This window comes from Ambystoma mexicanum, chromosome 2q (genome assembly GCF_040938575.1).
Source record: "Ambystoma mexicanum isolate Mex_15411 chromosome 2q, UKY_AmexF1_1, whole genome shotgun sequence".
NCBI lineage: Eukaryota > Metazoa > Chordata > Amphibia > Caudata > Ambystomatidae > Ambystoma > Ambystoma mexicanum.
In genome coordinates this window covers 1,113,492,389-1,113,564,477 of record NC_090924.1, presented here as the reverse complement: position 1 = coordinate 1,113,564,477, position 72,089 = coordinate 1,113,492,389, and the positions used below count along the sequence as shown (strand labels likewise).

At 48.1% G+C, this 72,089-nt stretch overlaps 1 protein-coding gene across 1 annotated transcript; it reads left to right on the top strand.

Moving 5' to 3' along the window:
- The first annotated feature begins 59,400 nt into the window (after nucleotides 1-59,400).
- On the top strand, nucleotides 59,401-60,982 carry LOC138568835 (myb-related transcription factor, partner of profilin-like). Its single transcript, XM_069646607.1, has 2 exons — nucleotides 59,401-59,815; nucleotides 60,495-60,982. Exons 1-2 carry the CDS (start codon nucleotides 59,401-59,403, stop codon nucleotides 60,980-60,982), a joined length of 903 nt encoding a protein of 300 aa, XP_069502708.1.
- Nucleotides 60,983-72,089: the final 11,107 nt, after the last annotated feature.

The window sequence follows — 72,089 nt, the reverse complement described above, 5'->3', positions numbered from 1 at the left end:
TAATTTCCTGTCAGTGGCTCTCCTTGTCGTTTTCTCCTATTTAGGACAGTATCCTCGCTGTTGGTCTTGTTCTCTTGCTCCTTCTGGAGTGGTGCAGATCTCTTTCGTCTCTTATCCCCTTCATCCATTTTAGGAAATTTCGCCACATTGACATGCTTCTTAGGTACCACTAGTGATGGTACATTGACGTGTACCATTGTGCACACACCATTCCACAGGGGAGGCAGTGTATGATATGCCTTTTCTCCGCAGGCCCAATAATGGTCCATTATTACTGATGTTCCCGCACCCCCCTCAGGTAACTCCATCACACTTGCACAATTGGTGTTATATCCTACATCCACCTCTCCTTTATGCTGGTAGCATACTTTGGGCGCAGTCAATGGTAATATTGTTATTGGGTCTTCATCTTCTTCTACCCACGTGAGCATAGGTACGTACTTGATCCACGTCGTCCAACATCGATGATTGTGTGTCTCGATGGTTGAGATAGTTTCTTTTGTTACCATGTTGCTGCCAATTACTCCTATCTCCCAGCTGTTGTCCAGATACATCTTTCCTGTTATCGTCAGTAGCGGCCTTTCCCAGCATCCTTGTTTACCCGGAACTTCAGTGGCGTACCAATCACATGGTAGATACTGCAGTATTACCTTCTTTGTTTCTCCTTTTGCAGGGCCACTTGTTATGTACCTGAATGCTTCGGCATGTAAACTGGTCTTGTGATAACTCAGATAGGTCTTGAGGAAGTTGTTTTCATATGGGTATGAGTCTCGCGTTTTCCATGTCATGTGCACCACTGTTCCTTGAAATCTTCCTTTCGTTTGGAACAGGGCCAAATATATTATGCACTGTGCTGTTTTTTCATCTATTTCTGTGGCAACAAATGTTCGTGAGGCGCTCATGGCGTATGGTATTAATGAGCAAACGTAACAGCTATCCTCAGTTGTCTGCTTACCAATGCGGGTCATGTGCTGGTACCATATGTTGTTTGTGACATGTGCTGAATCTTGTACATAATTATCAATACCTTTATTGTCTGAGTATGTGCTGCGTTTAACTATATTTTTCTTGGGTGCAATGTTACTATTACCACCTGACGTAACACCTGTTGCAGCAGAGGGCGGGGGTATATTAAGTTTGTGCGCAGCAATAAAATCGATAGCATAGCTGTACTGCCAGACAGAGGCAGCCAAGAACCCGGTGATCATAAAAATCCCTATTATTTTTATTACATGTGCTAATTTCACCGGCATTTTGCTCTTACCTTGCTGCAGTCCTGGCAGCTTATTCTTGCGACGTTACAGTTGCCCGCCTAAAAATTCTCAAAAGTGCTTGTTATTAAATGTTAGTTTTAAGCTCTCCCTATCAAGTAGTCATTCAGTGCCCAGGCGAAGAGCTGCTCCCACGCTACTCTAAGTGATGGGTCTCTTAAGACCGGCAAGTATGGGTGGAGGTGGGGCATGTGATATTCTATGGCCAGGAGGAAGGCTGTGTAGTAGACACGTACCCTTCTCCTTTTTAAGTATGTTGGCCTCTTTATTTCGTATACGAACTGGTGTGACAATTCTTCTGGGTAGTTATCGTCTGGCAGCACCATCTACACCTGCACACTGAATTTGTTAATTAGCTTTCTTAACAATACAATATTACGCAGTTCCTGTATGTGCGAGAGAAAAAAGAGAACATTCACGTGTTTACATGTGTATTAGTGCAAGCATGTCCTTCAGTTTTAGTTACAACTGTACTTAGCAGTCAATGGGGGGTTTGTGCTCAAATGGCGGAAGTATTTTTACTCTTTGAGCGAGTGATCATGGGGTGGGCAGTATGGGGATCACTCCCTTCTTCGTTAGTTATTGTCTCCGAGGGAACAATTGGGTCGTTGTCTGTGGTTAAACTTTCTTCCGCTGTAGGGGATGTGGTTGCTGTTCTTCCAATGGATCTGTCGTTGGCGCTGGGGCGGGTCTGCAGTTTGTAGATCTTTACGTCATGTAGGTGGTTCCAGGCACGCTTATCCTTTAGTTTTACTGCTCTTGTTGATACGTCCTCTACCAGATGGGGGCCAGTGAACCTCTTCTGGTTCCACTTCCTATTGAAATTGCGAAGTAGTACGTGGTCACCTTTGGCAAGTTTGCACAAGTTCTCCTTTCCCAATTCTGTATTTTCGTCTTTTTCTTGGTTGCTGGTAGACCCGCCCCGTGTGCGCTCGAGCTGTTGAGACACAAACACGACACTAGTAATCAAAGAAGACACATATTGATACATTTCATCACCTAACACATTCGCTGAACTTTCGTGGTCGGTGAATGCCCTTGACGTTGGTGTTAGGGGAAGGAGCATTTGGCGTCCAGTAACCACTTCGTGTGGGGTGAGGTGGTGGTCGGACCCTGGCCTGTTTCTAAGTTCAAACAATGCTAACGGAAGGCAATACAACCAACTTTTCTTTGTTGTTTGTTGTATTTTAGCAATTGCCTCCTTCAATAAGCCATTCAGGCGTTCGCATACACCATTAGCCTGTGGGTGGTATGCACATGCAAATTTGTGTTTAATGTTCAGCAGGGATGTGATATGCTGGAACATTTCGTTTGCGAAATGGGGCCCGTTGTCTGATCTTAACACCTCGCACACTCCCCACCTGGGGAAGACCTCCCTTACTATGAATTTGGCTGCTCTAAACGCATCAGGATGTGAACAGGGCCCTGCTTCAATCCACCTAGAAAATGGGCATACTACTACAATCATATACCTATTACCTTGACATATGTTGATCATATCAACATAGTCAATGTGAAGGTGCCGAAAAGGTCCTTCTGGCCGGGGTATGATACCTCTTATCACTTTTAAAGTATGACCGGCCGTAAACTGTTGACATGTGAGGCAATTGCTGATAAAATTTGACACATGAGAGGTTAACTCGGGACAAAACCAATCTTCTCTAATTCGTGCTGCAATTATTTCCTTGCCTGTATGGGCAGGGTGATGTAATTGGCTCAGGGCGGTATTTAACAGTGCCAACGGTATTACAACTTTCCCAGTGCCACCCTGGCGCCATAGTGCGTCAGTTGGTGACATTGTGCATCCTCTTTTCACCCATACTTCTTTTTCGGCCATTGGTGCAGCCGCTTGTAGTTCCATAATCTGTGTGGCTGGGAGATGGGTGTACCCTTCTCTTATTAACATCTCCCTAGCTATTCCCCTCCCTCTCCCTCTCTGTGAGTCTGTGGGGTTCCATATCTCACCAAAATATGCAGCATATTTCGCATGTGCGTCTGCTGCTGCATTACCTTTTGATACGTAGTCTTCTCCATTTGTGTGTGCGGTGCATTTTACCAGGGCTAGTTCTTGGGGGTCGTTTATTACTTCAATTAGTTCAGCCAACAAGAGGGCATGTTGTACTGGAGTGCCATCAGCTCTCCTAAACCCTCTTCTTCTCCATTTTGATAGCCCTGAGTGGACAGTTGATGTAACATATGCACTGTCAGAATATATAGTTACCCTTTTATTAAAACTTTCCTTTAATGCCAATATTAGTGCAACGAGTTCCGCGGCTTGAGCAGAGTAATGCTGTGGTAATTGTACACACTTCATAGCCACACACACCGGCGCCTCCATCATTTTTACTACTGCTGCCCCAGTCCTTCGTATCCCATCTCCTTGATCATTAGTTGATGACCCATCAATAAACAAAAGCTCACCTCCCTCTAGTGCGTTTTCTTCAACTTTCCTAGTACATGAGTACATTTCAGTTACTTGGGTGCAGTCGTGGGCGTAATCTCCCTCTTCAATTACTTCTGCTAGGAACCTTGCAGGGTTAACCGTGCTACATCTAACAATTGCTAGTTCAGCTTTAGACAAAATAATCTCATAACCTGATGCCCTCTGTGTTGTTAGTGTGGACTTAGGTTTATTCAATATCGCAAATAATGCATGTTCCACAAATAGTGTAGTTGGACACCCCATTTTTATTGCTGATGCTTTTTCTACTGCAAAAGCAGCTGCAGCGAGACCTTGTTCACAAGAGAAGTGGCCTAACATTATAGGGTCTAAGTGACCGCTGTAAAATGCTACTGGTTTATAGCCCATGCTAGTTTTTTGGGCCAGCACTGCTTTCATCACTGCCGAGTCGCAATGTGAAAATATAAAGAAGCGCCGCTCATAGTCTGGGGATGCCAGTACTGGAGCAGTTGATATCGCGTCCTTTAATTCGTCAAATGCCTCCCTCATTTCCATAGTCCATCCCAACTTTTTCTCCCCTTTATTTGCTTCCTTCAAACCCTCAAGCAGGGGTCCTATGTATGAGCTATAATCAAATACCCATGCTCTACAGTAGTTGCACAGCCCCAGAAATTGCTGCAGTTCTCTCACAGTCTGTGGCACGGGAGTGCTTGAGATGGCCTGTGCTCTTTGTGGTGCAATCCTTCTTCCATGTTGAGATATCAGTTGGCCAATGTAAAGTACCTGTTCCTGACAGTATTGTATCTTTTCCATGTCTACCTTATACCCCTTTTCAGCCAATATTGTCAACATTTTTAAGGAGTCCTCTCTACATTTGCTTTCGTTTGTACTGCAAATTATTAAGTCATCCACATACTGTAACACTGTGCTTTCCACCTCAACGTTACCCAAATCCATCTGTATTACTCTATTGAAAATTGAGGGTGATTCACAATACCCCTGTGGTAATCTGGTATGTTTCCACTTTGTATTTCGGTAAGTAAAGCTTGTCAAATCTTGTGAGTCTGGGTGTAATGGTATAGAGAAAAAAGCATTTTTAAGGTCAATCACTGTAAATCGTGATGCTTCTGCTGGAATGCCACACAATATTGTGGCCGGGTTTGCTGTTACTGGATACTCTGCTTCTACTATGTTGTTCAAGGGTCTGAGGTCCTGTATGAAGCGCCAAGACCCCCCTTTAGCCTTGCGCACCGGGTACACAGCTGTGTTACATGGTGATTCTGAGGGGACCAATATGCCATTGTTTCTAAGGGCCGTTATGGTTTCATATATGCCCTCATCTGCCTCTTTTGACAATGGGTACTGTTTCACTCTTGGTAATATGGCACCTTTTTTCAATTTTATCCTTACACCCCCTATGCTTTTTATGCATCCCACGTCATAAGGGCTAATAGTCCATAATGATTTGGGCACCTTTGACATATCCTCCTTAAAAAATGGGACTGGGGTGCCTGCGGGTGCCTCAAGTGCCATTGCAATTTTCTGTGCTACTTGTTTGTGAGCCACTCTTAGCCATATTTCTACACTCATCATGAACACCATTTCATTTTCTTCCTTTTCTTCTGAGAACAGCTCTTCATCTGACACCTGGGTCAGCCTACACCCTTCTGCTAGTGCTATCACCGCCCTCCAGGCTCTCCCTTCTTTATCTTGGGCGTGCACAGCAACATAATCAGCTGTTGCAATAATGCTCTCAATGTCCACTGCAAACACCTTCCCTTCCAGTTCATTAGCTGGTGTTTCTGGTCGGAATAGATAGGCTGCTGGCCTCCTCCATATTTTCCCTTCTATCCCTGGCATCCATGCAAATGCCATGTCTGTGCCATATTGGAATATCTCGCCATCCAGTGGCTCCGCCCTAATCGCTGTCTGTCCACAGTATGCTTGCAAAATCTGTCGTGCTGCGAGCATGTTAATCCCTGGAGTAGAGCAAATTATGCCATCCTCTGTAAAGGAGATCGTCATATTCAACCTGTTCATTATGTCTCTCCCCAGTATATTTACTGGCGAGGCACTATAATACAAAAGTGGGACTGACAGATCATAATCTCCAATAGATAAGGGAACGTTATCAGTAAATGGAACCAACCCTTTAGCCCCAGAAAATCCTTGGGTGTTCATGGCTTCGCCTGACATCTTAAATTTACCTTCCCTTATGCAAGACCGGGTTGCCCCGGTGTCAACAAGAAATGATAATTTTTTGTCACCTATCGTTACCTCTATGCGTGGCTCCTCCGCACTATTAGGTGTTACTGACAGGATGGGACACACCAAGGCCGTCTGTGGGCTGGCCTATTGGGGGTACAATGATTGGCCATTCCCTGTATAAGGGTTGTGTCCCAACACCGACACCCCACCCAATTGTGTTTGTTCATTTTGGGGTGGTGGTTTTATTAACGCCACTTGTTGTTGTGGCGGCGTCAGTTGCTGTGTTATTTGTTGTTGTGGCAGTGAATAGGTTTGTTGCTGTCGTGTTTGTTGTGGTTGGTCACTCCCTTGTTGTGACATCTGCTGTTGTTGCATGCCCTGCTGTTCTTGTGAGGTCCTAGGTTGTGCTTGTTCATTCCATGCTGGTGTTCCTGGCCTGACCCTACATGTACGTGACATGTGTCCTAATAGTCCGCAGCTCCAACACACGGGTGGTTCCCTGTTTTGCCATGGGAAGCTCCCTGTGTTGTCCTGGTATACGGGTTGCCCTGTGGGGTAGTAATTTCTGAGTCCCCCCCCCTGTTGCTGGGTATTATATCCATATCCTCTTCCCCTCATAACCCCTCCTCTTCCTCTGTTATAACTATAATACCCAGTTCCTTGCATTGGGTACCCTCCTCCCATGTTCGGTGTGTGTAATTGCAGAGGCGGCACTTGCTGTATTACACCTTGTGGGGGCGCTATTTGAGCTGGATCTTGTGCAGCCACTACTTGCGTTGGGCTTTGGGCCATTGGTGTGGGCGTAGTTATTAGTGCCCCTTCCATTGTATATTTAGTAAGTTTTTTCTGTACTAATTTGGCCTCTTCTGTTTTCCTGTCCTCCTCCTTTTGTTTCATCTTTCCTTGCCATGTCCTGCAGTGATGTACTATAGTCAGTTGTATTTCTGGCCATGGTTTTGCTTCCATTCCTACTACTTTCTTTAGTTGTTTCTGAACTCCTTCTGGGAGCCCTTGTACTAGTATATGATAAAATATGGCTGGTGTTTTGTCCCATTGTTCTCTAGTTTCCATGCGCCACTTTTCTTGAATGTCCTGGATATAATCAACAGGATCCTCATTTTCACCCATCTTACGGGAAGTAATGGCTCCTATGTCTGAGGTGTCTGGGTATTGCACTCTCAGTGCCTGCCATAGCGCATGTCTGCAGTTTGCAAATGGTGCCCCATCATGCGATGTGTTTGTTATTGTTACCCCATGGAATCCCGCTCTTTTCCAAATGTCATCCGCTCTATCCCCTAATATTGATATTAACAGGCCCTTCACATCTCCTACTGCTAGTTTCTGTCCTGCGGTGTGTTTTTCCATTTCATATATCCACTTACCCGCACCTCCACTTAGTGATGGGAGCCTACATTTTATATTTTCCTTATCCGTATGTTTCCAAGGTACATACTGTGGTCTAACCCCTCCTCTCTCCAACAGTGGCATTAAATTCTGTCTTTTGTCACCCTTTACGCTCCATGATATTGAGTCTTCACACCCCTCCTCTTCCCCCATTTCTTTTACTACTTCAAATTCTTCCTTACTACCTCTGCCCCTACCTCCCTCTTCTTCCTTTCCCCTTCTTTCATCATTTCCTGTGTTCAATATGGGTATGTTTATTTGTCTGTCTTGCCTGCGACTAGGGAGGTCCCTAAGCCGACATGCATACGGTGTAAGTTCGTTCATGAAGGGCGCGAGCTTTATTCTGTGCAGAGAGCGTGCGGTGGTTGAACATGTAGGTAGTGACGTGGGAGGGCGGCGTGATGGAGATGTGGGTGGCGTGGTTTCATTGGTTTGTGTTTCCCCTATTCTTTTCGTTTCCTCCTTACTTCTCTCCAGCTCCTCCCCTCTTCTACTCATCCAGGGCGAATCTACGTTTGTTCTAGTGAGGTACAGTTTATCTAAGCTTTCCCTTTCACTCTCTCTTCCATCCTTCTCCACTCCTTCTTCCTCCTCACTGCAAAAATCATTTATAAATGACACCCCCCACTCTGCCTTTTTTCCTTTTATTGTTACTGTTTTTAAATCTATTAGGTCTCTTTCTCCCCTTTCGTTGTTACCAACTGTCCCCCCTAGTGCTGATGTCGTTGCTACCTCCCTACTTTTATATACATCTCCCCATCTTTCACTCTCCTTACCCCTCCCTTCTCTTCCTTCTTCCCTTCTCTCCTCCATTTCCCTACTATTTTCCTCTCTTTTCCTTTTTAATTCCTCCATTACTTCGTTGCTCATCTGTTCCAATATCCTTTCATCCTCCCTCTTCCTTTCCCATTTCACCCTTTCTCTTTCTACTATACTCTCTATTACCTTCCCCTCTTCATATTTTTTAGCTGTCTCAGATATTATCCTCCTCCTCCATATTTCCATTTCTTTTTCCTTTTCTTCTTCTTCCTTCTTCTTCTCTCTCAGCACTACTCTTGATACCCTATCTGCTGCTGCTTTTACCCTTTCAGCTTCTCTCTTTTGTTCCTCGCTTCGTTCCCTTAATCTTTCCAATTCGTCCTTACCTTCTTTCCTTTTCCTCACTCTCTCTCTTTCCTCCCTCTCAAGTTGTTTGATCAGTTCATTCTGCTCATCCCTTAGTTTTGCTAATCTTTCCTCCAAAATCTCTTCCTTCTGCCGTAGTAGCTCCTCTCCCCTCATTTCACTCTCTCTGGCACTATCCTCGTTTGTTCTCCTTACCGCCTCCCTTTCTTCTCCAGTTAGTGAGCCTCGTAATTTCAACAATATCTGTGCAGCTACCCACTCATCGTCTCCTATCTCTACAGTCTGCTCTTCTCTAATCCTCCCTTCCCCCATTGGTATCTTCCCATGAGCCACATATGGTGGAGGGCTGTATGCCGGGTTTGAGAATCCTTCAGCCGCCCTTAACTGTCCTTCTATTTCTCCTAATTCTCTTAAAGGGTACAACCCTCCTCCCTCTGTTTTCACTCCCGGTGTTATGGGTATCTCATTGCTCGGTTCCTTTTTTATGTCGTCTGATTTATCAACCTTTTCTCCTCCCTTTCTTTCGTTCCCCGTATTTTTTGTGCTTTCGCTCTCCTTTTCCCCACCCGTTCCTTCTTTCTTAATCTCCTTTTCTTCCGGTGTTTCCCCCATAGTGAACATTCCATTTGGTCCTGGTCGAGACCCCTGGAACATCCTCCATAAGTTAAACACCTCCACGTGGTTTGCCAACTTCTTCCCCTTGTATGTATTGTGCAGATGGTTCAGTAGTGAGTGTTGGGCATATGGATCGAAACTACCATTAGGCGGCCATGGTGTTAACATTTTGTTGTCTGTCCCCTGGGTCCACTCTATGCTGTACTTAATTAACTTCTCCCTGTGTGGTGGCAGTGTGGTGCATATGTGCTGTAGTGGGGTAGTGAGGGTGTTCCCCCACCCTCCCGACCCTCTCCCGTATGACATGGTTGTACTCCCCTTGTTACCCTTCCCCTTACTACCAATTTACAATATACAACCTTGTATTGCTTACCTCGCCCCGCAAGTGTGGGGACTTACGACAATCCTTTGACAAATTATGCAATAGTAATAAATGTGATGTTATATTATATTCCTTCCCCTACGGCCCCCTGCGGCCGAAGCGCACGCAGCCCCCTGCGGCTGCGTACCCCTTACGACGATCTTATACAGTTGTCCTGTTTCTCCGTTCTCCTCCCCCTTTTACACTTGCCGTGGCCGGCGTTCTCCGTGCGCAGCCACGCCCCTTTCCCCTTCTTCTTTCGATCCACTGGTTTATAGTTTATCTCCGTATCAGCTCCTTTATCATGCTTCTCCTCCCCACCACTCTCAACCCAATGTTCCTTGTGCTCGCGATATCCTATTAAATCCCTACTGGTGACGTCACCGATTTCTTCGAGCTACTGGTATATTCGTGTTATGTTCTTTAAATTCAAAATACACTTGTAATCTACCCCGCTAACCCTACAGCTGTCTTCCTGTCTCTCCTGGAACAAGGTAATCTCATCAATACTATAACCGGACTGCGCACGCTGCGTCGCCTCGCGTGTGATACGCCCCTCAACAGGAGGGCTTAACCAGCCAATTATCTTCCGTTTTGGGCAACTACGTAACTAGCCACCGCCCACAGGGAAACGTCATCTACCTATCGAGTTTCTTGCTCGAACAATAGGGAACCTCATCTACTCATTCAATAATAAATATCAAATCGTAGGAAACCACACACCCACCCTCACACGTAGTCGCGATTTAGACCAATCAGTGTCTTACGAGCGGCTGCACGTGATGTTTTCGTGCCCCGCCCCCCTCTTTCGCGTAACGTTAGCCCACTGTTACGAGCGGCTGCACGTGATATTTTCGTGCCCCGCCCCCCTCTTTCGCGTAACGTTAGCCGCCTGCTCTCGCACTCGTTTCGCTACCATTCATTCCATTAGCAACACTCAATTAAACCCTCGCCGCTTTACAATACCTCCCTCCTCCCTCACAATTTCGCATTGCTTGTTGTGCGTGTCATGCTCACCAAGTTCTCTCGATGCAGGGCCGCTCGATTGCGTGCACCCCTCCAAGCGGCTCGCCACCTCCCCTCGTCTGGACCACGTCTGGACACTCGCCGACCGCGGGCGGGATACTTCTCAACCGGCTCCCGAGGGCCAATATCCGGATTGCGCTGTCCGGTCCTCTCGCAGCTCCGCGATGGTCCTGTAGTCCTCAGAAGGGGGCAACGGCAGAGGGGGCCGCGCCGCCGGGCCTCCTCGCAACGGGAGTGCCTGGAAAAATTAAAAATAAAAGTCGATCTTAAACAGATCTCAGCAGTGCCTCCAACTTGTCGGGGGGAAATTCTGCCGGGGTCGGCCGGGCCGTCCGCAGACCTCCGGGCAGGGAGGCCCCAACTCCTCCCGTGTATATCTCGGATCGAGACAGAGTATGAGGCACACACAAGGAGCAAGGCAACTTCTGCTGTTTATTATGCAAACGGCAGGGATGGGTCAAGGAGCGTACGCGTTCGTCCTGACACACACACAATCCTGGGGCTCGCAGGCCCTTTTTACTACATTATGACGCGCTACTTGCGTCACTTCAGAAAGTTAACAAAAAACCTATCGCCACTCTTAATTGGTTGCTCGAGTGGTAGGGTTAGTATAGTACACATATAGAGAATGATATTAGTGGTCAAGGTGTAGTCAGGTGGTATATCTGGGTTGTCCCTATAATTAGATACATAAGAATTGTTACATGAAGACTCCTGAGGATTGGCTAATGTTACTGACGTCTGAGATAAGAGCCCCATGTTCTGATTGGTGCATCCGTGAGCTCCCCAGCCTGGGACCACCGTTGTTCCCAGCTCTCGGTGTACCTGTGTTTGCAACAATGTTTCAATAAGGGTACGTGCAGACAATGTGAGGATTTATTCATAGGTAGAAGGCTGACCGCTCCCACTGTAGCAGATGTCCATTAAGCCTTTCAAGTGTATCGGCCTATGTCTCGTAGCGAGGGACCCAGACGCCTTTCTTTCTCCTGGGCTTTGGCATCTCGTCAGGTTCGGCTTGGTCACGTGAGGCGGGACCGTGTTTGAGGCAGAATTCTGCACAATTAATATTGCTTTTCCACTGTGTGTCTGGTTTAATATGTAGATATGATTCTAACGTTGGTACGCGGAGTGCAAGGTTGCAACATCATACCTTTGATGATTTGTTCTTGGATGTGGGTTTGCAACATTGCGACCTTGGCTGGTTGCTCCACCAGGCTCATTCTGCGGGATCAGCAACCTGACTTTTGCTTTGTTAATGTCCACGGGAACTCTTGCCTGAGGCCTACTTGGGCCTGGTGTATAAGTGATCCATTTCGGGCATGGGTGCTTTAGGTTATAGTGGCGTATATTTCCATGACCAGTATCGTGTTTCTATTATACCTCTCATGGTGGTAACGGGTTTTAAGAGAAGCGTGAGCAAGCGGCGTTATAGATGAATTCATGGTGCATCTTGCGTTTCTGCATTCTGAAAGCCTATGTAAAAATAATAAAGATGCACGTCCGTGAATATGCCTGTCGCCTACGTCAGAGCACTGAGTATGTTCTTCGTGTAGATTGTTGTGGGAATGTTAGGTGTGTGTATTTGTACAGATGTGCTTCCAGTTGTCTAGGTCGTCATGGCATCTCTAACGACGTGTGGTTTTTTAGTCTAGCTGATCCGAACCGCAGGTGTCGACATGGCCAGTGCGGGCTGCTGGGCAAACAGGTGGACACATCCGTATGTTCCTGTACCATGGTACCTGGTCGTCTGGTAACTGGACAAACTCTTCTCGCGGCGGGTGTCTGGGCCGTGACCCTCTAGGCCAAGCGCGAGAGGTGAAGGACGGGAGCCTGGTCTTCCATTCTCCCACTTCAAGGTATTGGATTTTAGGGGGGTATGGTGTACCTCTCCTGTCTTGTCAAAACCTAGGCAAGATGTCAAAGAGTGCAGTCACTTCTTCCATCTTTATATCCATCCGGGAATGGACAAATGATCTGACAAGCTGTAAGAGGTTTAGAGTCATATCTAAGTGACTAACAAGTGTTTCAGGAGTCATATCCAATAGGAAACCACTGGGGCCTCGGTGCTGAATCATCTCCTGGCTGTACCCTTCCTCAGAATTCCTGGGTTCTGTAACTGTGAACTGCTCAGGGCTTTCGCCTTGCATCTCTTCTCTGTGTTGGGAGTATGCCAGGGCTTTCCCTCTGTAATTGCTCCTCTGTTTGCTTCCACAGACCTGCTAGAGTGGGACAGGCCTTCTGTTCTTGGCAAAAGTCAACCTGACCTGGGACTTCAACTGAAGACACCTCCCCCAGTTGTGGCAGGTCCTGCAGACCTGAAACTACCCATCCACCATCTCAGTTTCCTTTTCTATGCCAGTAGGCAACACTGAGATCACAGAGTCTGGTGCTAACTCCATAGTCACTTCAGTGGCTGCTGAGTACTCTCTCTCAAGAATAGGCGCCACAGGGGACTCCAGGTCTAGACTGTGAAGCACCAGCGAGACAAGTCTCTCACACTCTCCAGCTGAGGAAACCTCACAGACTAGGCCCTCAAGTGCTTCCACCTGTGCTACCCACAGAGTTTGAGTTTTTGTTACTGCCTCGACTATGTCTGGGTGAGGGAGGTCATTACCAAACAGATGCCAAGTTGGAATGGAGTCTTGGACAGCAAAATGGTTAACAGAGCGCTACCAGATCCAAGGGACAAGATGTAAGGCCAACAAACCCCCTTACTGGCATGATTTGTCCTGCTGTGTACTTTCCTTCCATCACTCATTGCCTCCTGACAGAAGCGATACTCACAGCAGTATGGCTCAAATAGAATTTTCCCCATTAATGGCACACTGTCCAAAAATATCAGAGTATTTGCAGAAATGGGGACCCATCAAAGGACCCAGTAACGCTCCCTCTCAGAGTTATGTAACCTTCGGCCACTCCCTGGCCTAGTGGACTTCATCTGCTAAGGATGTGTCGGATGGCGAGGAGACGCCAAACAAGGAGAGCACCCATACCCTGGGCAGGGCCTCACCCTGGACCCTAACAGAAAGCAAGATACTCACCACGTATCGTCTCAACAGGGAGACTATTGCCGATCTGCTGACCTGGATCCAGGTTGCCATTGGAAGCAGGATCAACATCAGCACAGCCATTGCACAGATGGTGAAGTTGTTGTCAGTCCTGCACTTCCTTGTGACAGGCACGTTCCTGCATACTGTGGGCACGCTGCATAGCATCTGGCAGCCAGCCTTTCCCAATGTGCATGGTCAGGTGCTGGAAGCACTCCTGTGCCATGTGGGATGGTTCATCTCACGCCCCACCACCCCGGCACAGGAGAATGCTACGAAGGCTAGATTCTATGTCGTGCACAAATGCCCAATGTGCTGGCTGCCCTGGGTTGCACCCATGTGGAGTTGGTGACACCCCAGGCATCACAGAGGGCATACCACAACCGCAAGCAGTATCACTCATTAAGGTCCAGGTCACCTGACCCCACCCTCACCATCACGCACTGCTGATCCTGCTTGTCAGAATCTACCCATGACGCCATGGTCCTGCAGAATGGCACGCTGCCAGGGTCCATGTAGAGGCACAGAGGCCAACGGACCTGAATATTGGGAGAGTACAAGTTTCATAACACCAAACTTGCTGTACAATTGGCATGATATGAGGGGAGGGGGGAAACACAAGGACATTGCATGACCTGTCAAAGCCCTGTCCATGCATGATCAGCCCACACAGACCACAAATAACAGACTGCAACCCATAGGACAACAACATGATGCATGATACCGCAGAAAATGCCCATCATATATCCCATCAGGCCAGCCACACACACAGGACTACAGGTATCACAATGCAACATCACATATCCATAAACATACTTGGGCACCAAACTGTGGGGCTAGCCCACCTAGGGGTGCACAAGGCATGTGCAGCCTCCCCCCCCAGAGTCAGCAAAAGAGTAAAAAGACAAAAGCAACATTACAAAGGACCAAGATGACCGTCCATTCAATGTAAAATGACACACATGAAAAGTAGATGCAGTAACAACTCCCTGCTCCTCTGAACATTCTGGAAACACTAGGTGAAGGGGCCCACAGACAGCAAATGAGCTCCAGGGGAAGTCTGGCATGTTAATGTACCGAGACCACTGACATACATGGCATGACATGTTGCTAAAATGCAACTAAGGGACCTGACACTGGCAGATGACATGGCATGTACAGAGGCTACCATGGACGTCTACCCATCATAGACTCCAACAGACGACCTGCACATCACACTCAGAAACACTACAGGCACCCGTTAGGGAACATGCATGGGAGCAATGCACAGGCTCAAACCACCCAGCATGGGTGTCTGCCCTGTCAAGCACAGACCCTGACACAAGTGTTGGCTGTGAGCAGGTTGTACCATATCAGACATAACACACCCCGATTGGTTAACTACACATGTAAGGACTGGAATGTGAGTACATGTCGAGTGAATAGACACATGAAATGCATGTAGAAACTGTCTATCAACATGCTGTTGTTACAGGCAATACATCAGCAGACCACTGTGATTGACACCAATGCCCTTTGCCCTTGCAGGTGGTGCTAGATACCCCCAACTGACAAGGATGATGACGCCACTCAAAAATCCCCAGATGCCACAGAAGGTTGCGTACAACCGAGCACACATGCGCAGCAGGGTGTTTGTTGAGCGCACCTTTGGCCTCCTAGAGGTATGCTTCGGCTGCCTGAACTACTCTGGAGGTGCGCTTATGTACATATCAGAAAAGGTGGGACAGATAGTACTCGCATGTGCTATGTTACACAATATATGTAAATAGCGCACCATTCCCCTGCCCATGGATGAGGACGTGCCACCTCCAGAGGATGACTCAGTGCCTGCGGGTTCTGTGGGGGCATGCACTGAGTGGGTGGAGGCCAGAGAGGGGTGCCTGGCAAGCCAGGAACTGATTGAATTTTGAATTTATATATACCGCGCCACACGCCTGAAAGCCTCAGGGTGCACAAAAAACAAACAAGACAAACTAGGAGATAGGTAGAGGAAGGGAGGATCCAATTCTAAGATTCTAAAGAGGAGTGGCATCATACAGTTGTAGTCAAGGAGTTGCATCAGTCAGGAGGAAGGTTAAAGAGGTAGGTCTTCAGCCTTTTTTTGAACTCGATTGTCGTTTTTGTGGCTCTGAGGACATTTGGAAGTGCATTCCTACTGGACCTAAAACATCAAAGCTGCGGCCGCTGGCTTTGATCAGCCTAAACCTAGGCTGTACCAGTCTGAGTTGATTCTCGGATCTGAGGATGCGAGGGGGGGCGTATTGCTGTGGCGATAAGTGAGGTATTTTAGAGCTGTGTTAAGTACACACTTAGGAGTCAATGGGCCTCATTCCGAGGTTGGAGGTAGCCATGGTGCTATTTGCGCCATGGCTGCTCCAAAACGGGGTCCGGTTTGGTTGAATGGGGACTTACTGGGGCATTCTGACCTGTGCAGACCCGGTAAGTCCCCATTCAACCAACCATTCCCCATTACCCATAGGGCTCAATGGGAATGCGTAAGGAGCTAATTACAGGCCCGTTATTAGCGCCCTGGTCCCTTAGCTGGACCCGCAAAGAACATGTGGTCAGACCACACGTCCTTTGCGGCTCCCACTAAGGGACCTCGGAATTGGGCAGTAAGAGTTTAACGGCACCCGTCTCTTTACGGGTGCCGTTAACCCTTACCGCCCAACTCGGAATGAGGCCCAATGTAAGAAGCTTGTGTGTAACTCTGTGCTTCACAGAGAGCCAGTGAAGTTCCCGCCTGCGAGCAGTTATATGAGCAAATTTAGATAGACCTGTGATAGCAGGAACAGCTCCATTCTGAGTTATCTGAAGGGAGGATAGACTGAGATGAGAGCATTTGCTGAGGAGACTGTTGCAGTAATCCAGGCGGGAATTGACAAGAGCAGAGGCTAGGATGGCTGCATTATCGTTTGACATGAAAGGCAGGATCTTAGAAAGTAGTTTGTTGACAATGCCACAAGAACCACGAATCTGGGCGAGGTGCTGATTCATTGTTAGCTCGGTGTCCAGGGTGACGCCGAGAATCTTCACCTTTGTAGCTACGGGGATGACAGCATTTGAGATAGTGAAGCTGTCATATTCCTGCGATAGAGTTTTAAGTTTGGGGCTGGAGGCCACAATCAGAAGTTCAGTCATTTTTGTATTGAGAGCCAGTGAATTAGTAGCCATCCAATCATGTATTGCAGAATAAATAATGTTCGGATTGGTTAAGTCCTAGGCGTACAGGCACGTGATGACGGCCTGGGTGTTATCAGCAAAGTTGGTATACTGGACTCAAAAAGGGGGATGATATAGATATTGAACAGGGATTACGAGATACAGGACACCTAAGGGACGCCACAACTGATGGAGTGAACCTAGAACTTGCCTCCCGTGTGGACACTCTGGCATTAAGGGGTCAAGAAAGGAGACGATCCAATGAGAAGCCAGGCAGTAATACCCACTATGGATATTAGTCTGACAACCTATATGGTGTGGTCCACAAGATCAAACGCAGAAGATAGATCCAGAAGCATTAAGAGAGCTGGTTGGCCATGATCAACGATGTTCAATTGATTTGCTTTAAGATCTAGCATGGCAGTCTCAGTACCATAACTGGCTCTGAAACATGACTGGTGATTGCTGAGGATGTTATTCTGTTCAATAAATCGCTGAAATTGTAAGTAAGCAAATCTATCTAGAATTTTGAGCAGAAACGGGACGTTTATTATTTATTTTTTATTTTTAAATGTCTTTATTGGCATTTATAATAGGTACAACAGCAGTGTGGCAGTGGGTGCCAACTGCGGCACAGAATACATTTGTCCATATAAGCCAGTCATTTAATGAACAATAAACAACTTCAACATGAAGCATTTAACAATAACAGTAATTGTCTCCAAGTGGTCGATAAATAGTTCATTTTGAGAGGGTCAAAACGAGAAGGGAAAGGAAGGAGTCCAAAAGGAGGGGGGACCAGGTATATTCAGGCGGTGGTCCATTCAGGTGTTTTGTGATGAATAGGTCGGTAAGCATATGGGTGAATCATTCAAGGGGGTTTGTCGTCATTGGAGGGGTGGAACAGAGCCCTTCTGAGGGCCTTCCAAGCATCAATGGCCTGACTCGCATCCTCAGGGGACCTGGCAATGCCTTCCTCCCAGGCCGAAGTCTCCGCCCCGACCCAGCATTCCAGTTTGTTGCGCCATGCATGGAAGCGTGGGCCATCTGGTCGCTTACACGCCATGCCAATGGTCCTTTTGGTGAGGGTGCACGCCAGGTCCATGAGCTTTACTGTGTGCTTGATTTTAGCTAATCTGGGGTAAGTCCCTAGAAGGCACTCTCCGGGGTCCACTCATACCTGGTCATGCCAGCTCTCCTACAGGTTCGCTCAACTTCGGCCTAGAGTTGTCGGGCCTTGACGCACTCCCAGAACATGTGCATTAGGTATGCTTTGTCTCTGTTGCACCATGGACAGTTATGCTGGGGTTGCTCGTAGATCTTCGCTATTCTGTGCGGTGTTAGGTACGACCGATACAGTACGTTGAGCTGGATCAATCTGAATCTGGAATTCCTAGAAACCTCTTTAGGGAATGCCAGTGCTCTCTCCCATTCTCCACCGATCATTTCTCGCCCCAGGTCTCTGTCCCATTTGAGTTTTAGTTCAAGGCTGCAGGGATTAGTCCTTTCTATGAGGTGACAGTATATTTGAGACACTGGTCTCCACCCCTCTCCCAGACTGTACAGGAGTGTTACGAAGGGGTTGGACTCGGGCTCTTCAGGCCAAGTATCCCATTTGGTTTGCGCTAGTTTCCGGATCTTTAGGTACCAAAGAATTGGCCATTGGGTATGTCATCTTCAGATTGTAAGGAGGAGATGTCTTGGAAGGAGTCTTCGTGATATAAGTCCCCCCAGGTGTACACTCCCAATATCTAATCGTCGCTAGTTCGACACTGTTCTAGCACAATTCGGAAAGGAGCGGAATGTCCGGGGTATATGCGTGCTTCAGGTGGAGAAGCGATTTTGCTCTGAGCCATATTTGTTTTCCTAGGGCGGCCAAAAAGGGGGTCCCGCCAGTGAGGTGTTGGGGAGCCCAAATGAGTTCATTCAGCCGGATTGGAGCGATTGAGTACTGCAGTAGTGTCGTTTCAGGAGTGACGTCATCAGCCAGCCATTTGGCTACAAAGCTGAGCTGGGCTGCCAAATAATAATTCTCCAGGTCAGGGAGTTGAATGCCACCCTGTCTGTACAGAAGGGTTAACGTGGATAGTGCCAATTTGTGTCTGCCTTTCCCCCATAAGAAGTCTTTAAGTATCGCCTCTAGTAGTCAGAAAAAGGGAGCTTCAATATAGTAGAACACATTTTGAAATCCATAGAGAAATCTGGGGAGAACAATCATTTTGATGATGGACGCCCTTCCCATCATGGACAGGGGGAGTCGGGACCAGAACCCTATCGACTTGCGTAGAGGGGGCAGCGCTGACGCTGTGTTATTTTCATGCATGAGTTCAGACATGTGGTAAATGTTGACTCCAAGGTAGCGGAATGTGGTGAGGCGCCAATTCACCTCCAATAAAGGCAGGTGTTCCGTGTGTTTACTTTTGAGGCCTCCCAATGGGAAGAGGCAGGATTTACTTCTGCTAAATTGTATGCCCGATACTTTGGCGAAGTTGCCAAGGACCTCCAGCATGGTCGGGACGTTCACGTGCGGGTCTATTATATAGAGGAGGACATTGTCCGTGTACAGAGATACTATATGATCTGTCCCGTCAAGCCATATGCCATATGCCAGCATCAAAAAATTGTTTTCTGAAATAGATGGCAATAGGGTTGAGCCCAAGTATGTAGACCATGGGGGAGAGTGGGGAACCCTGCCTAGTGCCCCGACGGGACGTTTATTATAGGACGATAGTTTTCCACCGCTAATGGGTCAAGACTGTCTTTCTTCAAGAGAAGGGTGATCCAGGCCTCCTTGAGAAAGAGTGGGACGGACCCCTCAGCAAATGAGAGGTTAATTAGCTTGGTTACCCATGGGCAAAGCACGTCAATACAACCAATAAAGAGACTAGAGGGACATACGTCCCCCCGGCATGAGGTTGATTTCATGCTGGTTACAATCTGGAGAATAGTGGTCTCACTGCAGGGGGTAAATGCAAAGGATGGAGTTTTAAGAGCTAAAGGGGGTTTAGGTTCAGCGGATACAGATGTGGAATCTTTTGTAAGATTGAGTGAATTCCTGGAAAGCTGAATGGAATTTTGATGGGAAGTGACCTTATCGGTGTAGGCATTATGAATAGTTTGGCACCAATCATTGTTCTTCACTGGGCTGGGGGTGGTGCAGGGCTTGCCCTTGAATTCATTCAGGATGGCAAATAATTATTTTGAACTGGATTAAGCTTGTAGAGTCCTGGCATTGTAAACAGAGTATATGGCTTGTATAATAGCTTCTTTAAATTGTTTGACCAGAAGTTAACAGGCGGCAGAGTGGAGGGAGGGGGTTATTACGCCAGCACCATTCAGTGACCGTTTCTGGTATCTAAGGTGGAGAATGTTGTCATTGGACCAGCATTTATTCAATATTTCACTTTTCACACACTGACGTTCATGGGTCCTAGGGAGCTGATAGTTCCTTCCAAGGTAGCAGTGAGATGACAGGCTAATTTGTCAGCCGTCTCGAAGCTGAACAGTGAGCCAAGCTAACATCTGAGTAGAGATGATGGTTTTGCAGGGGTTACATGCCTCCAATTCCTGGTATGGATAACCAGTCTAGTCTTGCTGTGGGCCCTGGAATGTTGACACAGACGGGTATCGGACCAGATACAAGGAGAAATAATAAGATTAGATACTGTAAGATGATGTGAGAGAACCCAGTCAAGGGTATGCCCTGCAGTGTGAGTGGGACCTAACACCAATTGCGAAAACCCTATGGGCCCAAGAGCACCCAGTAAAGAGACAGTGTCGGATGGCGAGTCGGCCCACTAGTTAAAGTCACCCAGCAACAGGACCGGGGTGTTGGTCTTGGTGATTTTGTTCAAGGCGCTTATTAGCTGTTCTTCAAAAAATGGGAGGGGGAGGGGGCGCTGTCACGCAACAAGATGGCCACCTAAGAGTGAAGCTCCTCTCTGGCGTATTATCCTTCTAAAATTAGATCCTGTATCTGCCTTCATCCACGCAACTGGACCAGCGGATTCGACCATTGTACCTATCCTGCACCCACCGGGAGAAACAACGGGCGAAATCGGACCCGGAGTGCCCAGATACCGACGAGGTGGCAGGCGGGGGGCCTTGGGCCGCTCCTTAGCCCCGGAGTAACCTACACGAGTGCCGCGGCTCTGGGTGGAGCGTGGGCCCTGCAGTGGGCAGGTCCAGCCCCTCGGGCGGAACGGACTCCCTGTACCGGGACTGCCTCGAATGCCACCCGATAGGAAATAACATTCTCTCATTGAGGACGGTGTCCTTTCTGGTAGAAGAAGTGCCTTGAGACCTGAGCTGCATGCGCCCTGCCCCGTCTTTCCGCTTGAATCACCCGCATTTTCCTACATGGCCCTGGGCGGTCCTGGTCGTACGGAACCCCCAGTGATCTCGAACACCGGCATAAAGAAGGGGTGGAACGAAACGGAAAGTATACAAGCCGTCCCAGACGCAAATCCAGTGGCCGGCATGTGAGCACGACCGCGCAGGGCAGGTGGTACGGGCAACCGAGGGAATCGGAGAGGAACACTGTGAACAACCCTGCTTGCTATCTGCGCGTTGGCCCCCAAAGGGAAGCTCCTGTTGAATCAAACACAGTCCGCCTCACAGCGATCGTCCCACGCACAGTGCCTTCCTCGGCCCTGTGGCCCCGTGGCCGACAGCACCCACTATCATATCGCGGCTCCGTGATCAACTACTACAGCAGGCCCACTCACAGTCCGAGGCGAACCACCCCCCACTGGTCATCTACGATCCTCAGGACAACGGATATTAATATTTGGACACCCGTGTGATGCCTGGAAAAAACGCACTCAAGGGCAGGAAGACCGGGCCGATGGATTCTTTCACAAACTCTCAAGCAACCGCAGAGGCCTCAGGCCCTTCGACAACATCTGACCTCCCTGCCACGCAAGACTCCAAGTTTGACCATCTTTTGACGACGGTTCAGAACGGATTCCTGGCGATAAATGTCAAGCTGGACGATATTGTCTCCACGATAGGCTCCCTTAAAGCCAGGGTAGATAAGGAAAGTGCCAGAATCACTGATGCCGAAAACAGAATAAGCGCAAATGAGGACTCGACCCATCAAAACACTCGAGACATAGCTGGCTTGAAAAGCTAAATGAATAAACTCTGTGATAAGTGTGATGATTTGGAGTCGAGGTCGAGATGGAACAATATACGCATTGTCGGCTTAGCAGAATCCTTTTGCAAAGGCCCGATGGAGACCCACATCGAAGCCCTTTTGAGGTCCCTCTTAGGTGCTGAGTCCTTCTCTTCACAATTCTTGGTCGAACGAGGACATCGCACCCTGGCTCCACCGCCCAAACCGGGGGCCCCCTGCCCGCACGATAGTGGCAAAGCTCCTAAATTACACAGACAGAGATGCGGTTCTGAGGCTGGCAAGGGAAAAGGGCCCTTTGAGACACAGCAACGACAACATACACATATATCCGGATTTCTCTGCGGGAGTCCAAACCCAGCGACGTTCCCACGAATCCATCAAACTACAGCTGCGGGTGAAACAGGTTCCATATGCGCTGTTGTTTGCAGCAAAGCTACGGATACAACATGGCGGACATGCGCACTTCTTTGACTCTCCGGCAGCTGCGCTGGCCTATGTGGAATCTGCTATTCCTCTACCTCCTGGTAGGAACGAACCTGATCAAAATCTCCTTCAGCAGCCGGTATAGTAATCTACACGGCATACTGTCCGACCGCAGCTATGAACCACCTTCTACCTACAATGAATCGTCTATTCTCGTTTCACTGAAGACAGGCAAGATTGTTCTTTTATTTGTGCTTCTTATTACTCTCCAACATTCAAGGACAGTCGGATGAGACGCGCTCGGCTACGAAGGCGGTGTTGCAGCACTCGCCCCCCTCCACGAGTGAAACCACAGGGTTTTAAATGGGATTCATCATCAAGTTGGGCCAGATGGTGTGGGTGGGGGTGGGAACCGGGAAATTGTGTCTGTTTAACTGGCCAGAGGTATGGCCGAAAGCCCCAGTTGGGCAAGTTGCGAAACAATTTACTGTTGTGTTTAATGTTAAAAATTTAGTCACAAGTCATGCGCTGATTCCTCCAGATCGTCATCCTGCTCTCCCAAGATTGCCTTTACACCTATTGACATGGCACACAAACCCCACACTTCCGGCGGGTTGTCGCTTAAGCTGCTAACTTGGAACATCCGGGGTCTGAACAATAGAGCAAAATCCAGCAAGGTGGGGGCATACATCAACAGGCACCGTCCGCATGTGGTAATGCTTCAGGAGACCCATGCTCTCTGAGAGACTAATGAGAAGATCCTGAAACAATGGGGTAACAACAGGTATTACACTGAATACACGTCACAGAGCAGGGGTGTCCTTACATTAATACATCCATCGCTGGGGTTTGTCCCCGAAAAAAGTAAATCCGACCCGTTGGGTAGATATGTGGTGGTATGGGGCCCAGTGGCTGGGGAAAGATGGGTGCTGGTCAACTCCTATGGTCCAAATACAGACGACCCCGACTTTTATGCCCATCTCCTCACCGAAATCGACACGACAACTGACACATGGGTTCTGTGGGATGGAGACTTTAATACTATCCTAGATGTGCTATTGGACAGGTCCTCCACTCGACAAAGGTCACTCACCAGATCCGCTAATACCATCCATCAGGCCCTACAAGACAGGGCGCTGACCGATGCCTGGAGAGGGGTACACCCCACAGACCATCAATACACTTTCTATTCGTCAGCCCATGACTCTGAATCCAGGATTGACTACTGGTTCATATCCGTTCTCCTGCTGAGCTCTGTGGTGGGCTGTGAAATCCTCCCCCATACGTTTTCTGATAACTCCCCAGTCACGCTTGAGATATCGCTCCAGAATATTAAACGTCCGTCCCTGCACTGGAGAATGCCTCCAAACATCCTGAAGGACCCCAACGTGGTTGAATCATTGCAAACTGAGATGGAGGAGTTCTTTCAGCTGAACATGGGGTCAGTGGGGGAATGGGCTACGGTGTGGGACACGTTTACTGTCTGGGTGAGGGGTAATCTTATGTCAAAAACCACAGGCCTCCTAAAAAGTGTCAGATCCAACCTTAATAAGACCGAAACACACCTGAAAACTCTTGAAAACAACTATAGTGTAACACATGACAAGAACATGCTGGCTGACATCAATGCACACCTCCTTAGATTTAATGAGCTAGCAATCCAAGAACTACAACACATGTCCACTCCGACCAGGGCCCGTAGATACGGTGAAGGAAATAGAGCAGGACACCACTTGGCACGCATATTACGAAACGAACACAATCATGCCCCCATCGCAAGCATACTGACAGACAAGGGTGATCCCGTGCACACAGAGGAAGAAATCAATGCCGAATTTGCTAAATATTACACTAACCTATACGCAAACCATGATACACAGAGTCCTGTAGATATTGCAACATACTTGAACGAGATAGATCTCCCTACCCTCTCACCCAAGGACAATGTTGTCCTTGAACAAGAAATAACCAAGGAGGAAATCGCTGAGGCAATTAAAGCACTGGCATCTGGAAAAACCCCAGGCCCTGATGGCCTAAGCTCGGACCTCTATAAAACATACACAACAATACTATCCCCTATTCTAACTCACGTATGGGAGGAAGCCTTGAGCTCCGGCTCCCTCCCAGATTCCATAACTGACGCAGTCATAACGGTCCTATTGAAGCCTAGACGTCCGGCCCATGACCGCTCGTCCTATCGTCCACTCTCCCTAATAAATACAGACGCCAAGATATATGCGAAATTGCTCGCAAACAGACTTCTCCCTAAAATGACTTCCCTAATACACCCTGATCAATGTGGCTTCATCCCGACGAGATCCACCACCCTGAACCTGCGTAGACTGTTCGGAATTATGGCCCAGATCAAGCCTGATGCGCAGGCAGTGGCCGTCTCGTTGGACGCCGAGAAGGCATTCGACTCCGTCTCATGGGCATACATGTTCGAGGTCCTCAAAAAATGTGGCTTTGGCCCGTACTTCACACACTGCGTCAGGCTGCTCTACACCTCTCCCAAGGCTAGGGTCCTAACAAACCGCACCCTCTCTACCCACTTTACCTTGCATCGGGGCACCAGACAGGGTTGTCCCTTCTCCCCCATCCTGTTCGCACTCACTATTGAACCAATGGCGGCTGCAAGCAGAAGAGAACAAGAATTGAGGGGCATCAAGTTGGCCGGCAGCTACCAATCTATCTCATTATATGCGGACTATGCTCTATTGTATATACGTAAACCGGAAAACAACTTAGAACCCATATTGGCAGTAATACAGGACTTCACTCTTCATTCAGGGTACAAAATCAACACAGCCAAATCTGAAATCTTCCCATTGACACAGTCCACCCCCTGCCCTTCACGCACACACGGTCTACGATGGTCCCCGGATTACATCATATATCTGGGGATCCTTGTATCTAGAGACAAACAGTCACTATATATAGATAATTACGAATCCACTTTACAGACGATCCACATCAAACTTCAGATCTGGACCAGGTTGCCTATATCACTGGCTGGCCGGATAGCATTGCTCAAAATGGTGATCCTCCCCAAACTCCTATATATCTTTAATAACGTCCCGATATGGCCAGGCAGACCCTTTTTTGAAAACCTGCGGTCCCTGTCAACCACCTTCATTTGGAACGGTGGGGCTAACAGGCTCAAATGGGAAAAACTGGTATAACCCTACGACACGGGGGGCTTTGCTGTGCCCGATTATGAGCTGTACTATCTTGTGTCTCAGGCTCATTATGCCAAATACTGGCAGAACCTTACAACAGAAGCACCTCATGTCCCCATTGAACAGCACTCGGTCCGCCCAACGGACTTGCGATCTATTATCTTTGCGACATCTTACAAAGACGATTGTAAATTTGACCCAGTAGGTTGCATGATCGCAGCCTGGGCTGCAATTGGCAAGCGCCTCCACATTGATATTCCCTATGACTCCCAAGCTCCATTGTGGAACTTTCCGGGCATAGCCCCCTCGTATGACCCTGGTATACAGAAAGCCTGGATCCCGACCTATGACATTACAATGAAGGTTATGTTCCCCAATGGAAGCTTTGTCACCCCGAAGACTTCGCTAACACAGTGGGGAGGGGCCAACTTGTCACGTTACAATATCATCGTATGAAAGCGGAGTTCAAGAAACGCTGGCCATCATTCCCAGCTGAGCCGCCTGAGCACCCTTGCTACCAGGCACTTCACTCACAGCCTCATATAGGCATCTGCATACTGTACAACATAGTCCAAACACATACGAAGTCCTCCAACAATATAAAGTCCTCCTGGGAAGAGGACATGGGTACAACAATAGAGGAAGGAACACGCGGTCTGAATGACACCTGGCCTAGTAGGATCGTTGTCTGTCTTCCCCTTGTTCCCCCCTCCCTGCCTCGTCGCGCCTTGAAACACTTGTGTATAGGCACGTTACAAATGCCAAATCATATCATATCATATCATAACATGGTCCAGATACTGCCTCCTCACAAAGAAGGTCTCCCTCAACGCGGGGCTCAGACTCATACAATTCAAAATGCTCAATAAACTTCACTATACCCCTGTTAAGATGGCTAAAATCAAGGTGTCCACAAACACGAACTGTCCCAAATGCAATAACCCTCAAGCTGACTCATACCATATGTACTGGGCCTGCCCTGAAATAATTGGATTCTGGAAGACAGTAGCAAATATACTGGAAGACATTACGCAAATTCCCGCACAACTTACCCCCAAAAAATATCTGTTTGGCGACATCGGAAAATTCTCACAAAAAACTAGGAGGCTATTCAACGTCGCATGTATGGTGGCTAAAAAATGTATTTTGCAAAAATGGTCCCCACGCCCCCTGTGCAGAACAATTCTTAAAATCACTGGCATATGTGCACCAATGTGAAGAAACGTACATAGGTCTGGTCCCCTCTCCTTGCAGACCTAAAGACATTTGGTCAGCGTTCAGGACTTACCTTCGCAGCACCCCACCTAACTCGGAAGAGGACGATACCGACTGAAATATGTGCCTTAACCCCGGCAACATACGTTTACTATCATAAATTGTGATGTTGTTTTATATAAGTATATGTATGGGAGAAAAGAAAGAGTATAACATGCATATCCATTACCACGGAGTGGTTCATGCGTGTGTATTGTGAATTGCAACCGAAAAATAAAGTTTAAAAAAAAAAAAAAGAAATGGGAGGGCCCTGAGTGGCCTATATATAATCATGATGGAAATTGACATATTGGGCCTCAATACACGGTTGGCGGTGGACCAAGGTGCTATTAGCACCTTGGTCCATGCCGGTAAAACACCGGCACCGCCTTGGAGGAAAGGGGAATTGCCGCCCTATTCCAAGGTTGGTGGGGCGGTAATTCCCCCTTCCCCCATTGCCCTTCCCCATTCCCATTTTTGCCCCATAGGGCATAATGGGAATGGGGAAGGTGCTAATTACGGTACCGCAAATTGCAGTACCGTAATTAGCAACCTGGTCCCTTTGCGGGTTGGTTTTTAACGCCTGCTAAAAAGCAGACGTTAAAGTACCAACCCACAAAGGGACCTCGTAGTAAGGCGGTAAGGGTTAACGGTCACCGGTACCATTACCGGTGACCGTTAACCCTTACCGCCTTCCGTGTAATGAGGCCCATTGTCTGAAATTTTTCATTTAACTATAAGACTTTCATAGTCATCCGGATTCTCATGGGAACCAGGTGACAGTGTAGCAGATTTTTAAAATGTAAAGGTACCCCACCCCCCGACAGTCAGCCGAAGGATTTGCTAGTTTTTGGGAATGGCAAGATAAGCTTCAGAGGGGATAGCTTCATTGAGCCAAGACTCACTGATTGCCAGGAGGTCAGGGCTTGTGGTCATGAGAAGATCCTCGATCTCTACTCCATGTGACCGAAGGCAGCAAGTGTTAAGGAGAGCAAGGTGAAGCAGGGAACCAGCAGCAGAAGTGGGTTCAGAGTGAGGCCCTGTGAGAGCAGGATGAGCAGGATTCTTAGCAATGCTGGTAGTGTCGATTATACAGGCCTCATGATGCATTGGGCACAGCGTATAAGAGCGATCAGTGAAACCGATTGTCATCAGGCTCGGGCCTTTTGCACACATGTGAGGTGTAGCAGGAAGATCAGGCATACAGTCTGGGTTTAAAGTTTTTTTTTGTCAGAACCCTGAACAGTAAGGTCATTATGAGAAGGATGGTACCCGGAGTGCTCAGACAATGAAGCTGCAAGTATGCGCACAAAAAGGAATGTCCTAGCATTGATTCAAGTTGAACACATTTTTGATGTGTAGAGGTGAATTGACCTTCCCTAATACAGTATCACGCCTCCCCAACATTCCACCCCAAAACCCTGTCCAAGACTACTCCCCAACACCACTCCCCAAAAAGCCTCCCCAGGTACACCCTCAATACACTCTTGCAGTTCCCAACAGTAATTTCCTGACCCTCTTTAGCATGGGGGCCTTCTCCTTCTCTCTGGCAGTGAGGTGGCACTGTGAGCGGGGTCAGATTCTCTGCAAAAGATGGTGCCATGGCCCATATATCTAAACAGGCCCGGCAGTTGAAGCAGGTCCTGGGTGGGGTTTCCAGGGCCATGTCCATGTTTAAATCCAAACGAATTCGGTGTATATATGGAACTGGTTGCCCGCCAATTGGGGGACATGATCTCCCTGCAGGCAGTATTGTATTGGCTCAGGTTATGGGGTAATGATAAAGCGTCACTTACCCATGAATTGATCATCTTTCTGATAGAAAAGGACCCGGGAGACAAGATCCCACGGCTGTCTAAAATCAAGAAACATTTGAGTGTGATCAATGCCACACAGTTGTACCCTTCCAGCAGTATACTCTCTCAGGGGGGGACACACAGATGTACTACATGTCTTTATGAATCTGTGAGAATGGACAGAGAAAGTATAGAAATAGGAAGCCAAAGAACCATGGGCTGATGACAATAATGATCTTCCTGTTTCCAAATTTTCTTCCGATAAGTTAAGGATTCCAATCGGGCGTCACACACTAGACCAGGACACTTAGTCTTAGCCTGGGATGTGGAGCTCAATAGGAATGCTTTTTCTTTAATTTCAATGAATTCAAATTGAGCCGGTACCCAACCCGTCTCACACCCCCTTTTACAAATATCCCGGGTCACAATGGACCATGAACAAGGGCGGTTGGTGAAAATACAATATTTATTTATTTTTAAAGTTCACAAAAATCACACAAATGTTAATATTGGGCAGCAATCACCAATGGGGCAATAATGACAATGGGAATGGAAGCAATGCACTTGGTTAACCTTCTTGTAGAACATATCCAAAGCACAAGTGAATAGGAGCCGATCACGTTACGGGGGTCACCAAATGTAAAGGCTCACTCCCCGACTTATGCATGCATATTCATAAAATATAATGCACCCCAGTGGGGAATGAGATTAGGAGGACAGGTTGCAAGATTAGGTAAGTTTATATAAAGTTGGCATCCAGAGAACTCTGCTGCCTCGAGAGCGCTCTGGCAAACATTACAGTTACAAACAATTATAAAGGAAAACAACATCATAGGTGACGCAACTAACATAGGGTGCTACAACAGTGCAGGATTGGCTGGAAGGCGAAGACACATATATCAGTGTAGGCGCTGCTTCTTCTGGATTGGTTACCCAGATGGCGGGAGGGTGAGCGTCACGAGGTCCAGCTGCAAGTGTCCAGGAGGGGTGAGGGTTAGGTCATGGCGAGACAGAGTTGACACTAACTAAGCAGGCATGAGAAACTACCATTCTATATATAATAAACAACAACCATTAGTATATATTTGAATAAATCTAGAAAACCTATAAATTGCATACATGTGGTTACAACATCTTCCATTGGGACTTTTATGGGGTCCAAGGCGTAGAGGGCTTGTCCTCTGTGATAACCTGGGAAATTGGGTGGTTCTTAGTACATCAAGGCACGTGAGGAGCGTAATGACATATGTTAATTTTAGGGCACAATATACTGTGACAGAGGTCTGTGGTTATTGGGAGCACTTTGGGGTGGGCTGCACAGCAGGGTCTTACTTCTGGTATATTAAGAGAATACCTTAGGAGGGCACAGGGTTACATTGGCAGTAATTTTCCAACCACGGGGGCAAGGGAGCAGGGGCGGTTTGTGGAGATGGATGAGCTACAAGGCATGGTTTGAGCCAGTTCATACACAGGACACTGATCGCAGAGGAAGAGTGAGATATATATTATGTTATTTGTTTTAATTATCCCCAGCGCATCCATGAGAAAGGGAGTTGTGAAGCTTTCATACAGGGAGGAAAAGGTGGGGGCCATGAGCGTGCGGTGCGCGGTGCTGCAGAGGGAGAGAAACCTTTTCGTTTTATCGAAGTGAGGCCTAGTCCAAAGATGGAGTCCAGGGCACACAAAATGGAAGCCGAGTGTATCACGCAATAGCCCCACTTATGCTAATGTTAGCATACAGGCAATGGAGGCGTCCCTTGCTAATGCGCGAGCAAGTGGGTTATTCTGTGCTGAATGTGTGAGGGGGCCCAAACGACCCTTCACACCCACAAATTCCCCCCTTTCATTACATCTAAAGTAACAAACTAATCCTTTTTATTATTTTCACTTTGATAATACTCTGCTTCCTGCACTGCCTCGTCCCATGTGGGATTCCCTTTTATTGGCATCCAAGCTCTGCAAACACTTTGTAAGCTTTGACCTCTCCTGGCGTATTCATCAGGTGTGCAGGTCATATATACTCCTCCATCCCCATCCAGGTCCACCCACACCTCTCTCTACCATTGTAATTCATATGGCTCTTTGATGGTTGTATGGTATAAGTTATGCACCCTGTCCCCACGCTGATGATATACTGCTGTTAGGTGATACTTAGGGGGATTTGACTCTCCGGTTTGTATTTGAGCATCTTTTACATTCACTGCCATTGTCGGTTTACCCATTGTTATCATCATCATAGCAGAGCTAGGCATTGATTTTGCACAACATCGAAGGCCCATCTGACACACACACAGAAAAATAGCAGCACAAAATCGATGAGTGAGTTCATCATCACTCTGTGCCAAGACGGTATCCAATTGAAGATGTCATCGAACCAGTTGCTTGGCTCTATTCCGCCTTCCTTCCACATTCCCTCCCCCAAACTATGCACAGCCGAGATGACGTGGGAGAGGGTCCCATTGTCTGCGTCTTCAGAAGGTACAAATGTGCAACAGGCACTCCCTATTTTTTGGCAAACACTGCCGTCCATTGCTGTGAGGAGGTCCAGGGCCTACTGGTTCTGCATTGTCATTAGGCGCTGGGCGCGAAGTTCCACTTTTATAATGTTGAACCCTTCTTCAGTGTCGTTGGCCAGTTGGATCAGCTCCCAGCACACGATCTGCAGCCATTTGGCGTTTGTCTGTGCTTGAAGTCCTGGCATCAGGAGGGAAGCAAAGAATGTTTCAACAGAGTTGAAGAGCTTGTATTTATTTGGAATTTCAGCCAGGAGGTCTGATGACTTGCTGGAGATATAGTTGGATGACCGTCGTTTGCGAGACACCCTGTCTTGTAGTTCATTTTCAGATAGAATGTCGTATGTAGAAGGCTCTGTTGTTGCTGACTGGGGTACTGCCGATATGGCAGCCAAATTTTTCCCCCCTTTGATATTGCTTTCTGGAATCACCATTAGCGCTGAATGCAGTGTGGCCAGAGCACAGGTACCCCTCCATGATGGTGGGAGATGCAGATATGCTTATTTGCCTACCCAATACATGTTCATGAGTGCTGCTGTGCCCTTTTTCATGTCTGGAATGATAATCGGTTTGTTGCATTTTCTGTTCCAGCCCATTTACACCTTTCCCTCACCATGGAAACAAAGTTTATGTTCAATTTCTTTCTGCATTTTGATGGGTTTCTCGAGAGCTGTGACCCATGTGAGCTTTGCAATCGTAGTTAACGCTGCCGCTAACTGCAACAAGGTCACGCGCACGTGACCCGCCATGCCGTAAATACCGGCATGGCGCAAAGCTGCGCGGATCACGACCCAAGCGGACATGCACCTAACGCCATCACTAAGCCCGTTAAGTACCTTACCGCCATGGTGCTAATAACGCCATCGCGAACCAACCGTAAATGGCCATGTGCAGTGAATCCAGCTGCCACAGGTGCACAGAATCAGCACAGGTGGAGGCAATACAGACTCAGGAAGTACAAAAAGAGCACACCGCACCCCTTCCCACACCCAGTCACACTCCACAATGATACCAATAGGACTAGCAATGTTGGAACTGGAGGACCTGATAGCAATGCAAGTGCTACAACAACAACAACAACAGGCTGCACAGGGGAGACGCAGGAGGAGAAGGAGGGCAAGGCAGGGCCAGCAAGCCCCACCAGCACAGCCAGTGGCACCACGCAGGCAGCCCACAATCACACGCATCAGAGCCAGTCCATTCAACCTCACTGCTGAGCAGATCCACACCCTGTACCATTTGGACCGGGACACCATCACCGCCATCGTAGATATGACACACAACAACATCGTCAGCATGATAGAAACACCAACCGCCATCCCACCCCTACTGAAGGTAGTGTCTGTACTCCACTTCCTGGCCACAGGCACCTAACAGCACACAGTGGGGCACTTGCATGGCATTTCACAACCATTATTCTCATACACTGATCCAAGTGCTCGATGCCCTCCTCAAGCACACAGACGACCACATCTCATTACCACGGACTGCCCAGGAGATTGCAAACACCAAAGTGGGTTTCCATGCACTAGCCGGCATACCTGGTTGCATTGGTGCCATCGACTGCACCCATGGGGAATTGGTGGTCCCACATGCCATGGAGGCACCGTACCACAACCGTAAAGTATTTCACTCAATCAATGTGCAAATGGTCTGTGATTCCAACAGGATCTTCACACATTGTTGAACCCGATTCCCCGGAGCAACCCATGATTCAATGGTCCTGAGGAACTCCACAATACCACGCTACATGGAGCGACATGCAGGCCCAAGATCCTGGCTACTCGGTGAGTCTAATGTCATGACCATGGAATTGCGAAGTGGGTAGGCGAACGTCGTACCAATGCATACTCCACCTGGCTGTGAGTAGCAAAGACAACGGAGCCAGATCATACCCTAATGCATCACAAACCTCAGCTGATACCAGTCAACCTAAGGCCTGATGTATGCAGCCCTACCATGTGAATGAAGGTGTGTCCCAACCATAACACAACCATCTGCAAGTGCATTGAAACAATTCAGACCACAATGACTTCAACAAAATGCACCTACATGCACGTCACCAAACACCATCAACTGAAAGGCCTGTCCCCCATAACTGCGCACAAAGGAGGCACATGACCCCCCTGCATACATTGGTTGATGGCATGCACAACAGTCCATAAGAGCCATGAGCATATTCCTGTCGCATAGTGTGAATCAATTAGTGCATTTCAAAGTGGTCCGAAGTAACAGTTGGATGCAAGCCATGGTGGCACGTCAAGTTTTGAGTTTGACGTCATGACTGACACATACATTCTCGCCCACATACAGGTGATGCAGGCTATCCCCTGAAGAGGTGGCTACTTACACCAGTCCTGTGAACCCACAGAACCAGCAGGAGGAGGACTTTAACCGTGCACATACACGTACCCGTGTGGTGATTGAGCAGGCATTTGGCCTATTGAAGGCACGGTTTCGCTGCCTCAGTAGGTCTGGTGGGGCACTCCTGTTCCGCCATGAGAAGGTGGCAAAGATCGTCATGGCATGTGTCTTGCCACACAATATGTGCGTCAGACGAAATGTGGCCCTGCCCCCTGACGCTGAACTGCAACCACCTGACGATGAGGATGAGCAGGGTGTGGATGGGGCAGCACCTCATGGAGGCAGCGATGCACAGGAGAGGCGGCTGGTGTGTGTAACATGGAGACGGCACTTGGGGCACTGTGTGTGTCTGGGACATGCACACTGTGGACTGTACACCAATGAAGCACACATACGAAATGAGCAATGTCCACACATTTGATTAGTGCAAAAGGAAAAAGTGTATTATGAATGTGAATAGGTTTGACACACCCAATCCCCCTTCCCACCTCCCCCTGAACTCCCCAACACACCCAATCCCCCCTCCCCCCTCCCTGTTGAACTTCCCAACACACCCAATCCCCCCACCCCCCTGAACTCCCCAACACACCCAGTCCCCACTCCCCCCACCCCCCTGAACTCCCTGCAAAGGTGTGACGGTGCCCGTGATGAAGTGGGTAATGTTCCATTCATCCACTGGGCGGCCACTATTGGCAGCCCCCTCTCCCGGCCCCTGGGCCCCCCTGCCTGTATTCCGCAGGTTCCTGGCTGACCTGCGGACAGGGCTGCTTGTGGCAGAACTGGCAGCGGAGGAGGTACTGGGCTGCTCGGTACGCCGCGTGTCCCTTATTGTCTGTACAAGCTCACCAAGCACATTCCGCAACGCGGCTAGTTCCGCACATATGTCTTTGCTTGCGGATTGGATGGCTGCCTTGACAGTCTCAGCACATCTTTCCATGTCGGCACTGGCACCTCCACAATCAGCCACATGCTGCGTGAGTAGTGAGGACAGTTGTTGTTGCCTCGTCATTATTTGGTCCAGCGACTGTTGGAAATTTGGGGCATTGGATGTTGCAATTGCCGGGGTAATTGGGCTACTCCCCTCCTCCCCTCCTCCCACTGGGCTGGGAGTGGCTGGCCATGACTCTTCAGGGGATAGCCCCTGTGTGCGTCTCCGTGCAGGCTACTTAGGGACAGGTGGGGGGAATGAAGGTGGGCAGTGGGGGGACCTTCTGTGTCATCCTCCTCATTCCCCACATCGCTGTCGGAGCAGGCTGCGATGGCAGCAGTCTCCCCAATTGTACTGCTCCCCGCAGACACATTCCCCTCAGTGGGCAGCAGTTGTTGTGTGTCTTCTGTGGGTGGTGCCATGCTGCTTGCCTCGGGTTCATTGCTGCCCTGGGCTGTTTTGCGACAGGCAATTTTGGCTGCTGTGGTTTGTCTTTGGGTCCAGCAGAGGTGGAGGGTTGGTGTGCTCTTGCCTTTGGCCTGGCCTTCTTGGCAGGTGTGGTGCCACTCTCGTCCCTGCCGGTGTCCGATTGGGAGCCTGTGGTGGAGCAGAGGAGGGAAAGTGTTATTGATGGGTCAGCGGACATTGAGCAGGCATTGTGATGACTGCCATGAATTTGATGGATAGATGGTGCACTTTGTAGGCTGTGACATACAGGTTGTCTCCCTTTTGGGTGGGTGGAACATGCAGGAATGTGGGTGCCTGCTGTGGAGTGTGCATGCTGCATGTGTGCAGGGTGTAGGTCTTCTGCTGATGTGTTGCGTTAACCCTATAGGGCAACATTGTGATGCACATGTAAGTGGAATTCAGGGGGTTTCGTATGGCTAAATTAGAGGCACCTACCTGTGTCTCCTGATGTCGGGGCTCCTCTCTCCATTCCACCGACCCCCTCGATGCTCTCCATGCCGATCGTCGAGGCACATATCTCCTCCCATGGCTGCATCTTAATTGGGGAGTCTGCTCCTCCGCCAGTTGCCATGCCCATGTTGCGGTTGGCCGACAGTATGCTCCTTACTCAGAGCCGGAGGTCATCCCACCTTTTGCGGCACTGTTTTGAGGTGCGTGGGGTGGTTCCTACAGCGCTGACCCATTGTGCTACGAGTTCCCATATGGCCTTTTTGCGGCTATGGCTGGTCTTGTCATTTCTGCGGAGAAGACGATGTCCGCCTTTTCCTGTAGCGTTTCAGCCAACATTGTTAGTTCCTCCCTGATGAAGCAGTCCTGCCGCTGCCGATCGCAGGCTTTTTTAACAACTTTTGGCATTGTGGGGATGCGTGGATGTGGCTGTAGCTTTCTGCAAGGTCTCGGGGTCAGATGTGCAGTGGTAGTGGAGGATTACAATGGATTGTGTTTTTAAAGATGGCCGCCGTGCTCTTTCCCGTTCCGCCGCGATGACGCTACTTCCGGTTCTGCTTACTAATTATGGTGACCGCTAATTACGGTCAGTGCTAAGAGCGGTGGCCGGGATGGCGGTAGTGCACCTTACGCGGCATGCGATGCCGTTAGGTGCCGTTTTGGGGGCATTAACGCCATGGCGCTGCTTACATTACCGCCATGGCGCAATGCTCGTGCCCGATGGATCGTAATGTCCCGCTTTTTACGTCTTCGACCCAGCACGGAAACGTTAATTACGCCATGGCGGTAATGTACGTTACTTAGCGCCAGGGTCGTAATGAGGGCCATTGTTTCATCATTTCCTGAGTCCATTATATTGGGATTCTGCTCTTTTGTGCTTCTTTTAATTCTTGCAACAATGGACGTGCACATCCTGCATAGTCCAAAATCCATGCACATCAATAGTTACATATGCCGAGGAACTTCTGCATGTCCTTCACTGTTTTTGGCATCATTGCATGGCTTATTGCTGCCACTCTGTCAGGTATTATTCTTTTCCCATCTTTTGAAAAACTGTCCCAGGTACAACACTTACGCTAGGCAGTATTGAAGCTAGCCCTTGCCCACTTTGTATCCTTTTGTGCCCAGTAAATTTAGTGATGAAATCGAGTCCTCTCTGGACTGGTCTTCACTTTTACCACAGATGAGGAGGTCATCCACATATTGAATTATGGTGCTCTCTACATCCACATTACCAAGGTCTTGGTGCAAAATTCTTTTGAAGGTGCTGGGCTCTCACAGTACACCTGTGGCAATCTACAATGTTCATATCTGTTGCCCCCCAATGTAAATGCTGTGAGATACTGACAACTTGGTTCAAGTGGCACTGAGAAGAAGGCGTTCTACAAATCCACTACCATGAAACAAGTGGCTTCTTTAGGTATGCTACACAAAATCGATGCAGGATTAGGCACTAATGGGAACTCTTTCTGTATGACGTCATTAAGTGGGCATAGGTCCTGTATCATCCTCCAAGCCCCAACCCTTACTTTTTTAATTGGGTAAATTGCTGTGTTACAAGGTGAATTGGATGGCACTATTATACCTTGTTGTAATTATGCGGTTATAGTTTCCTTTATTCCCGCCTCTGCTTCTCTTGTCAATGGTACTGTTTTACTCTAGGTGGAATTGCACCAGGTTTCAATTTTATTTTTATGGGCGTGACCTCTTGCAATAGCCCTACATCATGTGGGCCGGTAGTCCATAATTCTGGCAGTACCTTTTCCATATCTTCATCAAATATAGTGGGTGGTGCACTAACGCTAGCCATGAGAGGGTTATGTATTTCTCTATGCTGGATCATTATGTCACAAGGTACACTTATTTCCATTATAATCCCCATCAGTATCATTGCCAGTAAACAATTCCTCATCAGTCAAATCACGCAATGCTATGTTTGGGTCTATGCACAGCACTGTTCTCCACTCACATCCATGCCTGTCCAGTCCTATTACTGCAATACGTTTGCTTGAAACTTGCACTGCTTCCAAATCAATGGACCTAATTGTCCCTGGCAGAACATCTGAGTATACAATGGGGCGGAACACAAAGTCAGATGGCACTCTCCATTCTTTCTGTGTTATCTCAGGCACTACTTTGGCAAGTACCCATATCCCATAAATGAACATATCAATATCAATGAGTATCCCTCGTACTGCAATCGCATTGGTCATAGTGGTGATCATTAACATGGCCCTTACTGGACATACCCCTGGGGTGGAGCATACTATCCCCCATTCTATAAAGAAGATGGTCATATTCAATTTGCTCAGGAGGTCCCTTCCCAACAAATGTATTGGTGAGACTTCATGGTACAGTAGGGGTGCTCGCACAGTCTTCCCTCCCACTGTTATGTCCAAGTCTTTTGTGTAAGGAACTTTTAGAATAGCCCCGAGAACCCCTGCATTTCCAATTTTTTTCCTGAGAGCAGGAACTGGCCTTCCATGAGGCACAATTTTTCAGCTCCCGTGTCCACCATAAAGATGAACTGTTTGTTGCCTATCTCTACCCCCACCAGTGGTTCCTCTTCTGCACGTAGGGTAGTTGATAGGACTTGACACGCAAGTGCTTTCTGTGGGCTGTCCTTATCTGCGTATGTTTCTGTTCCTGGGACAGAAAAGACATTTTCCCCAACACAGCTATGCAGCCGAAAGGTGCCGGCGCCCCATTTACAGCTGTTGCAAAAATGTTAGTGTTTGCGTTTCCTATTGTGTTCTTGCATGCTACCTGTTGTTGCATCCCTTGCTGTTGGGGTTGCTGTCTGCGTGGCATTTGCTGTACCCTCTGCTCTTACTCATTATAGCATTGTTCGTTCTGCCCACTCCCACCCATTGGTAACCCGTAAGGACTGCCTGGATGTGGGTGACCACACTGCTGTTCTTCCCCATGAGAGGCTGCCCTTGGTAATATGCCATTGGTCGCATTCTGCATTCTCTAGAAAAATGGCCCCACTTCCCGCAATTCCAACATGACCCTTGCGGACCTACCCTCATTCCTTGCCCTCCAAATCCTCTATTTCCCATTCCCCCAAATCCTCCTCTCTGTCCCCGGTACCCACCTTGTCCTCTTGCAGGTCTACCCTGCCATTGGGGCCCTTCGTATTGCTCCTCTCCTGCCCATTGCTCTTGTCCTCTTGCAGATCACGCTGTCGCCATCCTTGCTGGTGTATTTCCTGACCCCTTCTCTCCTTCCCCCTGCCTGTGAGTGGGTAGTGCTGAATTCATTGCAGCAACCTTCACTAATTTATTTTGAAACAATTTTGCTTCATCTGCCAACCTTCTCTGTGCTATCTCTTTTTCCCTTTCATTGATCCTCCTACAAAGGTGTACAATTATGCTCTGAATCTTTGGCCAACCTTTGGCATCTATCCCACCTATTTTATCAAAGGTCTTCTGTACCTTCCTTCAGTCGCAGTTCATTGTTATTCCCGGGAAACCGGCCATCACCCACACTCCGTCAGCTTCATCACTGACGGCAGACACTAATACAATTTTTACATCCCCCATGGCCAATGGTACCCCTGTTGTGTTCTTTTCGAATACATGTATCCACTTCCCCGCGCCACCCGAAAGTGGAGGGAGGAGTTTCAACAGGTTATTTCTGTCCATCTGTGCCCAGGGTATGTAGTGTGGTCTCCCTGCTCCCTTATGTATCAAAGGCATCTGTAATTTGACCTTACTTCCATTTTTCTTACCGTTCCCTTCTTTGTTTTACTTACCAACATATTTCCTACTCTTTGCCTCAACCTCCCTTGCCACCTTGAGAGCCCTTCCCCATCTTCTGGGTCCATTGATAATGGGAGCAGAAATCCTGCCGCTGGCACCCCCTCTTCGTACTCATACAGATCACTCCATACCTCATCTATTTCCTCCTCTGACTCTCTTTCTCCCTGTCCCTCTCCTCCTTTGTCCTCCGCGGCTTCTGCTCGTACTATTCTTATTGGCTTGTCATTTAAATGGAAGAAAAATTCTCCTGATTGCCACTCATGTTCCGGTCCTTTTGGCACACTCCCCTGTTACGGCGTAGATGGTGTAGACCCCACCCCCCCGCTACACTGGGTGGTGCCTCTCTTCCTCCCAGCAGCATCTGTCCCCTGTTGTCTTTCTAAATCCACAGTAAGCCATGCTAGGTTGACCGGAGGGGCGCTACTGAGCCCATATAGTCCTCTAGGATCTTACGGTGGTGGTGCCGTGGCAGCTGATGCTGTTGGGGCGCTTGGTGCAGGCACATACCTGGGCTCAAAGTAACCTACTGCAGGCCTTGTCAGTAATGGGTAGATCTTAGTGAGATCATTTTCCCCTGTTTTCACTGAACATTCTTCCGCCGTTATTCCCTCTCCCTCCGTCGGGACTGCTTGCCCTTCTGAGGGCCTTTCCTTATTTGTGTCAGGGCTTGGGGCTGTTTCCTCAAACATTTTCCACAAATCTAGTACTTTGCGTCTGTTTTTGTAGTTGCTTACCTCAATACTTTGCTAGAAAATTGGTTGCTACAAGATCTAAGACTCTTTTCTCAACAGACCCTCCCTCTGGCCATATTTGGGATGAACTCTCTCCTTTTATTTCTGTAAGCCACTGCTCGTGATATTTCTATATTTTTTCACTGTACAAGGAGAGGTGCTGACAGATATGTGCTAATGGTGTGTCTCCCCCCCATAATGTCTTTCCACACTTCTTTTTATGTCTCGCTCTTGTACTAGGGGTAGTGCACAATGGCCCTCATTACGAGTCAGGCGGTGGACCATGGTGCTATTAGCACCATGGTCCATGCCGGATTCCGCCATGGTGGATGGCGGAATTACCGCCCCATTCCAAGGTGGGTGGGGCGGTAATTCCCCATTCACCATTCGCCCTTCCCCATTCCCATTTTTGCCCCATAGATTACGTATCTTACGGCACCGTAAATTACGGTGCCGTAATTAACACCAAGGTCGCTTAGCGCCTTGGACTTTAACGCCTGCAAAAAGCAGGCGTTAAAGTGTGAATCAGGCGTTAAGGGTTAACGGCGCTGACAGCGCCGTTAAACCCTTAACGCCTAACTTGTAATGAGGGCCAATGTAATCAAAAAACCCTTTCCAATGTTATTATCAGTATCTGTTAACCCACATCACATTAAACATCAACAACCTTATTTACTTACACCTTGATTTCAGCAATCACATAACGCATTTCTCAGCAATATTCATTCTATGACATCATAATATGCACATATTTTATCGACAGGCAAAGAAACAAGTGACTTCAACAACAAAAAACATGTAACATGTACTACTTTCTAATATTAATTACCCTGTTATTATACCTCTATTCTATTTTTCTCTTATTGCTATTTCTTTTCATTCACTCCCCACCTTTGAGCCCCCTTAGGCTGCCTCTTTGAAGAATTCTGCTCACACAGAACCAGAATATTCTAAATTACTACTCTGAGCCTACTAAATATATAAGACTCCTACATTTTATTCTCTTTATCTCCATTTGTTCCCTGCACTGGTCATGACAATGTTATCCGGCGCCGCCTTCTACCCCCCTTTGGAGCTAGGATCCCGTATTCCCTTTTATCTTTTTGTCCACAACAATCTAATGGACATATAAAGGATAGATAGGAAAAGCCTATCAGTTTCACTCGCACAGTCCCTAAACTCAACTTCTGATTCCCACTATTCCATTTCCCTTATCTTTTACACTATTATCTCTCAATTTTTTCCCCTCCCTGGGGAATCTCACAACTAGTACTCAGGGGCTGCACCCCAACCAAGCTGTGACCCACCTCGGCGAGCAGTTAGTTGGGTATTTGCAAAGATGACGGGGATCTTTTTTGTGCGCACACTGGTCAACTGTGGAGGTGATGGTTTTGCACGGAACGGGGCGCCTCTCTCGGAGCACCTTTCTCGATCACGTTGCGGGGGTCACCAAATGTAAAGGCTCACTCCTCGACTTACACATGCATATTCCTAAAATATAATACACCCCAGTGGGGAATGAGACTAGGAGGACAGGTTGCAAGATTAGGTAATTTTATATAAAGTTAGCATCCAGAGAACTGTGCTGCCTCGGGAGCGCTCTGGCAAACATTACAGTTACAAACAATTATAAAGGAAAAAAGCGTCATAGGTGACGCAACTAACATAGGGTGCTACAACAGTCCAGGTTTGGCTGGAAGGCGAAGACACATATATCGGTGAAGGCGTTGCTTCTTCTGGATTGGTTACCCAGATGGTGGGAGGGTAAGCGTCACAAGGTCCAGCTGCATGTGTTCGGGAGAGGTGAGGGTTAGGTCATGGCGAGATAGAGTTGACACTAACTAAGCTGGCATGAGAAACTACCATTCTATATATGATAAACAACCATTAGTATACCTTTGAATAAATCTAGAAAACCTATAAATAGCATACATGTGGTTACAACATCTTCCATTGGGACTTTTATGGGGTCCAAGGTGTAGAGGGCTTGTTCTCTGTGATAACCTGGGCGATTGGGTGGTTCTTAGTACATCAAGGCAAGTGGGGAGCGTAATGACATATGTTATTTTTAGGGCACAATATACTGTGACAGAGGTCTGGGGTTATTGGGGGAACCTTGGGGTGGGCTGCACAGCAGGGTCATACTTCTGGTACATGAGGAGACTACCTTAGGAGGGCACAGGGTTACATTGGCAGTAATTTTCCAACAGCAGGGGCAAGGGAGCAGGGGCAGGTTTGTGGATATGGATTAGCTACAAGGCATTGTTCGAACCGGTTTACACACAGGACAGTGATCACAAGAGTGAGATGATACATTATGTTATTTGTTTCAATTATCACCGGCGCATCCGTGAGAAAGGGAGTTGTGAAGCTTTCAGACAGGGAGGAAAAGGTGGGAGCCATGAGCACGCTGTGCGCAGCTCTACAGAGGGGAGGGAAGCCTTTTCGTATTATCAAAGTGAGGCCTAGTCCAAAGATGGATTTGAGGGCACACAAAATGGAAGCTAAGTGTATCCTGCAATAGCCCCACTTATGCTAATGTTAGCATATGCGCAATTTAGGCGTCCCTTGCTAATGCACAAGCAAGTGGGTTATTCTTTGCTGAATGTGTTAGGGGGGCTCAAACGACCCATCACTCCCACACAGGTGATAATAACAAAGGAAATGGAAGCAATGCACTTGGTTAACCTTCTAGTAGAACATATACAAAGCACAAGTGAATAGGAGCACTTTTTGAATTAGGATAGATAGCACCCAAGGTAAGGTTTCCCCCTGCAATGTTCCCTCAAACCACAAATAATCGAATTCTGGATAGAAAGAAGCAGCAGATAGTCAGGTATTTTAAAACCTTTTGCAAAGGCCTAAAATGACACTCGGATTTTGTAAAATAATTAATTATATGTGTGTTTAAAGAATGGTATACATATGTTTTATCATATGTTTTATCACAGTATTAGGGGTTTTATCTCACTATCAACCATCAGGCAAAGTATCACAAAAGCATACAGTTCACAACACAGATTAAAATTGAAAACTCAGTGCAGCCGAATTCACACATGGAAAAATTGCATTTTTTCTAGTTTGCAGTTTCAAATGCAAAAACATTTTTTTTCAAAAAGCGCTTGAAAAACCCTGAATCGGAATGCAGTTTTTGGTCATGGGAATAGATGCACAGCACAGGGACAATCTAGAAGTGAAAGGAGGGCTATAGCTGGTGAATTGAGAGAAATTTGGAAGGTAGAAAAAGGTTTGTTTTTAGGAAAATAGAGCAGTGAAAAAGAAAAAATCGGTTTTAAAATGAAAGGCAAATTTTACTACTAAATTATTTAGACTATCTTGTTAAAGAGGGATACAGTAAGATCCAAGGTTGATTTGTGACGTCAACCTTGTCACCCCAGTGTTCAACTTTAGGTTGAAATTAGTTTGATTACTAAAAACATGACTAAGGGCTTAGGATCTACCAAGACAGAATTAATAGAGCGATGGCGCTAGCACTTAGAAAGTCAAGGACAGGGTGCCCAGAGAATGCTATCAGTTTTAACAAGTTACCGGGGTATAGATAGGATTGCTTAGAGAGTGGAATAAAGACAAGGGTCAAGATGGGAGACTATGTATTTCTCTAGGATAGGGAGATACTCACATTCCACGCTTGAGTTTTGGGATTTTGGAACAGTCAGGGCTCTGATCACAAAAGATTCTGGTCACCGGATAGCAGACTCTCCTGGCAAAAGACAGCTGGGCAAAGGTCTGGTCACTGGATGGAAAGTGCAGCTGGATGCAGGTAGTGGACAATCAGTTAGTGGACAGCAAGCCGGTCTGCTCACCGGATTCTTCCCAAAAGGAGTACCACAGCTTCTCCCTTTGGTTATTGGGATTTTGGTGGGTTTTTCTGAATATAGGCCTTGCTGGGGACAGGATCAGCAATGTTTGGCCTTGCAGTGGAATCTGGAATCAGCTATGCTTTGGCCTTGCAGTGGAATCTGGAATCAGCTATGCTTTGGCTTTGCAGCGGGATCTGGAATCAGGCAGGATGAATGTAGAAGATCAGGAAAACAGGCGCAGGAAATTCAGGAAAGAGTTTGTCTAGAGTCCTGTCAGCCACCCTTTATATAAAGCATGGTGACATCACAGAATGATTGGTGGGCAAAACTGAGCGAGGCCTACCTCCAAGACTCGGATAGGTCAGCCTAAGTTAATAGCCTCCTCGAGCAGGAGTCTCAGTTTATGAGGTTGCAGTTTATGAGGTGAAAAGCCTTCCCACAGTTAATTTTGCCACAACCCAGTTTTGACATAAATGGTCATTTGTACAGTTGGGGCATCTTAACAAATTACATAAGCAGGTTACTTATTGTATTTAGAGCATGGCAGTCCAATCCTCACGGTTGCAGGACCTTGTTTTGCCCTTCTACCAGTTTTTCACACTTTTCAGTGAGAATTGTATTACTTGAAATTCTATAACTTTACACATGTCCATAGATTATTAATAGGCATATCAGTATTACATTTTACGGTGGCATCCTGTACACTTTCCTTCGAAAATCCACTTCTTTGCCATTTATGTTCCCAACATGGCAGTGAAGTCTAGCACATTTAAACTGTTAACTTTTAAACATTTTGCATTGTTTGATTGCAAAGATAAAAGTCTTTTATTAATAACATAGTCTTTGGAAGCAAATGTTCAGTAATGTTCCCCATATATGGGCATAGCTTCCAAGCTACCCCCCCCTTACTCCATGGTTGTCATGGAGTTTTTCTTTGAAACGTCTTGTAGAAGTCACAGTGAGGTGTGCTTTTTTTTCACATACTCGTGTCCCAGATTTCTATTGTAAGAGGCCCCAGCTAAGACTGAAGTCTGCCAAGGTAGCACGTAGCACTTGTGTGTCCGACATTCTACTGTGAGGAGCCTTCTGTTGCAATCATCCTTCAAGCAGAAACCTGTTTTGGGCTGATTTCCGCCCATGTAGCCACTGCCTTATAATTCCTTATCTTACTTATTTTTGTCTGAAACAGAAGAAAGTCTGCTGAATAAAACCTCCCATATATATATTTCACAGCACAATCCCCTTTCACATTGCTGGGCAAGGATACGTTTTCAACATTTGTACTTTTAAAACTGCCCTTTTCTTCTCTGGTTTGCAAAAACCCATTTTGATGTATGTGGTGAAAGCTGGCATTTTTCTTTCAAATTCGGTTTTTCCATCTGACTTCCCAATATTGTTTTGCAGCCATAGTTAGTTTCTTGTAGGCAGCAATTTGTTTGAACACAGATGCACTGAAATTGACATAGGCCCAGAGGGCTGGAGTTTCTTTGAGTTATAGATCTTTGACACTTTGTAACTCCAAAGTAAAACATTTCCTATGCGGTTTTATTTTCCCAGGTTTGGCTTGAAAGAGCCTGTCATTCAGGGATCATGCTTTCTTCTGCTGAAGCACAATGTGGTATGGATGGGCATGGTAAAGCTTTATTAATAACAGTAGATTGATGAAAAACAGATGAAAATAGCGTCAGAGCAGCATTCTTTTTAATTTGAAATATTCCCTTTTTTAATGGGAACTTTTTGTTTTTGCAAGCAGCAGAGCAGCGCTGCTATGATTTGCCTCTTTTGTGTGCAACCCAGAACACACTGGCACCTTTCTCTGTGTGCTCCCTGTTCCAACTCACCCATTTTGTGTTTGGCAAGCTGGTGCAGCTATCCTTTTGTTGCTGCAAGGGACAGTTTTGATGCAAGGGACAGTTTTGATGCAATGGTGCCCCAAGGAGCCAGCACAGCCAATGTGCTGTTGACTGCAGAAGCGCAGCTTGGTTAGGGAGAAGAATTCTGTTGAGTGGGTCAATGTAGCCCATAGATATTAATATGAGATTTCTGGGCTTTCCCCAAATGCTGCGGTTGTCCTATTCTGAAGATGACATCACATATGAATTCAATTATTTCAAAGGGTCTATGTCATTTGATGAAGAGCCGATTGGTTGATTTTACCTTGCACTTTTAACTCCATGACTCCTTTTGTGACAATGTGGAAAAAAACATGGATACAAAGCCAAAGGATACATGAAAAACATTTTATAAGGAAACATCACTTAAAACTGAAAAGGTTTAGAAAAAGCTCTCCTGGAGGCGGCACTGATTGTTCTCAGTGGTGAAGCATGATAGGTTTGAGTTCAGGATGTCGTTTTACTCTTTCTGTTACCCATTTAGTTCACCACATTCTTCCCGCTCACCCTCTCTATATACTATGAGAAGCCAATGTAAGTACCTTTGCCTGTATGTTTATCCTGGAGTTTCTTATTCAAGAGTATCTTGTTCTTGAGAAGAACTTCTATGTCGTGACATAGAGGCAAAGTATTATGCGTTACTCTCTTTATTACCACTCGAGCAGCATATCAAACCAATGAGTTCTGAACGTATAACATCGACGAATAAACACTTCCTGAAAGAACAGTCTTTACATAAAAACATGAATGCCCACACATGATAATGCCCTCCAATCTGGGCATGCCTCCTTGAATATCCTGTCTCCTTTATTTTATTTATTTATTGTTTATTTATATAGCGCTTATACATAGGTGAAGTGCTTCAAAGTGTTTCAAGGTCGGAAGGTAACAAGGGAATACAGTAGTCATTCTTAGGCCTTGAGGATTCGGAATGATCTAAACAGAAAAACCTGCATACTAGACCTGATGACATTTCTCCTAGGGCAGTGCATGAAGTGGTACAGTTGGGAGCAAGCTTGGGAGGGGGAACGGAAAACGGTGGGGGTGAGAACAGGCAAACTAACTGGTCCAAGTACATTTAGGTCATGCATACGTACAGACGGAGGTGCAGAAACAAGGGTGGGTGGGGGTACAAATAGTCTGGTCCAGCAGGGCCCAGAGTTAAGTACAAAGAGGTTGCCCTGCTCAAGGAGCTTAAGCTGAACGTGCAGTAAGGGCAAGTGCAAAAGACTGGCAGGGGAGCCTGGGACCTGTAGGTTCTGGAAGTGAACCAGGCAACCAGTCAGCAAAAACTGAACAGTTAGGGAGGACAAAGAGGGTGGGGAGAAAAGAAAGGAGGCTAGTAAGGGAGAGGGAGAGAGAAGGAGGAAGAGAAAGGGAAGGTCTTGAGGAGTTTCCAGAACGTAAGGTGCTCCGGCTCAAGACGGGGAGAGGCAGGGAGGCTGTTCCAGAGGGAAGCACCTGCAGAGAATAAAGATCTATCCACAAATCTCTGTTTGTGAAAGCGGCTCACCCGCAGAGAGGGAGAGTATTTAGGAAGAGAGCGTTGTAGGTAGTGTGGGCCACTGCCCCAGAAAGCCTTGTGGATTATGCAGAAGTCTTGAACCTGATCCTTGCAGCCACGGGAGCCAGTGGAGGGATTTCAGCACTGGAGAGATGCAGTCCGAGGGCTTGAGGCCAAGAATAAGTCTTGCAGTTCTGTTCTGGATGAGTCGTAGAGGACGGAGCATAGAAGTACGAAGATTGAGAAAGAGGCCTTTGCAAAAGTCCAGCCTAGAGAGAACCAGGGCTCTCGAGGTGATGCGCCTCTAGGGGAAAGGGAGAAAAGGTAGAATAGCTCTGAGGAGGTGCAGTTGGTAGTTGGGCTTTTCGGAGATGTCTGAGATGTGAGAAGAGAAGGAGAGAGTGGATTTGAAGATGACCCCAATAATCTTTGCCTCATTGGTAGGTGAAGGCGCAGGGCCAAGTAATGCAGGCCAGTGAGAAAGTGGGAAAGCGGGAGCAGGGCTCTCATTGAGGACAATCTCTGTCTTACTGGCATTCAGGCATAGATCGTTAGCAGAACACCAAGCCTGAATTGCAGATAGACAGTCAGATATGAGCAAGGAGGCAGCTGAGAGTAGCCTGAGAGCAGCGTGTCATCTGCATAACACTGAAAATTAGATGTAATGTTAGAGATCCTGTGGGCCAAGGGGCCATGTAGATATTGAAGAACCAGTGGGGATGTTTAGATCCTTGGGGGACACCACAAGTAGAGAGAGTGGTAGAGGAGAGAACCTCTTAAGAAAATGCCTTTTAGATGTACCTGTCATGCTCACCTGGGTCTCTTCGGGAGCGATGGGGTCCTCCGATTCCCTTCCTTCTTCTTCTAACTGACTTAGTTTGGGAAGGTGATCTGTCGAAAGAAGGAGGGATTAGTTGGTTCCCAGGTAAATATCCTACCCCCTCACGCCCTTCTTCCCCTGAATCGTGCCTGCTTAACTAGGGGATGTCTCACCTTCTTTATTGGTTTGGTGCGCTCTCCATCCTGCATCTGCAGGGGTGCTGCTGGTGGTGAGAGCGATTCACTGGCAGGTTCGCTGCCGAGGGTTTGACTCAAATGTGCAACAGTATCCTTGGCTGCTTGTGTGATTCATTCATGTAGGGCCTTGACTGCTGGCATTTCTATTGCGTCTGGTGGATTATACGCTGAAGTTCTTGGGCTTTGTCCATATGGGGTGTAAAAGGGAGTCAATTGTCTTGAGGTATGTGTTGAGTTGTTATATGCATATTCCGCCATCCACAGAAAATCCACATAAGCGTGGTCTGTCTGGTGTAGAAGGCAGCGTAGGTATTGCTCCAGCATTTGATTTGTGTGCTCCGTCTGCCCATCAGTTTGAGGGTGGTGGCTGGTAGACAAGCGGATTTCCACTTCAGCCAAAGAGCAGCATTTCTTCCAGAATTTTGCCACAAATTGACACCCTCTGTCGGAGATTATCACGGATGGGAACCCGTGTAATTTGACTATGCGTTCAAGGAATATCTGGGCTAGAGTCTGGGCCGATGGTATCCCTTTTAAGGCGGTAAAGTGGGCCATTTTGGAAAAAAGGTCGACCACTACCAAGATGGTGTTAAACCCAGAACTAGGAGGCAGATCCGTAACTAAGTCCATAGATCCCGTGTGCCAAGATGCAGGCAGAGTTTCCAGGGGTTGTAATAGGCCAGCTGGCCTTTGTCTTGAAGCCTTGTTCTGGGCGCATATCCCACACGTATTTATGAATGCTTTGGTGTCTTCCCGCCATGTTGGCTACCAATAGGACCTTTTGATTTTTGCAAGAGTTTTCATTACGCCAGGATGGCCTTCTAGTAGTGACTCGTGGTAGCTGGTAAGTATTTCTTCTTGTAAAGCTCGCGTTGGTAGATACAGTCTTTCTTGGTAGTATGCGAGACCGTCCTGAACTGTAAAATGAACACCTCTTTTATCCTAACCCGCTAATTCAGCCACGGACATGCAGTTTTTGATGTCTTGTTGGAGCACGTCCAACGATGGAGGGCTGTCCCAGCAGAGGCCTAAGATCTTGTTACCAGGGATGATGTTTACCGGGTCGAGGTTGTTGTAGACTTCTTCTCCTTTCCCAATACGTGATAGGGCATCAGCTTTACCGTTCTTGACTCCCGGTCTGTAGGTGATCACGAAATCGTATTCAGTAAAGAACAAGGCCCAACGTAATTGTCGGGAGGACTGCGCCTTGGCAGACCGTAAGTATTGCAGGTTTCGATGATCAGTTATGATTGTAATGGTGTGCTTGGCCCCGAGTAAATAATGTCTCCATTCCTTGAGGGCGTCTCTTATTGCTAGTAGCTCTTTATCGGTGACCGCAAAGTTTAATTCTGCAGGTGAAAACTTCTTAGACCAGAACACTACTGGGTACAAGCATCCAGTTTCAGGATTCCGTTGAGACAGGACCACGGCCATAGCGACGCTTGATGCATCAGTTTCCATGACATAGGGGAGGTTGCGTTGTGGATGCTGTAATACAGGAGCTGAGGTGAATTTGTCTTTTAGGGCACGAAATGCCTTCTCTGTGTTGGCTGTCCATTCGAATTTCTTGTGTTTACGCAGAAGTGAAGTTATTGGGTGCACCATGTGAGAAAAAACAGGTATGAAACGTCGATAAAAGTTTACAAAGCCAAGGAAGCTTTGCACTCCTTTCAAAGACGTGGATGAAGGCCAGGTGAGGATGGCTTCCACCCTCCTGTTGTCAATTTTGATGCCTTGTGGGGACAGAACAAATCCAAGAAACTCCACTTCGGTAACATGGAAACCACATTTCTCAAGTTTGGTGTACAGATGGTTTTCGGGCAACTTGTGGAGCACTGCTCGCACATGGAATACATGTTCCTGTAGATTGAGCGAATAAATGAGGATATCGTCAATGTATACTACGGCACATACATCCAGTGTTTCATGTAGCACGTCGTTCATGAAATGCTGAAATGCCGCCGGGGCATTACAAGGTACGGATGGCATCACCTGATATTCGTAAAGGCTGTACCTGGTGCGAAATGTAGTTTTCCATTCGTCGCCTTCCTTTACGCATACCAGATGGTAGGCTCCTCGGCGGTCGACCTTGGTGTAAACTTTTGCCTGCCGTACCTGATCGATTACTACTGGTATCAACTGTAGTGGGTACCTGTTTTTCACGGTTACTTGGTTCAGTGCGCGATAATCAATGCATGTTCTCAGATCCCCCTCCTTCTTAGGAACGAAGAAGAGGGGGGATGCTGCTGGTGACTTTTATGGACGGATGAACCCGTTTGCCAAGTATTGGTCGAGGTAATTTTTTAGATGGGCATTTTCCCCTTCTGTTAAGGCGTAGATCTGGCTACAGGGTACCTGCACCCTTGGTACCAAGTCGATCTGGCAGTCTTAGGAACGGTGGGGTGTGTCAGGGCTGAGGCTGGTCTGGGGGTAAATGCCCTTATGGTTAGCCTGGGGGGCGGACAAGCAACCAGGAAGCACTCCACCAAGTACTCCAGGCGTGTTCTCTACCCTTTTTGTAGTACCGTGGTCCAGGGATGGAGAACAGCCCGGGAACTTCATTTCCAAGCGGGCCGCTCGCCGCTTGGGCCCGCTCGGAGGAAGACTGCCATGCCCCCAACCGCACCCGCATCAGCGCTCCCCACGTGCGAGCCGCGCCCGTGGGGAGCCGCTCGCAATCCTGACTGGCGTCCTGGAAAGACGTGTTCTCAGGAGCTCCGGAGGCAAGCTTACGCGGGGCGATTCCGCCCGACGCCTGCAAACCCCAGGCCCCGCGTACAAGGCAGAGATAAGTACAAAGCCTTACCTTGCACTTCATACCCGAGGGGGGCCACGCAGTAGAAGCGGCGCAGAGACCCACCAGCCCACCGCGAGCCGGAGCGCAAAACTCTGGCAGGGAACGCTAGAAGTAATAACGTCCCTAACCACGCATGAGACTCGAACTAACAATGCCTGCATGTTTCAATGTGATTAACAGTATAGTCGCATGACTCCGGACCGGTGCTTCTCGCCGTGCAGGGTATTCAGAAGCCACTAACCAATCACGCGCACAGCACGCACAGGTATTGGCTCTAATTTTGCTCTTGCAGAAAGACAGGAAATCTAGGAGAAGTTCGTGGCCAATCAACACGAAAAGGCCAGAAAGGCTGTGGACTCAGGCAGAAACTCAGGCAGAAACCGAAGCTAAGTACATTATTGCTTTGGGGCAATTCCCATTGGTACTGCATGAAGTGAATGCAGGTTTGGGTGGGAAGTTGGGCAATGCTGCATGAAGTAATGCAGTTTTGGAATCCCGCATGCTGCAATGTGGGGCTTATTTGAAGTCAATGTGTTTACTTGTGATGTCCTGGTGAGGGGCTCCAGTACAAAAGCCCGAGGTGAACTCAAGCATTCAGTGAAAGAGTGAGTGGTGAGAGCAGGAGTGCATGGGCGGCGAATTCATGGAGCAGGAGCCGAGGAGCATGTGACCCTGACATTCCCCCTTCCCATCCAGAACCACTACCTAAACCTTTTTCCGGTGTTCCTAACTTCCTTACCTATCCAACCAATGGACCCTAACCCTCTTTCCCCGAAGGGTCAAGGTTGCCTGTGCTGTCTATCTCCAGGTACTGCGACCTAACGGGGAGGGAGGCGTTTTAGCTGTGTTTGTGCTGCCTCTACGCCTGGAAGTAGCAAGTTCTGACAGGGTGGTAACGTGTTAGCCTGCTCTTTAGCAAAAATGTCTTGAAAGTCATGGTATTCAGTGGGCAGTGTTCCAAGTAGCCCTAGCACGGGAGCTGTCTTCATGGAAGCCGAGAGTGGATGTATAGACGCACAGTATTTGTCGTAACAATGGCTACATTCACTGAGAAAGGTCAATGTCCTAGCACGCTAGTTAATCTGCGGGTTAACCAGGGTATACCAAGGATCATTTGGAACTGTGAGACTGCGATGAGATCAAAAGAAATGTCTTCCTTATGTCCATCTTGGCAGAGCAAGGTAACTTCAGAGGTACATTGGGTTACTGGGCCTGAAAGCAGTTGCGTACCATCAACTGCGGTCACGTTGTCCGCGGTGGTCTTGTTCCGAACCGGCAAGCCTATCTTTTCTGCGGTCTTCATAAGCATATAATTTCCGACTGCGCCACTGTCTACGAATGCTTCGAGTGCATGCAGTCTGGAGGGGCGTTGTGGATTTACGATGATCACTGGGATGGCAAAGTGTGAGGTCATGTGTATCATTCCCGCACTCGACAAACCAACCTCTAGGTCTGCCAGGCGTTGGTGTTATCCGTGTCTTTACCTCTCCCGTCGATAGCTCCAACCGTTTTCCGATGGGGCAACTACGGAGGAAGTGGCTGGCCTGACCGCAGTATAGACATAATTGCTCCTGACGTCTTCTGTTTCGCTGGTGAGTGGGGGTCGGACCATGCCCTATTGAATAGGTTCGGGATGTGCTTCAACTGAGGGGCGAACTGGTGTTTCCTTGGGCCTCACATATAATGCTGTGCGGGCACAGTCAGCTTTCCTGTTTTGTAAGCAGTGGTCCAATTGAATGGCTAAATCAATGTAGTCCGCACAAGCATTGGGGAGGGGAGGTTCACTACCTGTGCCAGTACGTCTTTGAGCTCTCCTCGCTAGCCTCTGTAAAATAGTGTGGTGCGCTTTTCCTCGGGCCAATTCGCTTCGGCTACCAACCGATTAAATGTTGCCACATAAGTCAGTAGATCCTGGCTGCCCTGTCGGAGGGATAATAACTGATCGTCTAAGGCTTGACCCTGTGTGTGATGGGCAAAGAGTTTCTCAAGCTCGTGCTGGAAACCAGCGTAATTGCGAAGCAACGGGTCATCTCTGTTTACTAATGCGACCGACCAATCTGCAGCATGACCCCCCAGGTATGACAGTACAAAAGCCACCTTAGACTGGTCTGTTGGGAATAATCCAGGTTTACATAAGAAATTAAGGCGACACTGATTCATGAAAACCCCAAACCTCTTTGAATCTCCTGTGAACCGTTCTGGTGGAGCTAGCGGAATGTTACCCGGAACAGCCACCTGCATGGGGCGTATAGGTTGGGTTTGTGAAGTTGGACCTGCCAAAGCCCCACCTGGCAGCAGAGCCAGGCCTGCCTGTGTCTGCAGCAGCTGTCGGGCTATTTCATTGGTCTTGTCCCTGGTTACCACTAGTTCACGCCTCAGGACATTTGTCTCAGCACGGGCCGCATGCACCTCAGCCCGCAATTCCCCTAACAACTGGTCAACTTCTGAGGTCTCCATTGCTCAGGCAGAAATTTTAAGGAAGGCGTCGCGTTCTGTCACGCTGGGTCTCTGTGGGAGTGATGGTGTCCTCCGATTCCCTTCCTTCTTCTTCTTACTGACTTAGTTTGGGAAGGTGATTTGTCAAAAGAAGGAGGGATTAGTGGGTTTCCAGGTAAGTATCCCACCCCCTCACGCCCTTCTTCCCGTTAATCGTGCCTGCTTAACTAGGGGATGTCTCACCTTCTTTATTGGTTTGGTGCACTCTCCATCCTGAATCTGCAGGTGTGCTGCTGGTGGCGAGAACGATTCGCTGGCAGGTTCGCTGCTGAGGGTTTGACTCGAGTCCAACTGAATATCCTTTCGCCGGTCAGGCGGCGGTGCCCTGTTAACTCCACTGGGTTCAGTTTAAAGTTCTAACCAGCCTGTGTGAGATGTCCAGTTACTTCACTGGAGTCCTAACCAGTTCAGGTAAGTTCTTATGCTGGTATAAGTTCTAATGCCATTGGGAGGAATGAACTTCCATTTATAACTATGTCTTTTCGTGTCTCTTTACAGGACGGTAGTTTTTGGGCTAACGTGAAGAAGGGGAGCGGCTCCAGCTCCACTGAGGCGCCGTCTGAGGTAAGTATGCTAAATTCTTGTAGCGCGGGAGGCAGGGTAACAGCAACGCGAATTTACTGCATTCTCTTTTCTCTTCTCTCTTCTTCCTAGAAGTTGCAGCGTGGGAGTTCGGAAGACGAGAAGCAGCAGAGGTGAAAGCTGGATCCAAATGGAGGTAAGCATGTGCATTCAGCAACAGAGAACACGCGAAGCACAGGACGGTCTATGAGCGTGGCTTATAAAGGCAGCCACGCTCAGAGACTAGAGCGCGCTGCTAGTTCCTGGTTGGCACACTGGAAACAGTAGCAGGAAATGGCAAGTTCAACTACCTAATGCTGTACTACAGGTATTCCTAAGAGTTGCAGCATGGATCTTGGACCAGAAAGGAGTTCTTTGCATGACAGGCTCCTACCCAGATTGTCCCCAACTGTCCTCTCATATGTTACCCCTTGCTAGGTGTGAAAAAAGGCATAAAAGAGGGTACCTGGCCAGTACCCATGACAGTACTCTTCATTCTAACAATAAAGATTTGCTGCAACAATCACGTTTTAGACTAAAATCATATGGGGATTGTAGCTGCAATGCATGGGAGCCTAAGGTATGGAATGACTTGCCAAATACCATCCAGCAACTGCCAACATATCTTCATTTTAGAAAGGCCATGAAATCCAGTTTATATGACGGCAAAGGATCATAGATCGTTCTGCCCTGACAGTCATACTGGAACCTTGGATCTCTGGGTTCTTGACTTATCTGTAATGCTATGACTAGTGTCGTGTTTGTTCTATGTTTTATTTGTCAGCGCTCTGAGGCCTGCAGGCTAGGTAGCGCTTTACAAGAGTCAAATATAATAGAATAGAATAGAATAGAATAGAATAGAAAGGGCCCAAATTCTCCGTGGGAGGGCCGGTCAGAGAGAAAGGGGGCGAGCCATGCCAGGGCCTGATCTATGATGCCCAGGGTATCACAGAGACGGGTGATCAGGATGTTGTGGTTTACCATATTGAAAGCAGAAGAGAGGTCGAGAATAATGAGGACAGAGGGAGAGTTGGATGCAAGATTTGAGAGCAGGTCTTCACAGGTGTTTAGAAGAGCAGTTTCTGTGCCTGTGGTTGCTCTACGGCCAGACTGATGGTCATGGAGACAACCAACAGATTTAGTGTGGAGGGTAAATTGAGTGATAGCTAGCCTTTCCAGGAGTTTTCCCAGGAAAGGGGTGATGGAGATCGGGTGATAGTTTACCGGTATGGACGGGTTGGCAGAGGGTTTTTTTGAGCAGAGGTGCACAAGAGAGGGATTGAGAGGAGAGGGGAAAACTCCAATGGTGAAAGAGAGGTTACAAGGTCGGCCAGGTTTTGGAGGGCCCGGGGTCCACCTGTTTGTCACCTGGGGTCATAGACCGGACTTGTCTAGACACCTCATCAGGTGTGACAGGAGAGAGGGAGGAGAGAAGAGGGGGAAGGGCGTGGGCAGCCAAGGGAGGCCCAGGATATGTTGTATGTTGGTGCAGGGGGGAGCAGAAGAGAGAGAGAAGACAGGATGTCCTGTGTTTTGGTGGATAGACAAAACCAAAACTTCAGGGTGAGAGGTCACACAGTTCCAACAATATAACACAAATGTACCAGTCCTTTCTTACTGCATTTCCTTTTACAAAATGTATTTTAATGACATCTAGGTAATGTAATTGGGGATAGAGCACCCCGAGATATTTTAAAAAAACAATACAAATAGGTATGAACCAGCGAGACAGGCTGGATCTCAATGTGATAGAAATTGAGGACTGCTACTATTGGTTGATCATTTCAATTTTGCAATCACAGGAATAAACATTAACCCACATAAATGGACATATATACAAAAGAACACATAAACAATGTTTCAAATGTGCATGAAGTGTGCATCCAGGGCTGAGCAAAGTGCCTGGGTAGGTCTAGTAGAGGATGCGACTGTGGTAGGGTTGGCCAGCTCCTTGAAGACTTTGAAGAGTTCTGCCATGTTGTTAGATGCCGCCTGGTGGGGGGTTGATTGTGGACGCTTTTCTTGGAGAGGATGCAGAGTCTATATTACCTTTGAAGAAGGCAGCAAACCAGTTTGTCAGAGGGTGTACATGAAGATCCCCATTTCCGTTCCGCTGCTCTGCACTTGCTTTTAAGGGCAGCCAGATCGGAGTCTTACCAAGAGTTGCACTTTTTGGCAGGATTTCAGACCCTCATGACAGGGGCAAAAATATCAATAGTGTTGGATATGGAATGATGAAAGTTGCTGAGGGCTGTATCAGGGTGGGAGCCAGCTGCAGGAGTAGGAGAGTAGGTGGAGGCAAAGGCTGCCGCTGGTATTCTTTTCAAGGGTCGGATGACCTTGAAGGCAGGAGGTGATGTAGGGTGTGCTTTTAGCAAAGGAGAAGAGAGCTTCAAGTGAGAAGAGCGTAGAGAATGGTCCGTCCATGAGAGTGAAGTAGTGAGACCTATAGAGAGAGAATAGTGAATTATTTAAAAGTTGGTAAGCATAGCTCCTCCTTCTCATACTCGACTCTCCTCACTCCTCTTGTTATAATGATAGAAGGCTCTCTAATGTCGAAATTTTGGTTAGGTCTTCAGCAGGACATTCCAATGACTCAGTTATGCTCTGGTACATACAGAAAGTTGGCCTTGATGCCTCCACACGAGTAGAGTGATCAAGGACTGGTACCAAGTCAGGGTTCGATCCACCAGACCCGAATCATCAAATACCACAAGTGGCACAGTTACTGATAGGTCTCCATGAACAGGTGCTGGATTGACATTTTATGTGGAAAATCTGGTACTTCTACAGCTTTTAAGATTTCTAGGCATTATTCCTCTCTCTCATCGCCAATACACCACCTTCTCATTTCCCTCTTTTACAGATCTCCTTGGAGGCGGCTCAGGGCAGTTCTTGGCACAGAGGCTCTTTCCAGAGATTCATTTGGTGTCTGATTTGCCATTTCGAACAAGTTATTATTATTCTTCTTATTATTATTCTTATTATTATTATTATCATTATTACTATTATTATTATTATTATTATTATTTGTGTTATTTTTAGGGTATTTATTGAGCACAGACGTAGTTTTGGGAAACAACAGAGCGCTCTACATTAATAGGGTGAAGAACATGGTGAGGGAAGCAGAGAAACAATGGAGCGGGGGACCTAACAAGGATGGGAGGACGGGCAGTTTGGTAGCAAGTGATATACAAGCAATCACAGGAGGAAACAGTGGAGAGCAGAACACCCAGTCTCAGGTAGGGTGGGGAGTGGGTGTGCAGACCTAGGTGTTAGGGAGGAGCCATTAATTGAAGAGGAGGGTCTTAGGCTTCGTCCGGAACTGGAGAAGTGATGGGGAGAGTCCGATGTTGACAGGGAAGTGGTTCAAGAGTCTTGGTGGCATAGACAGAGAAGGCCTGTCTTCTGGCTCTTTCCTTCCTGCCCCTGAAGAGAGTGAAGCCAGTGGAGACCTGCCATGTGTAACGCAAAAAGAACATATGGCAGAACTTCATACCAATCCTTCCCCCATGACAGCACTGTTTTTCAAAATATATATTTCATTGTCAGGAAGTGGCTGCTTAGCTGGCCAGCAGTTTGTGCATTTTAGATTGACACATGCAAATGCTTAGTTGGAATAGTGTCACAGACATTATTAATTAGCTCTGACCTGAGATCTGTGCCATGATTTGTGAGCATTTCTGTCGGACAATTATCCTAGAAAACAATTAGTTGATCACAAATATAATGCTGCAGCACAATGGGATGAGGAATGACAAGAACAGTCATGTCTGCTGCAACCCATCAAACCCCTTGGGATTTTCCCTAATCAAGGAAGGGGGATGTGATAGAATGTGGGAGGTTTCCTAGGGTTTTGGCACATTTTCCAGCTGTTATTTTATTGACATGGTCATGTGGAGACAAGCTCCATAGACCGTCAGGTATGAGGCAGAACAGTGAAGAACCTGGAGGAAGATAGTATGCAGCTCCAATTACTGCCATCCTTCTCTTCTTTTATTTATTTATTTTATTTTTTAAATGTTTTATTTACTTGTTTTAACTGAAATAAAATGTTTACAAGAATAATTATCCGAAAAATCTGTCCATGTCCTTTGATGACACTCCAAGGACAGGGCAGACTGCATCAGATGTATGCGAACTAATAAAGAGCTTACGTTTTTGTGGTTTTTGTAGTTTCACGAAGAAGGCCTGCATTCAAGTACGGGGTCCTTATTTCCTCCTTGACTTCAGAATGTTGTTCCAGGTCTATAGCTTGAAAAATCTGGAAACTGCAATCAGCCAGCAGGTCTTTTCCCCACTCATTAGGCAAAACCACCACTCGTCTTCTTCATAGGTTTGGAAATCAGTAAAAATATGGCCAAGGTAAGTCGAATGTGCTTCTTGAGTCCCACGGCATACTAGTAGCAGGTGTCTTATTGTTTCAACTAAGTCTATCTGTTTACAAAACCGACACTTGTTTTATGTTGCTTTGCCCCTTGTTGCCAAAATCTTAGTTGTTTTTAGCAAATTTAGGCATATCCGTAGGAATCTTTGTTGTAACCCTTTATCTGGGAATTTTGCCAGGTAGCTCACAGTTTGGTTTATTCTTTTAATGTTTGCCGGCAAACTTCCCGTCAGCTTGTTTTTAGCTATGGCTTCCAGTGTATTTATCCAGTCAAGTTCTAGCAATTTCTTTTTGACTTTGGTTGGGTTGCACATCAATTCTTCTCCTGAGCTTCCTATGTTTTCCAGAAGCTGTATGTTATCCGAAGCCTACTTTATCAGCATTTTGATATTGCCTCCGTCCATTTCTTTCTTTATGATTTTGAAGATCAGTGGGCATGAGGGAAGGATGACTTTTCTGTATAGTATTATGGTATTGCGTGCAACCGTCACACTCAGTGACATTAAACTCAGTTCCCTCCGAATTAATGCTACAGGAGTGGACTGTGGTAAGGCCAAGACATTGCGCCAAAAAAGGTCCTCCAATTTGGGCGAATGATCTTCAAGTATATAGGGAATGGCTTCCACTCCATAAATTAAGCCTGGAACTACCTTGCATTTATAAAGGTTCAAGGCCAGTATAAGAGAAAAGTAGCCATATTTCCTTTCGACCGCTTTGGTCTGTGCTAACAGTGCTTTGGTCTTTTCATACAGAATTGTTTGCATTGGTAACTCCTTAGGGCTGTTGCTCAATGTTATTCCTAGGTATTTGAAACTCTTGACCCTTTCCAGGCGGACTCCGTCTATGAACCATTTCAGTTGTTCCGTCTTCTTTGATGTTTTTTTGAAAGACATTGGGCCTCATTACACGGTACGCGGTAAAAAACAGAATTTACCGGCATGGCGCTATTAACGTGTACGCCCTCACAAGAGGGCGGCAATAGCGTACCATTACGAGTTCGAGGACACGAGCATAGCCCCATGCCGGTAAACCCCCTACCGCCATGGCGTTAAAGACCCAATAAAGTCACCTACCGCCCTCGACCAATGTGCTGATTGCACCTCCTCCCTCCTGCTGCATGGAAATATCGGTCACCGCTGTTAGCGGTGACCGTTATTTTGCGGAACCGGAAATAGCGTCATCGCACAGGAACGGGAAATAGCAAGACGGCCATCTTCAAAAACACAATCCATTGCCATCCTCTGCCCCCTGGACCTGTTACGAGTTGTTCAGAGTTGGAAATCATCCTGTACACCTGCATCATGCCCAAGGCCTTCAAAGAAAGCACTGACAGGCAGCGCAAGGAGAAATTCACTCCTGAGGAATTGAATATGCTTACACAGACCCTGGCTGAGAATGCTGATGTCGTTTTTGCTAATGACATGCGGCGGCCCACAATACTGAAGAAGAAAGACATCTGGGAACAAGTGGCAGTAAAAGTCAGTGCAGTTGGCACCAGCACCCGTACAGTGCGTGAGTGCCGGAAAAGGTGGGACGACCTCAGGCTGCGGGTGAGGGGCATCCTTGCGGAGAACCACCGGATTGCCAGTGAAGGAGGAGCTGGTTCACCAAGCCGACTCAAAGAATGGGAGGAGACCTGTGGGAACCTCATTGCAGTTGAATCCATTGAGGGAGTAGGCAGCATGGAGTTCGGCGTGGGCACCACTTCGGATGCAGGTGAGTGTACACATGATAGAATGCAATGTGAATGTACTGTTTGACCCATATGTCAGCACAGACTCCTCTCATGCATGGACACACATCCACACATGCATCCATCCTTCCCCATGTCAGTGTCAGACCCAAACACACACACATGCGCACATCACCAGTCACAAGTTCCAAACACAACCATGCATGGATGAGGCACTGAACTGGCACATCACCTGCATCCACAACTACTAAGTCCCAATGGCCACAACTGCATCATTGATGTTAACTTCACTAAGTATATTGAAAATCAACCAATGCCATCCCCCTTCTTGTCCCTGACAGGCTCACACACAGATGGCGAGGATGCCGCTAATGCATCCCTGGCACCAGCGACTAGTAAGAGGCCAAGGGCCCAGGAATCGGAGGACACCCCCACAACTTCCAGGGTCAAGGGGGAAGGTCACACCTGATGACCATGAAACACCGACGTAGTGCCACTGTCAGGGCAGCAGTAGCTGTACCACAAACTGCAGCCACACCACTGGAGGAGATCCCACAGGCACCAATAGCAGCCACCGAGGGCCCACCATCAGCTGCGGCAAGCTCCGCTGGTGAGGCAGCTGCCACTGCCCCCCTGTCTGATCCTGAGGACACCATAGTTGACCCAATGGGGATGCACACCCAAAGCCCCCTTGTACCGCAGAGCATGCACCATTCCAGACCCCAGGGTCTGATGTGACTGTTGAAGAGAACAATCCTGCCATTATGTCCCCCATGGTGGCTTCACCAGCTGCAGTGGATGCTTCTGAGGGCACTGCAACCAGTGCACAATCACCCAGCACTGCCCTCCAACTGACCACCATCCTGGAGCGTCAACGAGAATTGACTGTGCTGGTTGGGCAGCATGTTGAGGAGGTTGCCCATCTCAGGGAAAACATTGCGGGGACGGCGAGGCACTCCACTGACAGGATGGACGCAAACACTGACAGGCTGTGTACTGAGATTTCAAGGCTCAGGGAGGTCCTATCTCGCATGGCTGACGCCATGGACCGCCACTTCTTGAAACAAGGACAGTCTGCCCCATCATCATCTTCAGGATCAAGACAGACAAGCCCCCTCCGGCGCTCAACACGCACCACCAGGCGCTCGTCTGCCCATTCTCAAAATGCTGCCACAGACAATGACAAATAGGGGGTGGATGGAAATTCAACTGCGTGCATGGCCAAATGCATACATGGCAGACACATGAGGAACTGTTGTGGGGGGTGGGGGGAAGGGTGTTATGGGTGTGTTGTGGGGGGTGGGGGGATGGGTGTTATGGGTGTGTCGTGGGGGTGGAGGGAAAGGTGTTATGGGTGTGTTGTGGGGGTGGGGGGAAGGGTGTTGGGATCTTCGGGGACTTGCACTTTTTCACCTTTTCATTACTCAATACACTGGTTTATGTTCAAAACACAGGCCTGGACATCCTCATTGTGTCTGTGTACTTTATTGGCAACAGGGTCCATTGCATGCTCACAAACATACACCAGTGCATTACTAACAATATCCATGTGACAGTACAAAAACATATTCCTCAGAATATTTGGTTGATCAGATGCTGTTTCAGAGCACGTCCCTTCCGCCCATCCCCTCTTGCAAGACCTGCATCCCCTTCACCTCCGTCCTCATCACCATCATCATCCTCATCAGGTGCTTCTATTTCAACGTCAGGGGGCAGTGGCACATTCCGTCTGATACACATATTGTGCAACATAACACATGCCATGGTGATCTTGGACACCTTCTCATGTCCATACAGGAGAGCGCCACCAGACCTGCTAATGCACCTAAAACGTGACTTCAAAAGGCCAAAGGTCTGCTCGATCACGATGCGGGTCCGGGTATGTGCACGGTTGTATTCCTCCTCGTGCCTGTTCTGTGGGTTCCGTACAGGTGTGAGGAGCCAGCTCTTCAGGGGATAGCCTGCATCACCTGTATGGGGGAGGGAACGGGGTCCTGTCACTGTTCACCTCAAGAGCGGCCTGTTCAAATGACACAAATTGGCATTGCATTGTGATTCACGTACACAATTGACAGCATACATGCAGATGGTCTGTGTGACAGCAATGTGCAAGGGGGAGCTACACCCTGCAAGTGGACATGCCCCATCCATGCCTCCAGCAGTAATTGACATGTCCTGGGTGAGGCGAGGTCTCTGGTGTCCCTGGGGCCAGGCAGATGTAGTTCTGCACTGCTGGTGTACTGCCATACCAACATTGATGTTGCCATGCAGAGAGGCATCACTTCAGTGGTAGTATAGGTGCGTGGTGAAATGCTATGGCTAGGGGTGATCCATTTGCATGCATTATGGGGCACATTGCATATTTGATGTTGGGTGGACTAATTCAGGATGGCTCTCTTGATGGCATGTGTAAAATGTAATATTTTGTGGCGTGGAATGTTGTGCAATGTGTATGTGGATGGATGTTTAATGTTTCTAGGACTGGATTGTTATCTATGTTGTGTAGCGTATACCTGCATGTCAGTTCATCTCAAGTACGTTGCGGCCTTCCCAGATGGACATTGGCGTACATCTGTATGTGCATTTGTCCGGCGGACGACAAGCTACACCCATTTTGAGTATGTATCTCTCCCCCCCAAAACACACCCAGTTGGAGTATGTATCTCTCCCCCCAATCACACTGCCATGTGCTTGCCCTGCTACTCACCAAGTAGCCACGAACGTTATGCGGTTTGTCGCTCCATGTAGCGTGGGATAGTTGAGTTCCGCAGGACCATGGAATCATGGGTTGATCCGGGAAATCGGGCACAGCAATGTGTGATTATCTTGTTGGCGTCACATACCATTTGGACATTGATGGAGTGGAATTGCTTCCTGTTTCGGTAGACTACTTCATTGTGATGTGGGACCACCAATTCCACATGGGTACAGTCGATGGCCCAGATGCAACTTGGTATGCCTGCCAGTGAATAGAATCCAACTTTTGTTTTTGCAATCTCCTGTGCAGTCCGTGGCATGGTTATGTGTTCAGGTGCATGCTTCAGGAGGGCATTGAGTACCTGGTTCAGCGTGCGGAAGAATACTGGTTGTGAGATGCCATGCATCTGTCCCACTGTATGCTGGTAGGTGCCTGTGGCCAGGAAGTGGAGCACACTCACCACCTTCAGTAGCGGGGGGATGGCAGTTTTGATGTCTATGAGGCTCACAATGTCGTTGTGTATCATGGCCACGATGCTGGTGATGGTATCCCGGTCCAGACGGTACAGGATGTGTATCTGCTCAGGGGTTAGGTTAAATGGACTGGCTCTGATCCTGGGGATTGGTGGGTGCCTCTGTGGTATGATAAAGTGCCGTGGTGGTGCTTGCTGTGCCTGTCTTGCCCTCCTCCTCCTGCTCCTCCTCCGTCTCCTTTGTGCTGCCTGTTGTTGTAGCAGCTGTGCTGAAATCAGGTCCTCCAGGCCATGTAATGCTGCCAGTATTGGAAACCTCTTGGTGTGGGAAGGGGTGTGGGAAGGGGCGTTGTGTGCTCCTTTTGAGCTGCCAAAGTCTCCATTGCCTCCACCTGTGCTGATTGTGTCCACCTGTGGCAGGTGGGAACACTGCTCAGTTCACTTAATGGGTGGTTCGCGATTCCGGTATTAGCACCATGGCGGTAAGAGGTTTGGGGGCTTTACCATGCCGCTATTGGCATGTCCACCAGCCTTGTGATGCTGTGCTAATAGCGGCATGGCGTAATTTATGGGATGGAGGGTCGCGCGCACGCGGCCTGCCCGCTATTAGTGGCACCGTACTTAACGGTGCCGCTAATGGCGGTGAGCCGGGTCGCAATCCGCATGGGGATTTAAGGTTACCGGTATTCTGTTACCGGTAACATTAAATCAATACTGCCTTCCGTGTAATGAGGCCCATAATCTTTGTTTTTACTTTATTAAGTTCTAAGTTGTTTTCCGTAATAAAAGATGCTAGGTTATTCAATGTCCTCTGGAGGCCCACTGCTGTTTGTTCCATTATGATGATATAATCGGCGTATAAATATCTTGATACTTTCACGTCTCCCAAAGCCAGCGGAAAAGCTCTTATCATTTGCTCATGGATCTTAAAAGTCAGCAATGTAGGAGTTATACAGAGCTGGGGCCAAATGACCTCCTTGTTTTACTCTCCTGGCCATGATGATTGACTTTGATAGAAGTCCAACTCTGCTCAATCTAAATTGCATTGTTGTTCCTGTACACAGAGCCTTTATTGGTTCTAAAACTGAACCAGGACATTTCCAGTTATCCAATTTCCTCCATAGTGTTTCCCGGTTAACCTGGTCAAAGGCTTGGAAAACAAGCGTTAGATGCCAGGGCTGAGGAAATCCAGAACCACTTTCTTTGATCCTCTTCTCTGTTAGCTCTTACGTCATTCTTATTTGTCCTTACGCATTTATCATCCGGTAGGTCCTGGTCAAAAGTTATTTTGAGTGTGGAAATTGGGCCTTTCGGAAGTCTGTCTGGGTCCTTGGATTCTGTAATTTCCTCCCTGTCACTAAAAATAAGGGAGTTTGATGTTTTGTTTCTTCTGCAACGGGTGCCCTTTCCTTCCGGTCTCTCGATAAACTCCTTTTTTACACTCTTGAGGATTGGGTTCTCCTTGTATAATGTTTTTGCCCAGTATGGTGATCTTCATAGATGTTTTAGAGACAGGTTGATCCTTCGCACCTTGTTTTGTAGTTGTTTTCTTCTCCTCTGATCTTGATCTCAGCAAGGCATTCCTTGAGGTTTGATTCCATTCACGTTCTAATGGGTGTTCTTGAGCACCTCTATGATTGTGAATTTCTTTTTTTTTAAATATGTTTCTTTTAAATCAAGGCAGGTTGACAAGCATAAATCAAAAACAGTAGCAGAGACGTGTTGACCCCCAAATATCTACCTCCAGACCTCTCACCCCCTCCCTCCCTTCCCCTTCAGAGGCCTCCACACTCTGGGCTGTCCGTTCTGTGGCTCCACTGTCTATGTGTTCCCTCCGGGGTCCTCCTGGTCTCTCAGGGTCCATCGGGCATTGATGGGTTTGTAGGTTAGAGTGGGAAAACGTTGATCATATTCTAGTACCGGGCCCCAAATGTTCTGGAATCGGTGGAGAGTCCTGGCCTTTGCTGCTGATACCTTTTCCACTATCAATATGTCCCAAAGTGTTGTCCACCATTGAGCCACACAAGGGCCGTCCAGGGACATCCAACAGCGGGCCAGCACCGATTTCCCAGCTAGAAGGCATTGGGTCAACAGTTTTGCCCTATTCCCGGAACGTGGGTAAATCGCAGGGACTGTGACACCCAACAGGACTGGCACCGGTTCCAGCGGGACTGCTACCCCGTTGATTTGTGCAATAGTTCCCAGGCATAGTTTCCAGAATTGCTTGATTTTCGGGCATGTCCACCACATGTGGAAGAAAGAGCCTGGGTGACTGCATCCTCTCCAGCAAGGGTGGTCCACCCTGGGGTTCATGTGATGAAGCCTGAGAGGGGGGTAGTACAACCTTAGCATCATTTTATATGCACATTCCTTGTTGGTGACACAAGTGGATGAGGAGTGTGCTCGGGTCCAGATGTCCACCCATGTTTGGTCCTCTATTGGGTGCCCCAAATCGGCCTCCCACTGGGCCATGCAGCGGGTTCTCTCTGCCAGGAAATCGCCCAAAAAGCGCCTGTATAAGGTGGATATCCTGCCTCAAATCGGGGGGTCCTTGAGCGTTAGTTCAAGAGGTGTGAGAACGCGCGTTGCTGCTTGTAGGGTTTGGGGATGCGAGCACCAGTGACGCAGTTGTATATAGGTAAATCTGTCTTTTTCCAGAAGATGGAGCCTTTCCTTGCATTGTTCAAACGTGCAGGGTGAATTTCCCTCGTATAGCTGCTTTAGGGTTTCAAGGCCACCGTTTATCCAGCGTTGGAAGTTGCGGGGTTTGACCCGAGCGAGAAAGCTGGGTTATGGAAAATCGGTGATTGTGGGTTCAGGCCCCTCGGGACACCCTTCCGTTTCAGTGCCCAGTCCCAGGTGTTCAGGGTGTGTTTGGTTGCCATAAGGAGGCCTTCCCAGTGTATTCTGAGGGGGGGCAGGATGTGTGGCAGAAATCGTAGGGGTAGGGGCAGCTGTGATTGTTCCAGTCCTACGCATCTGGAGCGGTGTGTGATTGTTTGCCATGCGTGGACATGTGCCAGTTGGGCTGCCACTCTGTAGGCCTGTAAGTCTGGGACTCCTAGCTCTCCCATTTTGGAGCTACCCAATAGTGTCTTGTAAGGGATTCTAGCCTTCTTACCTCTCCAGATGAACTTCAACATTTTCCTCTGTAGATCTCGGAGGGTTGGTGCGGGAATTGCCACTGGGAGGGAGGAGCAAGCGTAAAGAAACCTCGGAAGCAAGTTCATTTTGCAAGCTGTTATACGTCCCATTATTGAGATCTCCTGGGTCGTCCAGCGTTTCAGGTCTCCTTCTAGTTCTTTAAACAGCCGGGGAAAGTTAGTCTGGTATGTCTCTTTTGGATCCGCCGGGATGTAGACCGCTAGATAGTGGATGGCCCTTTATTCCCACTTGATTGGGCTCATCTTGATCAGCATTTCCCGTTCCTCTGGGGTGAGGCCAATGCCCAAAGCCGTTGATTTAGCGAAGTTGACTGAAAAGCCGGACACCTCAATGTAGCTGATTATCTCTGCTAAGGTGTGCTTCAAAGAGTAGCGGGCTTCCGAGATCATAAGCAGGACGTCATCGGCGTATAAAGCGATTTTGTGTTGCGATGGGCCGACCTGCGGGCCTTTAATCTGGGTGTTTTGTCTTATTTTCTGGGCGAAGGGCTCCATGGTGAGTGCAAAAAGCAGGGGTGATAATGGGCAGCCCTGTCTAGTTCCACAGGACAATGGGATTGGGGCCGAGATGGATCCGTTGGTCCGCAGAAATGTTTTTAGTTCTTTGTAATTGGCCAGAACCATCATCTGGAATGTTGTTCCGAAGCCAAAGGCCCCCAAAGTGCGTTTCATGAACGACCAGTCCACCGTGTCAAATGCCTTGGTAGCATCCAAGGCCATCAGTACTAGTTTTTGGGAGTTTCGGGCGGCAAGGTCCACCAGGTTTAAGGTCCTCCGGATATTGTCCCCTGCTGACCGGTTTAGGATGAAGCCTGTCTGATCCGGCTGGATTATCCCCGGCAGGATGTGGCCCAGGCGATTTGCAAGACTTTTGAAATACAGGTTCGCATCTATGTTTAGTAGTGCTATCAATCTGTAGGAGGCCAGGTCTCTTGGTTCTTTCCCTGGCTTGGGCAGGAGAATGGTGGTTGATTCCTGCATCGAGGGGGTCACCGACCCTGTTTCCCTGAAGGATTTGACAAGTGTTATCAAGGGGGGAATCAGCTGGGGTCTGAATAGTTTGTAGTACCTCATCGAGAATCCGTCCGGGCCTGGGGCTCGAGTTTTGAGAGACTTGATGGCTTCTTCGACCTCTTCCTCTGTGATTGGTGCCTCCAGGGATTCCCTTGCTGAGTTGGAAAGTTGGGGCAACGCCGCACTTTGCAGGTATTCCTCTTGTTTAAGCTGGTCTCGTGGAGTAGCTGTCATGACCTGGGTCAAGTGGGCTACCGCCAGTTGCTGTTTTTTAGATTCTGAGTATTGGACGACTCCCTGAGAGTCACGCAGGCCAGAGATAGTGTTAGTTCATTTTATTTTGGCCAGTTTGGCTACCAGGATTTTGTTTGCCTTGTTGTTCTTTGCGTAATAAGATTGTTTGGCCTTGGACATTAGGTGCGCGGTCTGTTCCGCATAGTGGGCTTCTAGTTTTTTCCTGGCCATGCATAAGGTATGCTGCGTTTTGGGGGACCAACCTTTTTCTTATGGGTTTCCTCCGCCGCTTTAAATTCTTCTTCCAAGGCCGTCCGGGTCTGCCGCCTGTTCCGGTCGTAGGCCACCCCCTGTGCGATCAGGACGCCTCTGAGTACTGCCTTCATGGCATCCCAGTTATTTGCCGGGGAGGTGTCTGAGGCTGGATTTTCTTCAAGGAAGTTCTTGATCGCGGTTGCGATTCGATCTCTTGTCGACATGTCATTGAGGATTGGGTCATATAACGACCATTTGCGTGGGGAATTAGATTTGGGGTTTTGAGCCCGGATCTCCAGGATCACTGGGGCATGGTCAGATAGGATTCTTGAGCCGATGGACACCTCCTCAACAAAAGCAAGAGTTTGTGGGGACGCCAGGAGGAGGTCAATCCTCGAGAAGGTGCAGTGGACATATGAGTAAAAGGAGTAGTCTATTTCAGTGGGGTGAAGGACCCGCCAGGAGTCTACTACCTCCAGGGATCTGAATAAGTGTAGGAGGCTCAGTGCCTGAGCGAAGTCGTTTGGGGTTGGGGGGTGTGATTTATCCCTTATCGGGTCTGGTACTCCATTGAAGTCCCCTCCTATTATTGTCTGGCTTTCTGTGAAGCGTGAGAGAGAGGAGCTTAATGAGTCGTAGAAGTTCGATTGGCCCGAGTTGGGGGCATACACAGAGACAAAGGTGTAGAGGTCTCCAAGCAGGAGGCATTTGACTGCTATGAAATGGCCTTCTGGGCATAATTTTGTGTCTAGAATTTGGGGACGTAGGTCTTTCCTAAAGAGGATTGCGGTGCCTCCCTTTTTTGTTTCCCCTGAGGCAAAGAATTTGAGTGGATACAGCCAGGAGCATAGCTGCCCGACATCCGCCCGTAACATGTGAGTCTCTTGGAGCATAGCCACCGCGGCCTCCTCATCCTGGAGTTTCTGCAGGATGGTTTTCCGTTTGGTGGGAGAGTTCAGCCCATTGATGTTGAGGGAGAGGAGTTTTAGATTTTGGTTGTCCGGGCCAGGTCTTCCTCTGCCATCCGGTTTGGGGGGGTTTCTATGGTGAGTGGGTCAACCGCCATCCCTGGTGAGAGCTAAGAGAGGGTCAACCTGCACTTGGGATTTTAACACAAGCCCCCAACGGGAGGCCGTAACTTTAACTAGCGGGTGGGCCGACATTGTGTGTGCGGACGCACCCTTGGCCAACAGGGCCAACAAATAACTCGGGAGTGTTTCCGAGGACTCAGGGTTGGGACGTTCCTTGGAGTGGGCATGAGCCGTGGATATAGCCCGCCACCATAGGTAGCAGTGCAAGTTCCTTACACTAGAGGTGATGGATCCCCACAGGGCAGGGCCAGATGTTCGGTGAGTATGTTTGATGGGAGCCTACTGGGTGCGTGTCAGTCCTCAATTATCTCTTCCTGTTGCTCCGCTGCACCTTTGACCATTGCGGTCGCCTAGGCTTCGGGGAAGGGGCTGGCTCCGGGTGCTCGGTTACCTCTGAGTCTGGTGAGGTGGATTCTTTGGGCGAGGTTGGGTGCATGATTTTGCTAGCGTCTTCTAGGTGGCTGATTCGTCGCACCGCACCCTTGTATGAGAACTGCAGGGCCGTTGGAAATAGCCATCTGTATCGTACCTTTTGGTCTCGGAGGAAGAGTGCCAGGGGCCGGAGCGCCCTTCTCTTCTGGAGAGTAAGCATTGAGAGGTCTTGGTAAATCTGGAGTGATGAGCCTTGAAAAGAGAGTTTGTCCCCAGTACAGCTAACAGCTGAGATGGCCTATTTAGTAGTGAAGAATTGGACCCTCGTAATTACATCTGGGGGGAGATCCGAGTCTATTCCCTGGCGTGGGCGTAGTCTATGGGTGCAGTCCAACAAAAGCTGGGATTTATCCAGCTGTGGGAGCAAAGACTGAAAGAAGTCCCCAACGTATTTCGCCAGGTTTTTATCGGGTATGGAGGATGGGATCCCTCTGTTCCGGAGGTTGTTACGGCAGGCCCTATTATCAAGGTCCTCTTGCTTTAACTCTAGGATCTCGCACTTGTCTTGTAGGGCTCTGATCGATCGCTAGACTTCCTCCAGTGTGATTGTGTGTTCTTGCGAGTAGTCCTCAATCTCTCCCATTCTCTGCTCCACCTCTGTCACCCGTTGGTCAGTCTGTTCAACTTTGGTGGTGAATTCTGACAGGCATGATCGGAATTCAGTCTTGATGTCTGCCATAAAAGCCCTAAGTCTCCTTTGGTGGTGAGAGCTTCTTTTCCTTCATGGGATTTCTGTGGGGTAAGACTGGGAGGGTCCTGTTTCTTACCCTTGTTTGCTGGCGAGAACATGGTGGCTATATCTGGGTTTTTGCTGATCTTCGCTTGTTTAGACATGGCGGTCGAGTGGGGCCGACGTACCCGGAGGCATCGAGGTTCCCTTGAGGGGTTCTGAGAATGTGGTGATGATCTTGTGGGCAGCAGTCTCTGTGATTTTCTAGAGTAGTGGGCTCCACGGGTCCAAGGCGAAGCCCGTCCATGCCAGGAGATGGGGGACCAGCTTCCCTGAGAAAACCGGTGTCGCCGAGCGGGGGTGTGGGTCGGGGCGCCCCAGGAAGTATACGGGAGGCAGATCTCGGAGGGGGCTTCTGTAGGGGTTGTTCAGTAATTTAAGCAGATGAGTTGTGCAGCCAGGGGTCCTATGAGCATAGGTGAGTAGTTTTCCGCAGCTGCAGTCCCCGATTGGGCCTCTCCAGAAGCGGGAGCTCATCTCAGCTGGAGCTCATGCTGCGATGGGGTCCCCCCCAGGGCCACGATCCGGCTGGCTTTGCTATTTCCCCTCCTCCATCGCCGGGCTCCGCACGCTGTTACCCAGCACCAGGTGGGCCCAGCTCACAGCCGCAGTCCCGCCGCGGCCTCCACCACTGTGTGTCACGCTCGGGTGCTGGGCTGGCTTTCCTGGCCGTCTCCTCTGTCTGGATTCAGTTTGGACCTCGTATCTGGGCCCTCATCCCCACCAGCTTGCATGTCATTGTGCGGTTCGCCTCCATTTCCCAGCTGCGTATGGACTCAGATACGTGCCCACCATCTTGTTTTTCTTGGGTGGCGCAGGTTGCTGGGTTTTGGACGGCGATTTCGGGTGCAGTGTTTCTGCACTAGCTCTTCATTTTTACCACGTTTAAGCCCCACCGGTTCCGATCCTCATAGCTGGTGTCAATGATCTGTTTTAGTTAGGGAAACCGCATGAATTTTGCTGCAGTAGCGGGCAATCCATGGGCAGCTTCAGCGGAGCGACCACATCGATGGCACTGCAGGCCACGACCCCATGATCGTGAATTTTGCATAGAACGTACCCTAAGATTAATAGGTTCTCTGTTGCGTCCCTTAGCATATATTTTACTGTCTAATGATTCAATGTGGAGATAAGAGCAGTCGTTACGCCCATTTTGGGTGGGTTCTACGATCTTCCGAAACAGAGATGCCTCAGGCTCGGGATATGGTTAAATAGTTTAATTATTGTCCTCCTGTTTAAAATCAAACTGTCTCCCAAGTCCAAGATGCGTTCCAATTTGAAAGTTCGACTAGGAAGGATCTTCTTTCTTTTGCTCGAAGGAGACCATCTGTTCGATTTAGTATCAAGGTTTTGGATTCTCTGAACTGGTGTCTGTCGGTCTCTAGGTCTGAGTCTCTCTTTTACACTACGGTCCTCAGATCTTTTTCTAGCTGTTTTTTATTGGAATGGAGATTTGTCTCGTTTATAATTAGATGGTTGCCCAGCTTTAATAGTCTTTAAATGCGACCTTCTGGTCATTGTTTTTCATGAAAGATCTTTTTTTCACCGTCACTGGGATGGCTCTCGTGGTTCGACCTCCATTTGCTGTTAAGTGTCCTTTTCCGTTTGTCTTCCATCGTTAAAAGAGTAGGAGAGGGCGGTTCCAATATCAATATTTTCTTCATTTGCTCATATGGTAAGTCGTTGTCCCGATAGCTGTCCGCTTTCCTTTTCTGGCCCCCCAGGTTAGAGAGTTCAGATTCTGAGTCTTCTACCATTTGAAGGCTCATATTCATCAAATCGATAGATAGTTCCAAATCTTCCTCGACATTAATTGGACATGGCACTTTTTCTTTTCCTGTTGGTTTTAGTGTTTGAGGCTTGTATTTTATATGGGTAGGGTTGCTCACAGTCTTTGTGTGGGTTTTAAGGAAACCTACCCTCCTTTCCTTTGTTGCTTGATCGACTGGGTCACCAAGTTGTTTGAGTCGAGGGTCCTTGTTTGCAACTTTTCTGGACTCGTCTTCCGCACTCGGGTCATTTTCTGTGAGAAGATTCCAAACGGCGCCAGTTTTGGTTCTCCTCTCTCAGGTCTATCCAATTTGTCTGCGTTTTGAATTGAAGGGGGTTCTTTCAGGATGTAAGCCTGTGAGGACAGAGCTATGCATCCATTGCCTTTTCCTCCTATTATGGTACCCTTGTGCGTAGCGCTGTTTAGTTTGGGGGTA

Bases quoted from the DNA above. Each gene is read 5' to 3' on its own strand.
- LOC138568835 (XM_069646607.1), top strand. From the start codon at position 59,401: ATGCCCAAGGCCTTCAAAGAAAGCACTGACAGGCAGCGCAAGGAGAAA. The intron at 59,816-60,494 runs GTGAGTGTACAC...CTTGTACCGCAG, and splicing joins GGGCACCACTTCGGATGCAG to AGCATGCACCATTCCAGACC.